General features: G+C 40.9%; 1 protein-coding gene and 1 non-coding gene across 5 annotated transcripts; both read left to right on the forward strand.

The window, feature by feature from the left end:
* The first annotated feature begins 13,551 nt into the window (after positions 1–13,551).
* NDUFAF6 (NADH:ubiquinone oxidoreductase complex assembly factor 6) lies at positions 13,552–54,118 on the forward strand. Of its 4 annotated transcripts, none has more exons than XM_055431871.2 (9): positions 13,552–13,787; positions 18,936–19,035; positions 32,281–32,403; positions 36,468–36,524; positions 40,807–40,909; positions 43,674–43,807; positions 44,396–44,497; positions 48,353–48,409; positions 52,852–54,118. In XM_055431871.2, the coding sequence occupies exons 3-9, from the start codon at positions 32,317–32,319 to the stop codon at positions 52,978–52,980; spliced, it is 669 nt and encodes a 222-aa protein (XP_055287846.1). In that variant the 5' UTR covers positions 13,552–13,787; positions 18,936–19,035; positions 32,281–32,316; the 3' UTR covers positions 52,981–54,118. The 4 variants fall into 4 exon arrangements, with proteins under 4 accessions (XP_055287846.1, XP_055287845.1, XP_088700799.1 ...); XM_055431870.2 differs by having other exon boundaries at positions 13,552–13,762; XM_088844673.1 differs by having other exon boundaries at positions 13,623–13,762; positions 18,936–19,039.
* On the forward strand, positions 45,102–45,236 carry LOC129560580 (small nucleolar RNA SNORA14). Its single transcript, XR_008686809.1, has one exon. It is a non-coding gene; the product is annotated as a small nucleolar RNA SNORA14 (small nucleolar RNA).
* Positions 54,119–72,089: the final 17,971 nt, after the last annotated feature.

A 72,089-nucleotide genomic window follows, 5' to 3' on the forward strand; every position in this document is an offset into this window, starting at 1 on the left:
CAAACTGGGAAGAAGCTGTGATCCACCATCTTGACCATTCTAAGCATACAGGTCTATAGCATTAAGTACGTGCACACTGCTGTGAGACCTTCGCCACCATCCATCCCCAGATTTCCTTTCATTTTGCAAAACAAACTCTGTTCTAATTAAACAGTAAGGCCCCATCCCTCCCTCTGCAGTCTACTTTCTCTCTCTGTCAACCTGATGACTCCAGGTACCTGATGTAAGAGGAATCACGTCGTAAGTGTCCTTTCGTGAACTGGCTTATTTCACTGAACACCATGTCTTCATGGTTCATCCATGTGGCCGCATGTGTCAGAAGGTACCCCCTTCCTTTTTAAGGCTGAATAACATCACCTTGTCTGTATAACTCACATTTTTAATCCATTCATCAGTCGATGAACATGTGAGTTGCTTGGCAATTTTGAAAAACACTGCCCTGAACTTGGGTGTACAAATACTTCAAGTCCTCACTTGTGTATTTTTGTACTTCAAATTTTTTTGCACCTTGGAAACTGCATTAGTAATCAACTGCTGTGTAACAAACCATCCCCAAACTGGATGATTTAACAATGATTTATCCCTTCTCCTGGTTCTGTGGGTTGGCTGGGTTGTTCTTCCACTTGTTTACGTGGCCTCAGTCACACGGTGGAATTCAGATGGGAGATCTGGTGGGCACAAAGGTCCAAACTGATTTCTTTCACATGTCTTGCAGTTGGTCTTGGCTTCTCTTGTCTGGTTTTCTTCTACGTAAACTCGTATCCTCTAGTAGGTTAAATCACTTTCCTTAATGGCAGACTCAGAGAACTGTTCAAGAGGGGAAAGAAGAAACTGCAAGGTTTCTGAAGTGCAGGCTCTGGAACTTGCACAACGTCACTTCTGCTACCTTCTGCTGGTCAAAGCAAATATCAAAGACAGCTCAGATTCAAGGGGTGGGAGACAGACTCTATCTTTTGATGAGAATAGCTGCAAAGAATCTGTGGTCATATTTAATCTACCACAGGACTAGATTACCTATTTAAACATATTAAATAAAAATGTTTCTAAATAAATCATAATGATAAGGGAAAATTCATCTTATAATATTTTAAAATGCAGAGGGAAAACTTGTATGTGAATTAATGATTTATATTAGTAACACCACTGTCTCCTGGCTTCCCTGCTGCCTCCTTGAATACTCTATTTTCATTCTTTTCTGTTTGTTTCTACTAGAGACCGTGGCTCAATTCAAAATGGCTTAAATAGTAAGGAATACGGATTATTTCACATAATGAATACTTCTGAAGAAGGGCGGCTCCAGTGGTTGAAAATGCATCTACTTCCTAATGTCAGCAGGGACCCATGTCAGCATTTCAGCTTGATCCTCAGACAAGTCTCCCTCATGGCTGCTTCAATAACAGGTATCCCATCCACCCATCCAAAGGAAGACGAGGTATTATATTGAAAACCCGTAAACATATTGAAAAGTTGAGAGTGGTGCAACCTAGATTTAACTACTGATAACACTTTGCCACAGGCTTTCCAGGTGGCTCAGTGGTAAAGAATCTGTCTGCCAATTCAGGAGATGTGGGTTGGATCCCTGAGTCGGGAAGATTCCTTGGAGAAACAAATGGCAACCCACTCCAGTATTCTTGTCTGGGAAATCCCATGGACGGAGGAGCCTGGTGGGCTACAGTTCATGGGGTCGCAAAAGAGTTGGACATGACTTAGTGACTAAACAACAGCGACAAAACATTTTGCCACATGCCATAATTGCTTAGCCTCTCTCTTTTGCTCTGTGACTGATACAAGTCTGCGTGTTTATGTTTTGTTTCCTGTGTCATTTGAAAATCAGGTGCAAATATCACAGCTCCACTCCTACAGAATTCAGCCTGTATTTCCTAAGAATAAAGACGTCTTCTGTAGAACTACAGTTTCCCACTGAAGAAAAATTAACAGTAATCCTTTAACATCACTTAATGTTCAGTCCCAAGTTCAAATTTCTTCAGTTATCCCTAAAATGTGTTTTGTAGCTTGTGTAATTCAAGCCAGAAACCAATCAAGTTGCATATATGGCACTTGGTTTTATGTTTCTTTGGTCCTTTTAAATTTAGGACATTCTCCCAATTTGTTTTTCTTTTTTTTAATGACAGAAACTAAATGTTACAATGTATTCCATTTTCATGATTACAGGCGTTACAGGGCAGGGTGAGTAAACAAGGCAAGTGAAGTGACCTCTTTTCTCCCCCACCCCCCATTTAATCATATGCAGCATTTTGGCATTTTATGATAAACAGGTGGACTTAATTCATTGACTTAAGTTGAAAGCTGGCAGCAGTAAATCTTTCTAATTTAGGATCTTCCTCCAGAGCCACTCCAAGGATTTTAATTCCTGAAGTACACCATGCATTCTGAAATGGTGTTCACTGCAGCATTCATGAAGCTTTCATGTCTTAATAGGAAATCTGACACCACTTGTTGAGGTAGGGAACTGGTGAAAGCCGTCTTCCTCTTGGCTCACCCAGTCCACCAGCAATCACAGTAAAATGACTCTATAAAAATAAAACCGTGCTCCCAAGCATTGATTGGAACTGTTGTGCTGGGGACCCTTTCTGGAGTATTAGCTCCCTCAGAGAAAAGAGATTTTAACCAGTTGCTTCCATGAACAAATAACCCCAGTAGAGTGTACGTAATGTCCTTCAAAGAATGACTCAAGGTCAGGCAACCTTAGTCATCCTGACAAGCTTATGCGTGTTTTCATACAAAATATATTTAAAACTGATCCCAGACCAAGTATTACAAATAATCCCAAATAATCCCATTATTTAGAACACGGAGATCCTGCTGAGATGCCAAAGCCAGAAATCTCAAAGCAAAGTGATGGTTCATCATCTTTTACAAATGAGAGAAAAATAGCAAGGAGGAAAGGAAGCTCCTCCCTCCTAAATTCATCAAATCAATGCTATCTTCAGTTTTAATTGACATGATCCAGCGATCTCAATTTCCTGATTTGAGGAGTCCACTCTCAAGGTGACTGTCAAGGTCAAGAAGAGCTTTCAGGCTTTTCTTTGCCATGGCCCATGAACTCCAGTCCTTCAAGAGGAGTCTCCTCCTTTTTCGCTTTCTGAACACACCGCTGGCAGTGCTTGAAGAGGTTGGGCAAACCCAGTGATTGAAGCACTGGACTCGAGCTTCGTGTCAGGGCAAGCCTCCCCTACGCTGTTCGTGGTGTAGGCGTCCTCCCAATTTGTTTTTTCACTGAGTTTTTCTTTTGAATTATTCTGATATGCTTCCTAATGATGTTGTTTATATTGCTCCTCTTATCTCTGCATTTCTTATAAACTTCAAAATTGGATTTAGAAGTTTAAAGATATTCATGTTAAATCTCTTTGCAAGAATGTTTCATAAATAGTATATTGTACTTTATGTCTCCTTTCATCATTGTTGTCTGGTCGCTAAGTCATGTCCGACTCTCTATGACCTTATGGACTGCAGCTCACCAGGCCTCCCTATCCTTTAGTATCTCCCAGAGTATGATCAAACTCATGTCCATCGAGTCCATGATGCCATCCAACCATCTCATCCTCTGTCATCCTCTTCTCCTCCTGCCCTCAATCTTTCCCAGCATCAGGGTCTTTTCCAATGAATCAGTTCTTCACATCAGGTGGCCACAGTATTGGAGTTTCAGCTTCAACATCAGTTGCTGCAATGAATATTCAGGACTGATCTCCTTTAGGATGGACTGGTTGGATCTCCTTGCAGTCCAAGGGACTCTCAAGAGTCTTCTCCAAAACCACAGTTCAAAAGCATCAATTCTTTGGTGCTCAACCTTCTTTATGGTCCAATTCTCACATCCATACATGACTACTGGAAAAACCGTAGCCTTGAATAGACGGACCTTTGTTGGCAAAGTAGTATCTCTGCTTTTTATACACTGTCTAGATTTGTCATAGCTTTTCTTCAAAGGAGCATCTGTCTTTTAATTCCGTGGCTGCAGTCACTGACTACAGTGATTTTGGACGCCAAGAAAATAAAATCTGTCATTGTTTCCACTTTTTCCCCATCTATTTGCCATGAAGTGATGGGACCATATGCCATGACCTTAGTTATTTGAATGTTGAGTTTCAAGACAGCTTTTCCACTCTCCTTTCACCTTCATCAAGAGGCTGTTTAGTTCCTCTTCACTTTATGCCATTAGAGGGATATAATCTGCATATCTGAGGTTGTTGATATTTCTCCTGGCAATCTTGATTTCAGCTTGTGCTTCATCCAGCCCTGAGTTTTGCATGATGTACTCTGCATATAAGTTAAATAAGCAGGGTGACAATATACAGCCTTGACTCACCCCTTTCCCAATTTGGAACCATTCCATTATTCCATGTCCAGTTCTAACAGTTGCTTCTTGACCTGCATACAGGTTTCTCAGGAGGCTGGTAAGGAGGTCTGGTTTTCCCATCTCTTTAAGAATTTTCCACAATTTATTGTGATCTATACAGTCAAAGGCTTTAGAATAGTCATTGAAGCAGAAGTAGACGTTTTTCTGGAACTTTCTTGCTTTTTCTATGATCCAACGGATGTTGACAATTTGATCTCTGGTTCCTCTGCCTTTTCTAAATCCAGCTTGAACATCTGGAAGTTCTCGGTTCATGCACTGTTGAAGCCTAGCTTGAAGGATTTTGAGCATTACCTTGCTAGCATGTGAAATGAGCATAATTGTATGGTAGTTTGAACATTCTTTGAAATTGTCTTTCTTTGGGTTTAGAATGAAAGTTGACCTTTTCCAGTTCTGTGGCCATTGCCGAGTTTTCCAAATTTGCTGGCATATTGAGTGTAGCACTCTAACAGCATCATCTTTTAGGATTTGAAATAGTTCAGCTGGAATTCCATCACCTCCACTAGCCTTGTTCATAGTAATGCTTCCTAAGGCCCACTTGACTTCACACTCCAGGATGTCTGGCTCTAGGGGAGTGACCACACCATCATGGTTATCTGGGTCATTAAGACCTTTTTTGAATAGTTCTTTTGTGTATTCCTGCCGCCTCTTCTTAATCTCTTCTGCTTCTGTTTTGTCCATACTGTTTCTGTCCTTTATTGTGCCCATCTTTGCATGAAATATTCCTTTGACAGCTCCAATTTTATTGGCGAGATCTCTGGTCTATCCCATTCTGTTGCTTTCCTCTTTCTTTGCATTCTTCAGTTAAGGCTTTCTTATCTCTCCTTGCTATTCTCTGAAACTCTGCATTCAGTTAGGTATATCTTCTGCTTTTGCTTATCTTTTCTCAGCTATTTGTGCAGCCTCCTCAAGACAACTGTTTTGCCTTCCTGCAATTCTTTTTCTTTGGGATGATTTTGATCACCACCTCCTCTCCAGTGTTTCAAACCCCCATGCCTAGTTCTTCAGGCACTCTGGCAACCAGATTTAATCCCGTGAATCTATTTGTTACCTCCGTCGTATAATCATAAGGAATTTAATTTAGGTCATACCTGAATGGTCTAGTGGTTTTCCCTACTTTCTTCAATTTATGCCTGAATTTGGCAACAAGGAGCTAATGATCTGAGCCACAGTCAGCTCCTGGTCTTGTTTTTGCTGACTTTATAGAACTTTGCCATCTTCAGTTGCAAAGAATATAATCAATCTGATTTCAGTATTGACCATCTGGTGATGTCCATGTGTAGAGACATCTCTTGTGTTGTTGGAAGAGGGTATTTGCCATGACCAGTGTGTTCTCTTGGCAAAACTCTGTTAGCCTTTGCCCTGCTTCATTTTGTACTCCAAGGCCAAACTTGTCTGTTACTCCAGGTATCTCTTAACTTCCTGCTTTTGGATTCCAGTCCCCTAATGAAAGGAATATCTTTTTTTGGTGTTAGTTCTAGAAGATCTTATAGGTCTCCATAGAACCCGTCAACTTCAGCTTCTTTGGCATTAGTGGTTGGGGCATACTCTTGGGTAACTGTGATGATGAATGGTTTGCCTTGGAAACAAACTGAGATCATTCTGTCATTTTTGAGACTGTATCCAAGTACTACATTTCAGATTCTTCTGTTGACCATGATGGCTACTCCATTTCTTCTAAGGGATTCGTGCCCACAGTAGTAGCTACAACAGTCATCTGAATTAAATTCGCCCATTCCTGTCCATTTTAGTTCGCTGATTTCTAAAATGTTGATGTTCACTCTTGCCATCTCCTGTCTGACCACTTCCAGTTTGCCTTGATTCATGGACCTGACACTCCAGGCTCCTGTGCAGAGTTGCTCTTCACAGCATCGGACATTACTTTCACCGCCAGACACACCCACAGCAGCCTCGTTTCTGCTTTGACCAGAGTCCTTTTATTAGGGAGGCTTTTTTTTTTTAATTCTCAGAAACTCCATAGTGGACTTTTCTGTAAGTGTCCTTGTCCAGAGGAGGTAACATGCATAGTCTTGGGCCAGTCACTGGCGATGTACCTGTGCAGACTGAGGACGGTGCCTGGCTCCTTTGACGCCTGTACAGAGGCTTTCGTCTGGTGCAGGAAGCAGACAGTTCCTTCTCCCACGCCCTTCGTGTGCCACCGGTGCCATCTTCACCTCATCTGACGTCCACTGTTTCTCTCCATTTCCACTGCTACGCCTGGCCAGGTCGCCAACAGCTCTGGTCCAGGTTGCAGCCGTGAACTCCTAACCCATCCCACTGTTTCCAATCTATTCGCCAAACAGTCATCAGAGGTGTCTTTTAAAATCTAAGTCCCGTTATGTCGACTCCCTGTCATTCCTTAAATGGCTCCATTGTGTCATTCTTTAAATGGCCTCCCAGTGCACTTAAGATAAAATCCTCCACTCTCAACCAAGCCTACAGACATCACATCATTTGGCTCCTGCTCACCTCTCCAGTCTCAAAGGGTCCACCCACCTGCATACTCAGTAAGTGCCAGCTACACAGGCATTCACTCTGTTCCTCGAGTGTGCTTTACTGATTCAGGACTTCTGTATATGAACTTACACCTTACGGAATGCTACCCCATCCCTCCTTCCTTTGCCTGGCAGTAGAATATAGCAGTTGTTACAGCTCAGTTATGCCCTCCTGCCCTCACACTCATACGTTGAAGTCCAAACCTCCAGTACTTCAGAATCCGACTTTTAGAGAGAGGGTCTTGAACAAGGTGATTCCAGGTAAAATGGGATCATCAGGGTGAACTCTAATCTAATATAACTGGTGCACTCATAAAAGGTGAGATTAGGACACAGACACACCCAGAGGGAAGACCATGTGAAGATACAGGCAGGAGGCGGCCATCCAGAGCCAAGGAAAGGCCTCAGAAGACATCAGCTCTGCTAGTACCTTGGTTAGGATATCTAGCCTCCATAAAGGTGAGAAAATAAATTTCTGTTGTTTAAGCCCACCCTGTCTGTGGTATACTGTTAGGCAGCCCTAGCAAACCAACACATTAGTTAAGCAGTTGAGTTCTAGAGTAACCTTCCCAAGTGTAAATCCTGCCTCTGCCAATTTCTAGCAAATGGCTCAAACTTTTCTTGCTTTAGTTTCCTTTTCTGTAAAATGGGGATGATAACAAGAGTACCAAAAGAGTGATAACCATCTAGTATGCCCCAGACCAAGGGGTTTCCTGGGATGCAGGATTCTCAGTGCTAAAACCTGAATCAAGTGTGTGCAAGCTCAGTTGTGTCTAACTCTTTGTGACCCCATGGACTGTAGCCCACAAGTTCCTCTGTCCATGGAATTCTCCAGACAAGGATACTGGAGTGGGCTGCCATTCCTTAAAACCTGAATGGTCACCCTAAACTGAATATGGTTGTTGTGAGATTGAATGAATATCTAGAAGAATGTCTAGTATATGTTAAGCACTCAATAACTAACAGGTATTGTTACTATCATTATTAATTATATTTCAGATCTCAGTTTAACTGTCACTTTCTCAGAGATACTTTTTTTGACCACATAATCTAGATTAGGCTCCTAGTTAAATTCTACCTTAGTATATGGTTCTTTTTAATTAGGGGTTCCAAATATCCATTTTCTTCATTTTCAATGATAATAGGACCCGTGATTTCTAATGGGGCACATGTCTGCAGGAATAAAGTCTATTTCCAGCTTTTGTTGTAGAAAATTACATTCTAACCAATGGGATACGAGTAGATGGGATATGTACAAATGCTAGGTTGTGCCCTTAAAGCAGAGGGTCCTTAACCCAAGGAAGCTGTGGATAGAATTCACAGGGGTCTATAACCTTGAATAGGACAAAACCCAAAAAATCTACATCTGTATTTTGTCTGGTCAAGGCTATGGTTTTTCCCGTGGTCATGTATGGATGTGAGAGTTGGACTGTGAAGAAAGCTGATCGCCAAAGAATTGATGCTTTTGAACTGTGGTGTTGGAGAAGACTCTTGAGAGTCCCTTATACTGCAAGGAGATCCAACCAGTCCATTCTAGAGGAGATCAATCCTGGGTGTTCATTGGAAGGACTGATGCTAAAGCTGAAACTGCAATACTTTGGCCACCTCATGCGACGAGTTGACTCACTGGAAAAGACTCTGATGCTGGGAAAGGTTGGGGGTGGGAGGAGAAGGGGACGACAGAGAATGAGATGGCTGGATGGCATCACCGACTCTGTGGACATGAGCTTGAGTGAACTCCGGGAGTTGGTGATGGACAGGGAGGCCTGGTGTGCTGTGATTCATGGGGTCGCGGAGAGTCGGACACGACTGAGCAACTGAAATGAACTGAACTGAACTGAACTGAACTAAAATTTATCATTGGCTTCAATTACAAATATAGTCAACAAAGCACAAAAGTATTGGCAGTAACCATGATCTTGTCACCAAATGAAGTTGCAAATAGTTTTTTATATTGTTTATGTTCATCAAGACTATGACACTTGAAATCAGACTCACTGCTAAATATTATTTAACGCTGAGGAAGCACATCTTTTGTTACATGCCATGGCACAAAAAGGACTAAGGAACTCCTGTCTGAAAGAGAAGGGCGTTGTGCCCCTTCCCGTTTGACTCTTACTGCTGACTGGCATGTAGACTAGCAAGAGGCCATCTTGGACATGGAGGTAAGAACTATACCCTTCAGATGATGGAACAATGAGACTGAAAAAGCCAAGGTGTCTGGGATCCTGGAATCTCCATGCAACCCTAGTTTGCTTATACCCGAACTGGTACTTGAAAGAAGAATAAATGTCTACTTTGTTTACAGCAGTGTTATTTTGTATCTTCATCTGAGCAGCGGAATCTATATTCTTATTAGTACAACATTTACCACATTTTCTAATTGCAATATTTAGTTGTGATGATTTTTGTTTAAATGTTTTTACCACTAAGTTCTTGGAGGACATGGAGCACGTTTATTCATTCTAGTACAGTGTAGGCACAGAGTAGATAATAAATGTTTCAAAATGAATGAAACAATAGCCTAAGAAAGTGCGCATCAGCATGTTAGACTGGTCAAATAACAGTGCACAGGCAGTATGTAAAAACAAGTGAAAGCCTATGCATAAAGAAAGAGGTCGGAAGAAAATACAAAATGTGGAGAGTAACTGTTTGAATCATATGTTTTAGCATGACTTTTTCCCCTACATTTGTCTATGTTTTCCAAATCTCCTTTAATGAGATTTTTTTTTAAAGAAAAAATACATATAATTAAAACCATGTAACAGAACAAAGTGGACTGAGGAGAAGTTAGTTGATCCCTGAGAGCCATGGAGAAGTTGGAGGAGATGGGTGCCGTATTGTCGTCTGGGGAGATTTAACCAAGTGTGGCCCTGGTGGCTCAGAGGTTAAAGCGTCTGCCTCCAATGCGGGAGACCCGGGTTCGATCCCTGGGTCGGGAAGATCCCCTGGAGAAGGAAATGGTAACCCACTCCAGTATTCTTGCCTGGAGAATCCTATGGACGGAGAAGCCTGGTAGGCTACAGTCCACGGGGTCGCAAAGAGTCGGATACAACTGAGCGACTGAACGGGAACGGAATGGTCTGGGGCCGACCGTTGACTATACACTCAAGGTGTCATATAAAAGCCAATAAGTGGGCTTCTGTGGTGGTACAGCGGATAGGACTCTGTCTGCCAATGCACCCCTGCACCACAGGTTCGATCCCTGGTCCGGGAAGATCTCACACGCTGTGGAGCAGCTAAGCCCATGCACCTGAACTACTGGAGCCCGTGCTCTAGAGCTCATGCTTTGCAACAAGAGAAGCCACTGCAATGAGGATCCCCGCTCGTAGCAACTAGAGGAAGCCCTAGGGCAGCAACGGAGACCCTAGTGCAACCATAAATAAGTAAAAGAAAGACTTAATTAAAAAATAAAAGCCAATAGGTCAGCCTGACTCTTACTATAAAAAGTGAAACTCACTTCTTAACAGAGGTCATGTAAAAAATAAGAAGTGATGTAATATTCCGGAACAATGAGGCACAGCTCTTTACAATGTAGCAATAACCACAGGACAATCTTTATTGAGTGGAAGCTTGGAAATAAATGCTACTATATTTCATTCACAGCTACACAGATGGATCAGTTATAACCACCAGGGAAAGAGTCATAAACTCAAAGATGACAAAGTAAGCAACTGTCACTGCTAAAGGCCAAGTTAACAAATTGTGCTTCTGTGGTCATTTATTTTTTAATGTTAATTTTTGGGTTAAGCACTGAGCTTCTGCCTTAATATAACCCTAAATGAAGAACAATGCATGCATATTTCAAATATATTGATTTTAATATCAAGAAATTACACTATGGAAATATTTTCATGTACTCATAATTCTAAAAATATTAACTTCATTGTTAGTAATAGATGTTCAATAAATGTTAGTGACAATGTGTTATCCACAGAATAATTTTAAAACTTCTTAATTTTCCTCTATCCTGTTAATTGAAATTGTGCTTTCAGGTTTAAATATCTACAGGCTCAAAAAAAAAAAGTCTACAGGCTCATAATATTTGTGAGAAATGGTTATATTTTTTGATGTAGATTGATCTGCCTGGAGAAGGAGACATGAAAAGAAATGGGTCCATCAGAAAGATGTGAAACTGGGTACTGGAAACAAAACAAAAGAGAAGTTAATGATAACAAATGACAACTGTTAAAAAAATAATTTTTAACAAAATTGTATAGTCTTGATTCTTATACAGATATAAAATCAACACATGTTAAAAATTTCAGGACTTCTCTGGTTGTCCAGTGGTTAAGAATCTGCCTGCCAATGCAGGGGACACTGGTTTGAATCCTGGTTGGGGAAGATTCCCCATGCCTCGGGGCAGCTAAGCCCACATGCCGCAACTACTGACGCCCAGCACACCATAGGGCCCACACTCTGCGACAAGATAAGCTACCACAATGAGAAGCCCAGGCGTATCAACTAGACAACATCCCAACTCCCTGCAACTAGAGAAAGCCTGCATGCAACAATGGTGACCCAGCATAGCCAAAAATTAGAAAAAAAATTAAAAATTAAAAAATTAACTTCATTAATTTGTGGGGGAACCAGTAAGATCTTACAACCAATTCAAAGAGGTATTCAAACTACTAGACATACATAGGCAGTCAGGAAGCTTAAGTAAATCTGTTTAATAGATAAGAAACGGGTAAAATCAGACAATAACCACAGAACCTAATCGACTGAGTCTCCTGCGGATATAATCTGCATAAGTCACAGACAAGAATTATTTGCATTATCAATATTCTGCCACTTACTGAATTATGAAACAATTCAAAGTCAGTGAAAGGCACAAACAACCCATAAAATCAGACAACCTGGACAGTGTCTAACTTTCCATTAAGACACCCAGAAATCTTTTTGGTCCTTTAAAAGTCTTTCTTAATGTTTTCCCTACATAGATGACCTGAGTGCTATTTAGGGGCCAGGCATTGCCCTGGGTGCCTTAAAGGTATTGACTTATTTAATTCTCACAAGAACTTTGGCTTCTATTACTATTACCATTTCACAGTGGAGGAATCTGAAGCACAAGAAAACGTCCCTCAGTCACAGAGATAATAGGAAGTAGAGCCAGGACCTGATTCCAGGTAGTTTTGGTGTCATAGATGTGAATATATGAAGAAAAAAGAATTGATAGGACCTGACCAGTTAGATTACTTTAGTTATACAAGAAAGAATAGGTAACGATGATTCCAAAGTGTTTCCCCTGGTTGTGAGAAGGTACACGCTGTCCAGACAAAAAGACTACTAGTTGAGACTGAAAGTCCAGCTAGGAGGAGACCAGAATTTCAGATGGAGATAAGTGATTTTTTTTTTTTAATTGAGCAGATTTAAACCTAGTGCTAAAGGACAGACGCCCAAAGAGAAAAGAGAACATTATGCGGGAGGGACTGAGATCCTGTATAGGCTGAAGAGAGGCTGTGTCAGGGAGGAAAACCAAAGCAGAGTGAACTGGCTGGTGTTCTTGGATCCACAAAACCAGAACTCTCCCTTGGGTTTAAGGAGAAACATTAAGCTGGAGTCACAAATTCTTGGGTTGAGGCTGAAAGGTAAACAGAGGCTATTGTCATGGAGGAGCTTTATCCAACACTCAGCAAAGTTTGTCAGGGAAGGATCATGATCAGAAGCACATTTTAGAAAGAACTAGTGTGGCTCCTTGGAAGAAAAGCTATGACCAACCTGGACAGCATGTTAAAAAGCAGACATTACTTTGCTGATAAAGGTCTGTCTAATCAAAGCTATGGTTTTTCCAGTAGTCATGTATGAATGTGAGAGTTGGACCCTAAAGAAAGCTAATCGCTCAAGAGTTGATGCTTTTGAACTGTGGTGTAGAAGAAGACTCCCGAGAGTCCCTTGGACTGCAAGGAGATCCAACCAGTCCATCCTAAAGGAAATCAGTCCTGAATATTCACTGGAAGGACTGATGCTGAAACTGAAACTCCAGTACTTTGGCCACCTGATGTGAAGAGAGGACTCACTGTAAAAGACCCTGATGCTGGGGAAGAATTAGGGCAGGAGGAGAAGGGGACGACAGAGGATGAGATGGTTGTATGGCATCACAGTCTGGATGGACTTGAGTCTGAACAAGCTCCGGGGACATGGTGATGGACTGGCGTGCTGCAGTCCATGGGGTCACAAAGAGTCGGACACTACTGAGCGACTGAACTGAACTGAAGAGTGTGGCGGCAGCAGGAAACGTCCGGTCAAACCTGGACGCAGGAGCTGTTATTTGGATCCAGATGTAAGCAGCTTGGACCAGGTCTCGGGTCCTGGCAACTAAACCCAACCGAAACATTTGACCGACTTGAGGTTAAGAGGGCCTAAGGAGGCTCACATTCCATGTGAATAATTGTTTAAAAGTTATAAATCAAGCTAGTAAACTGTCAAATTACTCTCCATTCTCCTATCTCGATAAACACATCTTCAGGAGGGCCTGGAAGGGAAGAGGAGAGCCTGGGCGGAATCCCCGGGACTCAGGCGGGGCTTTCCCTGAGGAGCACGGCGGCGGACCACAGCGACACCTGGCTCCTCTCCGAGCCGCGTCCGGAGGTCGTCTTCCCGCCGCCGCGCCGTGCGAGGCTTGACCTGCCGGGGGCGCGGCCGAGCGTAGCAGCGCGCCGGGAGCGTGGGGTCGAAGGGCACGCGGCGTCGGTGTCATGGCGGCCTCCACGTTGGGCTCGGCATGGGGACCGCTGCGGCTCGGCGTCCCCGGCCTATGTCGCCGCCGACCACCCCGCGGCCTGTGGGCGCGCGCACGGCGGCTCTCGGAGCCCGTGGCGTCCGGGAGGAGCGTGGCCGCGGGTAGTGGACTTGGCGCCTCGGGTACTGACCTCTACTGCTTGGAGCTGCTGCGGTGAGAGAGCTCGGCCTGCCTGGAGGTCGGGGAGCAAGCCCGGAAGGGACCCTGGTGGGCGCGGCGGGCCTGGGGGCCGACCTGCCCATTGGCGTTCCATCGCGTGTGCCCCGGGGTCAGCCCCGGGTGTGGGGGCTTCCCAAGTGAAGCCACAGGAGCTTTCACATTGCTCTCAAAATTGTGGCAAAATTCCTTCGTCTGTCATGTTGCTTGAGTCTTAACGTTAAGCTTTTTACATGAGTAGTTTTTTTTTTTAATGTGAAAGATGATTAGTAATTTAAAGTAAGCAGTGGCTAACTTTAAGTTCTTCCTGTATGTCAGTCAAGCCTTATGCAAAGTATTAGTTTACAAGTAATTTATTTAATCTTCTCCACAAAGTATGACGGACAGTTGTACACTCCAAGTTTTATGAATTAAAGCATTTAGAACAATGTCTGGCACAAAGCAGGGGCACAGTGAGTACAGTATAAACTGTATTATCTAGCCGATATGGAAACAAAGATTTAGAGAGAATCCAGGGAATTTACCCGAGTTCAGTGGAATCTAACCCTCATAAAGTCAGAGGCTTAATGACGATTTTGTTCAGGTAACACGTGAGAGGCCTAGCACAGAGGAGTGAATTGGATGTATCAGGTTACCTGATACATCTCGGCAGGGGCCTGTCTTGGATTCGGGGTGTGACTTAAGGGATGAATGGTTTAAAATACACCGCTCCCGTCCCCGACTGTTGCTGCCTTTGATTAATAAGAGCGGCAGAAAGTCTCAAAACATCTGGTCTCAAGGGCTTCTGAGAAGTGCTCGAGTAGTTAACCACCCTGTTTTTGATTGGGCTGTTGCCGCTGCTGCTGCTAAGTCAGGTCAGTCGTGTCCGACTCTGTGCGACCTAATAGACGGCAGCCCAACAGGCTCTGCCCTCCCTGGGGTTCTCCAGGCAAGAATACTGGAGTGGGTTGCCATTTTCTTCTCCAATGCATGAAAGTGAAAAGTGAAAGTGAAGTCTCTCAGTCGTGTCCGACCTTTAGCCACCCATGGACTGTAGCCTACCAGGCTCCTCCGACCATGGGATTCTCCAGGCAAGAGTGGGAGTGGGTTGCCATTGCCTTCTCCTGATTGGGCTAGTAAATCCAGTTTTTTTGAATTCCATTGTAGCAAAATGTCGTGTAATGACAGAATTCCCATTCATTTCAGTGTTTTGTTTTTAATCGCTTTTAAAAATAGTGTACCAACCCCCCCTTGTTTACTTGTTGATTACTTTTGGAGAAACTAGCATTAGTGGAAATCAGGGCACTAAAAATTGTAAAAACCAAAAAAGTTATATTCATCTTTATATAGTTTAAAATTACCACTTTTTGATAGTAAACAGTTTAGGTTATAAAATGTATACCATCTGTATTCATTTGTTCAGTGCAGTTTTTCTTTGACATCAGTAGTGTCCTCTAACTTTCCTATCCAGGGTTGAATCACTCTTACAGATTTCTTATATGTTCTTCCAGTAATAGTCTGTGGATATCACATAACAGCTTTTCTCAAATATGTATTTACAAGTGGGGAGACACTTAATCTGTCCATATTGATAATTAAGTGGAATGGAGGCTGTTGACTAGTGATTTATTGAAAAGCAGGCAAACCTTATCTGAGTTTATTAATGCTAGTTGTGTCACTTGGGAAAGTTAACTGCTTTAAGATTCACCTATTTTCTCACTTGTAGATTTATACTTCCACTTTATAAGGTGGTTGTGAGGATTAAATTACATGATGTGTGTAAAAACTCAGGCACATAATGACACTTGAACAGAGGACTAGAAGTTTAAAACAAAATTAAACTTGAACAGAAGATGAGAACTTTTAGCTTCTAATTGTCCATTAATCTTTGCAAGATTTGGACTCTGAAATTGCGTGTGCAGGATTGTTTTGGACATGTGTCTTATGCAGAGCTTCCAAATATCAGAAAAGATACCGTATAACTTCAGGTTAGCTCTCAGGGGTTCTTCTAGGAATCCAGGTTCTTGGGAAAATCTCAAACCTAATTTATTATGTGTAGGCTTCTTGGGGTCTGGTTTTGAGAAACAGTTCCTTGGGCCTTGTGTGTGTGGTAAGTCAATTCAGTCGTGTCTGACTCTTCTGTGACCCTTTGGACTGTAGCCCGCCAGGCTTCTCTGATGGTGGGATTCTCCAGGGAAGAATACTCCTGTGGGTTGCCACACCCTCCTCCAGGGGATCTTCCCGACCCAGGGATGGAACCTGCCATCTTTTGTCTTCTGCATTAGCAGGTGCGTTCTTTACCACTAGCGCCACCTGGGAAGCCCCTAGACCTGGGAATTAATGCTCTAATAAGGAGATGAGGTTGCTGCTAGTGATATCTGGAAGTGTTCCAGCCTCACTGAGGAACCACTTCCTTTGTGCTTTGGCGGCACAGGTTGTTGGAATTGGCATAGCAGTCTTAGCACTGCTGCTGCTGCTGCTGCTGCTAAGTCACTTCAGTCGTGTCCGACTCTGTGCGACCCCATAGACGGAAGCCCACCAGGCTCCCCCGTCCCTGGGATTCTCCAGGCAAGAACACTGGAGTGGGTTGCCATTTCCTTCTCCAATGTGTGAAAGTGAAAAGAGAAAGTGAAGTCGCTCAGTCGTGTCTGACCCCTAGCGACCCCACGGACTGCAGCCTACCAGGCTCCTCCATCCATGGGATTTTCCAGGCAAGAGTACTGGAGTGGCTTGCCATTGCCTTCTCCGAGTCTTAGCACTAGATATGCTTATTTCTCACATGTCTGTCTCTCCCTGCTAGATTGAAGGCTGTACCGGCTTCAGTGTCTGTCACAGTGCTTGGCACGTTGTAGGCACTGAATAAATGTTTGAATGAATAAATGAAAAGTTATTGAGCCTGTTGCTGTATAAAGCTGTCATAGTATAGAATTTCTCACTGTCTCTTACGGTTCTGGGGTAACTGGGCCTTGGTTTGCCGCTTACAGGATATCCTTGTATACTAGTAATCTATGTTTATAAACATAGATCTATGTTATAAACTATGTTTATAAACACTGTTATAACAATGATCCTGATGGGTGAAGAAATGGGTCAGTAGTCAGTATATTCTATTTAATGTGAAGAAGTGGGTAATATTATTTAGAAAAATTTCCAACCAAAATATTTTAAAAAAGTTATTAACAGGGCAAATCCTTAGCTGTGTAGAATATCTTTATTTCCCGAAGACTGTTAGAGTTCTGTTACATCATCCTTTTATGTTTCATTTTCCTGTAAGAAGCTTAGAAATACTTCACATATTGGTTATTTTTTAGGAGATATGAAACAGGTAGGTTATCAAGCTTCATTTTATAAGTTAGGAAATAGACATGACTGATATAATTTCTATTGGTAACTAGTTGAATGATGGAGATTAAGATTGTGGTTTTGATTCCTATTCAGTATTTTCTCACTGTTCCATATTAACTTTCAGGTGTTTTAAACACTTTTGACATTTACAGACTTTTTATAATAAAATTTCAAAATACTGACATCTGTATATATTTAAAAGTGTAAGCTATAAAGCTGTTTTGCCTGAACCCTCCATATTATGGCTGAAACTGCGACTGGTGAGCTGTTTTAGTAGAGCTGTCCTGTGATAGCTAGGTTGCTACAATTCACGGCCTCTCCCTTTTAGTCTATGTGGAAGTTGGGCGGGGATTGTGAAGTTTAAGTTCTCTGTTAGCCACACAGCAAAATGTGAACCAGTTGAAAAGTGGGAGTAGTCGGAGTTTCAGAACCTAAGCTAGGTGGAGTGAGGTCGGACCCGTTTAATACTGAGTATCGTTTTTATAGGAAATACTGTTAGGTAAGGCTCCAGTGTGTTCCAGTGAAAGTAGCTTTGCCAGTCGGCAGTCTGTTTTGACTTTCATGCATCCAGGATTATGTGCTACATTTAGTTGTCAAAAGTCTTCCGTCTTCTCTAATCTGGAACAGTTTCTCATCTTTCATAAACTTGATTTTTTTCTTTAGGAGAATCGGCCAGGTTCTCTCAATTTGGGTTTGTACAGTTTTTGCAAGAATATTGCAGAACTCACTCTGTGGTTTTCTCAGTATCTTATCAGGAAGCACAGCATGTTGATTTATCCTGTTACTGTGGGGTGAACTTTCTGCTACTTGGTTGAGAGGGTGTCTTTCAAGATTTCTGTTTTTTAAATTTAATTAATAAAGTTAGTAAATAATACTTATTTGGTGAGGAGATACTTTAATACTATGTGAATATCCTTTTCCTGTCAAGCTTTGTTTAACATTTTCAGACACTGGTATTTGCCTGAATCAGTGGTTACCTTGGTAATGAAGAGCTATCAAACGGTGATGTTATGGAATTCAGTCCTGTCTTCTAGGCTTATCAGTTGACGTGTGCTGGTTGTCAGGTTTTTCCTTCTCTTTGCGTTTACTCATTTATGTATGTTGGTCTGGGCTCATGGGGTCCTGTTGCAATCTTTACTCTCACTGTTTTTTTGCTGCTCAAATTGTGCCCCACTTGGCCAATGAGAACTTCATCAAGCCAGTTTCTTTGGCCTCTGACAGGCCCCTCCGTTCTTTGAGTGTTTGTTTACTTCCTACGCAAGAAGGTGTTTCAGGCTTATCTTGTATTTCCTGTGCACCAGTCCTGGAGTCAGTCATTGCTTCAAGGAGCCTGAGTTTCTTTCAGTGGAGAGATCAAGGTCTAGGTGTCAGTTATGGGGTGGAGGGGCGAATGTCTTTGTTTCTAGGCTTTCTCAGCAGACGCTAGGGAACCACGAGTGGGTGTGTGTGCATCCACAGGGGCAGTCTCCCACGGCGCCCTGTGGTGTTCTCTGTGTCTTCCCTGGATATAAATATATGTGTGTTCATACCAGGACTTACTGGAACTTTTTCTAGATTTCTATATCTGTAGTTCATTTGAATTCTTATTACTAAAACCAAAGTGATTCTGAAATAGTTCAAATTATATATATTATATGTCAAAATAATAGAGATTGATTTTTAACTGCTCTGGAATTGGAGGCAGATACATTTTTTTTTTTGTAATTGTAGAGAAACAGATATAAAATATAGGAAACTTAAGGCCCATTTTGAATTGAAGCCTTGTTTCCAGTTCATTTTGGTCAGTATTTTTTGTGTGCAACTTGGAAAGTGAAAAGTCATTACCTTTTTCTGCTTTTTGTTACAGGAAACGAGATTATGAAGGCTATTTATGTTCCCTGTTACTCCCTGCTGAATCCAGAAGCTCTGCTTTTGCACTGAGAGCCTTCAATGTGGAACTGGCTCAGGCTGGTATTAAAATACCTTATAAATTATTTGCAAAAATTTGTGATATAATGTGTTTAATGCTGAATAATGAAGAACAGTAGTTGTAACTTATATATTGGACATGCTTAACATCTCTGCTGGGGACTTCTTTCTCCTGCTTAACAATTCAATTCCAAAAATAAAGGTAGCTAATGAACTTAATGTTTCTTGACAGACCATTGTGGAACTTCTTTTTCTAAGGATATTTTAAACTATGCAAGTAACATTGCACTTTTGTGTATTAATTGAATAGATTAATCAGAGTATTACTGCTTATTCTCTACAATATTTGCATAATTTGCATGTATGTAGCAGTTCTTCAGAGCACTTTTTGAAATGAGTTTTTAGCTTTAAAGGGAAATGGAAAGAAAGCTGTGGTACATATACACAATGGAGTATTACTCAGCCATTAAAAAGAATACATTTGAATCAGTTCTAATGAGGTGGATGAAAGTGGAGCCTATTATACAGAGTGAAGTAAGCCAGAAAGAAAAACACCAATACAGTATACTAATGCATATATATGGAATTTAGAAAGATGGTAATGATAATCCAGTGTCCGTTCCATCGCTCAGTCATGTCCGACTCTTTGCGACCCCGTGGACTGTGTAGCCTACCAGGCTTCTCCATCCATGGGATTCTCCAGGCAAGAATACTGGAGTGGGTTACTGTTTCCTTCTCCAGGGGATCTTCCCGACCCAGGGATCGAACCCGGGTCTCCCGCATTGGAGGCAGACGCTTTAACCTCTGAGCCACCAGGGAAGCCCTAGGAGACAGCAAAAGAGACACAGATGTATAGAACAGTCTTTTGAACTCTGTGGGAGAGGGCGAGGGTGGGATGATTTGGGAGAATGACATTGAAGCATGTATATTATCATATGTGAAATGAATCTCCAGTCCAGTTTCGATGCATGATACAGGATGCTTGGGACTGGTGCACTGGGATGACCCAGAGGGATGACATGGGAATGGAGGTGGGAAGGGGGTTCAAGATGGGGAACACATGTACACCCATGGCTGATTGATGTCAATGTATGGCAAAACCGATACAATAATGTAAAGTAATTAGCCTCCAATTAAAATTAATAAATTTAAAAAAAATAAAGGGAAATGGAAATTGAAGTAGTTATAGCAAGCCCAAATCTTCTGTCACGCTAGCTCTTGTCTGAAGAATAACGAAGGAAGGAGAGAGTCTTCCTTTATTAGAGTGGGAAGACTGTGTGCTGAGGCGCCAGATGCGTTGACATGGAGAGGGTCGTTGAGGGGGCTGAGATAGAACGGCCTGAATTCTCCCAGTAAACTAAATGCAGACGTCAGCTGTTGAGTGTGAGGGCGTGGGAGGCTTGGGGGTCTTCAAGAGTGTGGCAGCTTTTGACGCAGCCTCTCTGGTGAGTGATAGGAGGTGAGCTAGGAACGAATGAAAGGATGTGGTTGTAGCACCGAGGCATGACGAATCTTAGACTTGATGAATCTGCAGAGTCATTGAGTCGGCTGTTTGTCCTTGGTGTATTTCTAGAAGTCATGGTTCTGTATTTTTTCACTTTGTCCTTTTTCAGGTATAAACTATACTTCAACATCTTAAGTCAGTCACAGTTTAAAAATAAATGATCTCCATTGTGATCTTCCATTATAACTTTAAAATAATAAATATTCCATTTTTAATAGATAAATCCTCCATATTTTCCCTAATTCTCTCTCATCTTATAAGAGTGTCTTACTGCTTTTTTTTTTTTAATTAATGAATTCAATTCAGTTCAGTTCAGTCGCTCAGTCGTGTCTGACTCTTCGCGACCCCATGAATCACAGCACGCCAGGCCTCCCTGTCCATCACCAACTCCCAGAGTTCACTCAAACTCATGTCCACAGAGTCAGTGATGCCATCTAGCCATCTCATTCTCGGTCGTCCCCTTCTCCTCGCGCCCCCAACCTTTCCCAGCATCAGAGTCTTTTCCAGTGAGTCAGCTCGTCGCATGAGGTGGCCAAAGTATTGCAGTTTCAGCTTTAGCATCAGTCCCTCCAATGAACATCCAGGATTGATCTCCTCTAGAATGGACTGGTTGGATCTCCTTGCAGTACAAGGGACTCTCAAGAGTCTTCTCCAATACCACAGTTCAAAAGCATCAATTCTTCGGGGATCAGCTTTCTTCACAGTCCAACTCTCACATCCATACATGACCACGGGAAAAACCATAGCCTTGACTAGATGGACCTTGGTTGGCAAAGTAATGTCTCTGCTTTTTAATATGCTATGTAGTTTGGTCATAACTTTCCTTCCAAGGAGTAAGTGTCTTTTAATTTCATGGCTGCAATCAGCATCTGCAGTGATTTTGGAGCCCCCAGAAATAAAGTCTGACACTGTTTGCACTGTTTTTCCATCTATTTCCCATGAAGTGATGGGACCAGATGCCATGATCTTTGTTTTCTGAATGTTGAGGTTCAAGCCAATCTTTTCACTCTCCTCTTTCACTTTCATCAAGAGGCTTTTGAGTTCCTCTTCACTTTCTGCCATAAGGGTGGTGTCATCTGCATATCTGAGGTTATTGATATTTCTCCCGGCAATCTTGATTCCAGCTTGTGCTTCTTCCAGCCCAGCGTTCCTCATGATGTACTCTGCATATAAGTTAAATAAGCAAGGTGACAATATACAGCCTTGACGTACTCCTTTTCCTATTTGGAACCAGTCTGTTGTTCCATGTACAGTTCTGACTGTTGCTTCCTGACCTGCATACAGGTTTCTCAAGAGGCAGGTCAGGTGGTCTGGTATTCCCATCTCTTTCAGAATGTTCCACAGTTTATTGTGATCCACACAGTCAAAGACTTTGGCATAATCAATGAAGCAGAAAAAGATATTTTTCTGAAACTCTCTTGCTTTCTCCATGATTCAGCGGATGTTGGCAATTTGATCTCTGGTGCTTCTGCCTTTTCTATAACCTGCTTGAACATCTGGGAGTTCACGGTTCACATATTGCTGAAGCCTGGCTTGGAGAATTTTGAGCATGACTTTACTAGCGTGTGAGATGAGTGCAATTGTGTGGTAGTTTGAGCATTCTTTGGCATTCCCTTTCTTTGGGATTGGAATGAAGACTGACCTTTTCCAGTCCTGTGGCCACTGCTGAGTTTTCCAAATTTGCTGGCATATTGAGTTCAGCACTTTCACAGCAGCATCTTTCAGGATTTGAAATAGCTCAACTGGCATTCCATCACCTCCACTAGCTTTGTTCGTAGTGATGCTTTTTAAGGCCCACTTGACTTCACATTCCAAGATGTCTGGCTCTAGGTCAGTGATCACATTATCGTGACTATCCTGGTCATGAAGCTCTTTTTTGTACAGTTCTTCTGTGTATTCTTGCCACCTCTTCTTAATATCTTCTGCTTCTGTTAGGTCCACACCATTTCTGTCCTTTATCGAGCCCATCTTTGCATGAAATGGTCCCTTGGAATCTCTAATTTTCTTGAAGAGATCTCTTGTTTTTCCTATTCTGTTGTTTTCCTCTCTTTCTTTGCATTGATCACTGAGGAAGGCTTTCTTATCTCTCCTTGCTATTCTTTGGAACTCTGCATTCAGATGCTTATATCTTTCCTTTTCTCCTTTGCTTTTCGCTTCTCTTCTTTTCACAGCTATTTGTAAGGCCTCCTCCGACAGCCATTTTGCTTTTTTGCATTTCTTTTCCATGGGGATGGTCTTGGTCCCTGTCTCGTGTACAATGTCACGAACCTCCGTCCAGAGTTCATCAGGCACTCTATCTATCAGATCTAGTCCCTTAAATCTATTTCTCACTTCCACTGTATAATCATAAGGGATTTGATTGAGGTCATATCTGAATGGTCTAGTGGTTTTCCCTACTTTCTTCAATTTAAGTCTGAATTTGGCAATAAGGAGTTCATGATCTGAGCCACAGTTAGCTCCTGATCTTGTTTTTACTAACTGTATACAGCTTCTCCATCTTTGGCTGCAAAGAATATAATCAATCTGATTTCGGTGTTGACCATCTGGTGATGTCCATGTGTAGAGTCTTCTCTTGTGTTGTTGGAAGAGGGTGTTTGCTATGACCAGTTCGTTCTTTTGACAAAACTCTATTAGCCTTTGCCCTGCTTCATTCCGTACTCCAAGGCCAAATTTGCCTGTTACTCCAGGTGTTTCTTGACTTCCTACTTTTGCATTCCAGTCCCCTATAATGAAAAGGACATCTTTTTTGGGTTTTAGTTCTAAAAGGTCTTGTAGGTCTTCATAAAACCGTTCAACTTCGGCTTCTTCAGCGTTACTGGTTGGGGCATAGGCCTGGATTACTGTAATATTGAATGGTTTGCCTTGGAAACGAACAGAAATCATTCTGTCATTTTTAAGATTGCATCCAAGTACTGCATTTTGGACTCTTTTGTTGACCATGATGGCTACTCCATTTCTTCTAAGGGATTCCTGCCCACAGTAGTAGATATAATGGTCATCTAAGTTAAATTCACCCATTCCAGTTATGCAGGCATTTTTGCTCCTACACTCCAGGCAGTGTGCCCCTGGGTGCCCCTTGGTCCTGTGGCCCCTTCACAAGACTTCCGTCTCCCAGCAGCTGTCTGTCTTACTGTTTATTTTTGCACACACAGACTTGTTCATTCATTCATTCAGCAGGTATTGCCCAAAATATGCTAGGCATTATTTTAGGTACTGAGTAAAACATGCAAAGTCCTTGCACTCGAGGAGCAAATAAATTCTGTATACAAAAGTTAAGGAGGTTAGGGAAGGTTTGGTGTAGCAGGGGTTTCCATAAGGGAAAAACCTCACTAAGGTAGCATTTGAGCAAAGATTTGAAGGAGGAAAGGAGTGTGAAATAGGTGGCTGAATAGTATTCCAGACAAAAGGAGCAGCAAATACAGAGGTCCTGAGGAATGTGTGCCTGACACACTCAAAGAAAAGAAGGCCCATATGACACAGCAGAGAGGGAGGGATGGTGTGGGAGATGTGGTTAGAGGCATCTGGGCCAGAAAGGTAAGGTTTTAGAGACCACTGCAGTCACTTTGGCATTTACTCTGAGACGGAAAACCATTGGAGGATTCAGAGCACAGAAAGAGACCATTTCTTGGTCATGTTTTAAAAGGATTACCCTTTTTTTTTTTTGATGAAATACTAAAAAAAATTTTTTTTAAATAAAATACAGTTGGTTTATAATATTACATTAGTTTCAAGTGTTCAACATAGTGATTTGATATTTTTATAGGCCGTACTCCATTTAACATTATTGTAAAGTATTGATTATATTCCCTGTGTTGTATAGTATATCCTTGTATCTTACTTATTTTATTCATTGTAGTTTGTCGTTCTTACTCCCCTATCCCTATATTGCCCCTGGCCTCATCCCTCTCCCCTCTAGTAGCCACTACTTTATTCTCTATATATGTGAGTCTGTTTCTCTTCTTTCCTTGCTGTTATGGTTATTCATTTGTGTTAACTTTTAGATTCTACATGTAAGTGATAAGATACAGTATTTGCCTTCCTCTAATTTATGTCACTGAGCATCATATCCTACAGGCCTTTCTTGTTGCAAATGGCAAAATTTTATTCTTTTTTATGGCTGAGTAATATTTCATTGTGTGTGTGTGTGTGTGTGTGTGTATGTAAACCATATCTTCTCTGTCCATTTATCTGTTGATGGTCACTTAGGTTGCTTCCATATCTTGACTGTTGTAAATAATGCTGCTATGAACACTGGAGTGCATATATTTTTTCAAATTAGTGGTTTTCATTTATTTGGATTTATTATATTGGTGCAAAAGTAATTGCAGTTTTGTGTTGCTGAGCTTTGTTCTTTGATACTGGAATATATTCTTAAGTGTGGTTATTTTATACATCACTTTAATGCACATTTATCGCTTTATTTATTTATTTTTTTTTTGCTAATTATTACTTACTATTTATTTCGTATTTATTTCAGACTAGGGAAATGGTGTTAGACAAAAAGCAAATTTGAGCAATTTTCTTATTCAAGTTCAGAATGGGTTGTAAAGCAGCAGAGACAATTTACAACATCAACAATGCATTTGCCCCAAACTGATGATATACAGTGTAGTGGGGGTTCAAGAAGTTTTGCAAAGGAGACAGTAACCTTGAAGATGAGGAGCACAGTGGCCAGCCAGCAGAAGCTGCCAACTGCCAACCGAGAGGATCATTGAAGCTGATCTTTTTACACCTGTACGAGAAATTGCTGAAGAGCTCAACATCAACCGTTGTGTTGTTGTCGGCTGCTGCTGCTAAGTCGCTTCAGTTGTGTCCAACTCTGTGCGACCCCATAGACAGCAGCCCACCAGGCTCCCCTGTCCCTGGGATTCTCCAGGCAGGAATCCTGGAGTGGGTTGCCATTTTCTTCTCCAATGCAGGAAAGTGAAAGTGAAGTCGCTCATTCGCGTCTGGCTCTTAATGGTCCCATGGAATGGCTGTTGGCATTTGAAGCAAATTGGAAAGGTGAAAAAGTTCAATAAGTGTGTGCCACATGAGCTGACTTCAAATCCAAAAATTGTCTTTTTGAAGTGCCCTTATTCTGTACAAGAAACCATTTCTCAATTGGATTGTGACATGCAATGAAAAGTGGATTTTATACGACAGCTGGCGACCACCAGCTCAGTGGTTGTACCAACAGCGCACTGGGGCTGTCTCTTCTCCACATTCATGCCAACATTTCTTAATTTGTGGTCTTTTTGATGATAACCATTCTGACAGATGTGAGGTGATATCTCCCTGGTGCTTAGTGATGTTTCAGCACCTTTTTATGGACCTCTTGGCCATCTGTATATCTTCTTTGGTAAAGGGTCTATTTAGGTCTTTTGTTTGTTCTTTCGATATTGAGTTGTATGAACTGCTTTTGAATTTTGGATATTAACCCCTCAAAGGATTGTCATTTGCAAATATCTTCTCCCATTCAGTAGGTAGGGCAAACGTAATGATTGATAGGTGTGTACTTACTGGACTTACTGGCTTTATTACTTCTTTTCCAGTTGTTTTTGTAGTTTTTCTCTGTTCATTTCTTCTTCATTTTGTTTCTTCCAGTGTGGTCATATCATTTTCTTTTGTACTATGCTTGGGTTGCTTTCTTATGGGTGTTTGTGTATCGTAGGTTTTTATTTTGTGATTACCATGGGGTTTGTATATGTTTTATATGGTAATTATATCTACGTGACTTAAACTGTCTTTTAAGTTCAAACACATTCTAAAAGATCTACAGTTTTTACTTCCACCCCTCATATTTTTATGTTTTTGTTATTATACTTTTCATCTTCATGGCTGTCTCTTTACCATTTGTTGTAGTCATGGTTGCTTTTAAAATATATGTATATTTTTAATCTTCATACTAGCTTATTTAAACTGGTTGATCCACAGCATTTACTGTAAGATTTGTCTTTACTAGTGGGATTTTTTTTTTTTTCCTCTATGAATTCTTGTGTCTTATAATCTTTTGCTTTCCACTTGAAAAGACCCTTTGATACTTCTTGTAAGGTTGCTTTAGTACTGGCAAACTCAATTTTTGCTCGTCTGAGAAGTTCTTTATCTCCTTCAGTTTTGAAAGATAACATTTCTGGATAGGGTATCCTAGGTTGTAGGTTTTTTCCTTTCAGCTGTTTAAATATATCATGCCACTCCCTTCTGGCTTTCATAGTTTCTGCAGAAAATATCAGCTGATATAGCCTTACAGGGATTCCCTTGTGTTTGACTCTCTGTTTTTCTCTTGCTGCCTTTAAATTCTCTTTAACTTTTGCCATTTTAATTATGATGTATTTTGGTGTGGGTCTCCTTGGGACTCTTTGTGCTTGGGACTATTTGGGACTTTTTGTGCTTCCTGTAGAAATCTGTTTCCTTATTCAACTTCAAAAAGTTTTCAGCCATAATTTTATCAAATACATTTTCTACTCTTTCTCACCCCCTTCTCCTGGGATCTGTATAAAGTGAGTGCTAGTACACTTGATGTTGTCTTAGAGGTCCCTTAAACTATCCTCATTTTTTAAAATTTGTTTTTCTTTTTGCTATTCTGATGGGTGATTTCCATTCCCGCCCCCTGGTCACTTTTGTGTTCTTGATCAGCTAGTCTGCTGTGCATTCCTTCTTGTGCACTTTTCATTTCTTTAATTGTATTCTTCAGCTCTGACTGGTTCTTTTTAATATTTTCTCATTCTTTGTTTAAATTCTTAATGTGTTCATGGATTCTTTTTGCAAATTTAGTTAGCATTCTTTTTACTGTTACTTTGAAACTGTATAGGGTAAATTATTTATCTCTGTATCACCAGGGGTTTTTCTGTTTTTTCCCCTTATTCTTTCACTTGAAACGTATTCCTTTTTCTTTTCATTTTGTATAACTTTGTCTGTATGAAATCAGGTGAAATGGTCACCTGTCCCAATCTTGAAGGGGTGTCCTTTTGTGGGGCTGTCCCTATGCAGTCTGTGTGTGCCCAGTTATTTTGGTGGGAGAGCTGGATCTGAAGTGAGCGTGGGTCACGTCTTCTCTTGGGATGTGCTGGCAGCTGCCGCTGTGGTGGGAGGTAGGGCTACAGATGAAGGGGCGTAGCCAAGCCAGGTGTGAGCTGGGGCTTTTCCTGGGCTCCTCCAGTGGCAGTCGTCCCCTTGTCTGGGTCCTAGACACAAGCTTTAAGGATGGGTCTGAGCTGGCTCCCCTCCTTCTAAGTGTGTGCACTCCTCTGGCAGTGGCACCTCAGCCCCTGTGGAGAGCCGGAGGGGCCGGAGCAGACAGCTGGGTGGGCTGGGGTGCATGCTGGAACAGTCCTGGAAGCCACACAGAGCCCCGGGCAGTTCTTAGCCTGCAGCGTGGCGTGCATGCTGGCTCGGGTCCAGGCTGGCCTCCTTTTCTCTCAATGTGTGCTCACTCCTTGGCAGGGATAGCCTTTGCCTTAGTGGAGGGCAGCTCTGGACAAGAGGGGCTGGAGCAGGCAGCGGGTCAGAGCTGCAGGCACTTTCCCGTCGGCAGCCTTGATGCAAATCCTGGGAATAAGTAAGCTTGTGCAGAGTCTCTGTTTATGACAGCCCTCCAGTAAGTCCCACTGGTTCTCACACCAGCTAAGGGTGAGATCCCTGAGTGGATCCCAGGGTGGATCCCTGAGCCTGTGTGTGATATTCCTCTTCTCTTCTGTGTCCCCTGCTAAGGGCCCAGGTTCCAACCTCATATGTTTTCCTTCCTTCCTGCCCAACCCCATGTGCTTTTTTCTTTATAGCTTTGGTTGCAGAAGAGCCTCTCTTTTTTTTTTTGCCAGTTTCCAGGTTGTTTTCAGCGATGTAGATGTATTTTTGATGGTTCATTGGGGGAGAAGTGAGCTCAGTGTCCTCCTGAAATGATTAGTCTTTTAAAAAAGTTTTTTTAACTTTTTTCTCCATTATGTTTTTTATAGGGTATTGAATACAGTTCCTTGTGCTATACGATAGGACCTTGTTGTCTATCCATCCCATATATGATAGTTTGCATCTGCTAGTCCCAGATTCCCAATCCATCCTCCCGCCTTGACAACCACAGGTCTGTTCTCTATGTGTGCCTGTTTCAGTTTTGTAGATAAGTTTATTTGTGTCGTATTTTAGATTCCACAAATAAGTGGTATCACGTGGTATTTTCTTTGTTTTTCTGACTCACTGCACTTAATCTGATGATCTCTAGGTTCATCCGTGTTGCTGCATATGACATTATTTAATTCTTTTTCATGTCTGAGTAACATTCCATTGTGTATATGTACCCACATCTTTAAAGGATTTCTCTTGATGCTGTATTTAGAATAGACCATATGCCATGGGATCTGAACACTAAACATTGAGAGAGACCCACCCAGCACCAAGACCATTAAAAATTTTTTTGTTGTTTGGAAGTGCTTTCCTGCTCACAGGCGTGAGAATAGCGCAGAGAAAGCTGATGCGCCCTCTGTTAACATTGGCTCCATTCGCTCGTCAAGTTGTCCCCTCTCTCCCTTGCTTTGTCTCTCCCTCCCTCTCTTTCTGCACACACATCTGTACGCACACACATTCATGCACTGTGTTCCTGTTTATGAATCGTTTTCCTGTAGCTTGACTACACCATGGCCCTCTACTCATAAACTTGAGCTGTATTTCATTAGCACGAGAATATTCTCTTTCATAACAGTTACCAGTTTGAGTAAGTTTGAGACAGATACACTAGTTTTATTTAATCTACCTTTTGGTTTCCAGTTTTGTCAAATGGTTGAATGATGTTTTTTATGGCATCTTTAAACCCTTCTGTACAGGATCCAAACTAAGATTACATATTACATTTCGCTTTCGTGTCTTTATCCTCCTTTTGTCTGGAGCATTTCGACGGCTTTTCTTTGTCTTCTATTAAACACTGACATTTAAAAAACCATACTGTTCTTCTTAAAATCTTGAATATTTCTCATTTGGAGTTTATTTTTTGTCACAACTATATTATACATTTCTAGTCTAATACTTAACTGTCTTAATGGTGTATGTCCTCCTCAGGGAATCACAATAAGGCATGATGTGTCTGTATGCCTCTTATCGGTGATACCGATTTTGATCACTGGTCAAGATGTTAATATTTTTTTCCTTTTGAATGTGAGGAGACATTTTAAGACCATGGTCCTCATCAAAATTTACCTCATATACAACAAATAGGTACATGAAAACGTGCTCAGCATCACTTTGAGAGAAGTGCAAATCAGAAGCACAGTGAGGTATCACCTCAAACCTATTAGAATAGCTGTCATCAAAAAGACAAGAAGTAACAAATGTTGAGGGTGTGGACTAAAGGGAACCCTCCTGGACTGTTGGTGGGAGTGTAAATTGGTGCAGCCGCTGTGGAAACAGTATGAGATTCCACCACAGAATCTAGTAATTCCATTTCTGGGTATTTAGCCAAAGGAAGTGAAAACACTAACTTGAAAAAAATAGATGCACCTCCTTGTTCATCACAGCGTTATTTAACCAAAGCCAAGGCATGGAACCACCTAAGTGTCCATTGGTGGATGACTGGATAAAGGTGTGGTTTATCGGGACTTCCCTGGTGGTACAGTGGATAAGAATCTGCCTGCCAGTGCAGGGGACACAGGTTCAATCCCTGGTCCAGGCAGATCCGTGGGCAACTGAAGCCTATGTGCCACAGCTGTTCAGCTCACGAGCTGCAACGCCTGAAGCCTGAGTGCCCTAGAGCCTGTCCACGGCAACCCCTGAGGCCACTTGCTGCATCTCCTGAAACCCGTGCACCTTGGAGCCTGTGCTCCCGGACGGAAGCCACTGCAGTGAGAAGCCTGTGCACTGCACCAGAGAGTCGCTCCAGCTCACTGCAACTCGGGAACGCCCGTGTGCAGCAGTGAAGACCCAGTGCAGCCAAAAATATAAATAAGTAAATATATGTTTTTTAAAAAGATGAGGTATGTCTACACAATGAGTTATTCCTTACCATAAAGAGAATGAAATCTTGCCATTTGTGACAACACAGATGGACCTGAGGGCTTCGTGCTACGTGAACTGAGTCTGACAAAGACAAACACCACACGATCTCACTTACACATGGACTCCAAAGCAGAAGCAAAACAAACAAAACATTCCCAAGCTCACAGATACAGAGAACAGGTTGGTGGTCGCCAGAGGCAGGGTTAGGAGCTGGGTGAGATGAGTGATTGTGGTTAAAAAGTAGAAGCTTTTCATTGTAAGTAAATAAGACATGGGCATGTAATGCACAGCTAATACTGTTACTATGCATTTGAAAGTTGCTAATGAGCAGATCTTAAAAGCTCTTGACATACACAGATTTCTAATTTTGTGTGGTGATAATAGATATTAATGACACCTATGGTGATCTTTCACAATATATAGGTAGGTAGGTTTAGTTGCTCAGTCGTGTCCAACTCTTTGCGACTGCATGGACTGTAGCCCACCATGCTCATATCAAATCATATTGTATACTTAAAACTGTGAAACTGTTATGTGTCAATTATAGCTCAGTTAGAAATAAAAAATTTTCCTGCTAGATTTAGCATGCATTGATGATTATTGCCAGAACTTAACAAAGCCATTCTTAATCAGTAGTAAGTTAGAGTCTAACAATCTTCTTTTAAAAAGTTACTTAGTGAATAAACAAGTGAGTTTATTTAAATGTACTGCAGTAAAATTCACTTTTTGTGGTATATAGACCTGTAGGTTTTGGAAACTGCTTAAAGTCTTATATGTACCATCAGAGTCGTGATACAGAAAAATTCCATCAACCTGAAAGATTCCCGTATGTGTCCCTTTGTAGTCAGCCCCTACCCTTGCCACAGTCTTCTCTATGTTCATGAGATAAGCTTCTACCTTTTTGAGCCATAATTTCTGTACTTGTAGAATGAATGTGTTGATAAGGACCCTGTGAGTTTGTTCTGATGATTGTGATCAGGTAACATCTGGTACAGTGCCTGCACAGGGCCTGGAACTTGTAGACATTTGATAATAGTTCCTTCTCTACTTCCTCTGAAAAGCCTCTGGTTCTATTTCCTAGGTTTATCATCAGATTTAAAAAATATTTTTTCTATCACTAACCAAGTGAGGATTGTTTTTCTTCGCTTTCACTTATTTTTTTAAAACTTCATTGGAAAATTTCAATCATATGTAGAATGAAGTATATCCATATACAGAGAGAGCAATGTAATGAACCCTCATGTACCCATCACCCACGTCCAGCTGTTACCTGCTCATGGCCAATTTTGTTTTTCATCTTCACTCCTCAGCCACATCATCCCCACCTCCAGGTTATTTTGAAGTTAAATTTCAGATGAGTTTCCATCTGTAGATGTTTCAATTTGCATCTCTAAAAGAATTCACTTAAAATAAAACGCTACTATTATTATACATTAAAAATTTAAAAATAATTCCTTAATATCATTACACATCTGGTGTTCAGATTTTCCTACTTGTCTCTCTCTTTAAATCCAGATTCAAATAGGTCTGTATGTGACTGGTTGATCTTAAATTTCTTTTAAACAAAATGTTCCCCCTCCTTTGTTTTTCCTTATAACTTTTTTTAGAAGAATTGCTCGTATTTTTGAATGCAGACCTTGAGAATATTTTTGAATAAGCACCTTTTATTTAGGTAACTCATAATGGTTATAATTTACCCGATATATAACTTCAAGGAAAAATTAAATGCAGAGAAGACTGAATTATATGATTTTGCGATTATAAATAGTGATTTCTGAGACTCTTGAGTAGTGCAGTTGTTAATGTTTTTAAACCCTATTTATAGATTAAGGACTCTGTCTCTGAGAAAACAATTGGACTGATGCGAATGCAGTTTTGGAAGAAAACTGTGGATGATATATACGGTGACAATCCACCACAGCAGCCTGTGGCCATTGAACTGTGGAAGGTAAAACAAAAACAGCTACTTTTCATTTGTAAGAATGTTATTTAAGCATAGTTTTTGTTACATATAAGTTGGATAGTGGCAATGGGGAATCTATCCTGAAAATATTCTTGGGCTCATGTAAGGTTCAGATATATGTTAGTTTTGACAGAATTTAAAATCATTAACAAGTAATTTGCACACATCTTTAGTGTGTTTATTAAAAGAAGAAAGAGGAATTTGGTCTGTTTATGTTATAAATTATTTTCTACATGTTTGGTTGCAGAATTTAAACACTACAAATTTTGAAACAATGACAGGTAAATTTTCTATTCTGTCTGCCAAGTAGCTCCTTATTCCAGTGCTTTAGTTCATACTCTGGACTGTAGAAAATGATGCATTGATCTTTCATGCTCTTATCATTCCTAAAGCTGCCTTGTCCAGTCTCATAGAATTACCTCTTTGTTGATGAAGTTTAGGTATCTGAGAATGGAAGCCTGTGGGCGAGGTTGTTATTTGTACACTAAGATGTAGTTAGTAGTTAGTTTTACATTAAAGCTCTATGGATTCCTCATTCACAGCTAGCCTTACCCAGTTTAGAAATATGTTGAACTAGCAGCAGAGGACAGGGTTTAGGCTCCTTTTGTCATTGATCTGCATCCCCATTATCATATCATGCTTGCCAGAAGACAGCGTCTGTCCCAGGAGCCTCTGACAGACCTGACAGGTACACCCCTTCTCAGGTCTGTGCCCCAGCAGAGGCAGGCCCCGTTTTGGGGCCCCAGATTGACTTCACAGAGCCTCAGTAATTGGAGAGCCAGGCCCCTCCACCAGGGACGGGAAGGAAAAGTGGATGGGAAGCTCATGAGTATCAGATTAGTTGTTTCCCTTTATTCGTCCCACTTCAAGAACCTCGTCCTGGCTGACTCAGTTTAGAGGAAAGTTTCTCCAAAATCCAGAAACTACTTATTTTATATGCAAACCTGACTGCGTTAGAAATTTATGCTAAGACTTGTATAGAAGATTCTGGCCTTTGTCAGGAAATAACTTGAAAGATCAGAGATTTATTTAACATAAATTTATCTTGTCTTAGCTTCACTTAAATGCCAGGAGACATCTGAATTACAGAATGTTTACATGTATGCCAGTTTGTCCAGTGTTAAAAGCTGCTTACATTTTGATGATTAATGTTGGCCAGCTCTCTGATATGACGGGTATTGCAGATTAAAGTGAACATTTGAAAGAAGCAGGTAGCGTTCAGAGCGGTTGTCCTGATTGCGTGTTTTTTACTTCTCCCCATTCTTCTGGAGCACATGTTTATTGCGCCACTGTCCAGTCAGACTTTCCATTGATTGCTTAAGGGGCTTCAGGTTCTTTAGAAGATTAAATAGGGGAACAGAGAGTACATTCCTACTGCATGTTTTCATTGGTGCCTTTAGAGCGCAGAATAGATGAATTCCTATAATTTCTAATAATTATAGCCACAAGTTTTATTCCATTTGGCTTCTATTTCCAAAGTTTTGATACCTTTATTCAACAGGTTTTCAGCTTCTTATGTGTTTTTTTATCTTGATCTTTGATGTCCTTCAGAATCAGACAGAACTCTGTTTTGTGGTCAAGGAACTGCAGCTGTTACAGTGTCAGTCTTGAGTAAATAGGAGTCTGACTTTTCAGTGGTTTAGTATCTACTGAGTACTTTTATGTGCCAGGAATGGTGCTTGATGGTGTGGTTACAAAGATCAAACAAGCCGTGCCCTACTCAGACATGTACAAAACAAAATGAGAGCAAGACTGAAGTGACTGAGGCGTCCCAGGCTGATTCTTGGAACTGGGGAGAGAGGCCTGTGGGAGTGCTGCTATGTAATTGTAGCAATGCTGAGAGCACTTCCAAACCAGCTCTTTGCAGCCCTCATAGCTTCTGCTGCGTTCCTGTCGGGCAAAGTGGGCTCCATTCTGCACACTTCCATCCTTTGCCATGTGGATGTGTCTTGATGAGCCTGCCAGCCTTTACATTAATATCAGTGACATCTTAGAGTCTCAGTTGAAGTGTGGGATATCCTGGAGACTTTATGTTTCACTACTATATTTCTTGTGAAAATATATTATACTTTGTGTTGACTTGGCAAAAAAGCAGTGTTTAGAAACTTATTTGGAAATAGCTTCAAAATTTCAGGAAGGTTACAAAATTAAAAATCTTGTAAGAAAACTTCTATGTCATTCACCCAGATTTACATGTTGTTAACATTTTATCCTATTTGTTAATCATTTGTGTGTGCTCACTCCTGTGTGTGTGTTGGCATGATCTCTGTATGTTTTCACACTCAGAATTTTTTAAAATCATTTGAGTATAAGTTGCATACATCATGTCCCTTTATCCCTCAATACTTTAGTATTTCCTAAGAATACAGACATTCTCTACTTAACCAGAATAGTAATTGACTTTAGTAAATTTAACTTTGAAATAACTTTCATCTGATTTTCCATTCATATTCCAATTTTATCGGTTGACCTAATAATATACATTAATGTATTTTTCCCCTCCAGTGTAGGATCCAGTCAGGTATTTTTTGGTCATATCTGTTTAGCCTACTTTAATCTGGAACATTTCCATAGCTTTTCTTTGTCTTCTATGACATTGACATTTTTGAAATGTTATAACATCTTTTTTTTTGTAGTAGAACATTCCTCCTTTTGGATTTGTCTAATGTTTTCTCCTGCTTAGATGGTTCAGGTTATGCACTCTTGGCCAGAATATTGCATTGGTGATGTATTCTCGGAGTGTCACATCTGGAGACACATTCTGTCCGTCTGTCCTTTATTGCATTGTTCTTTTTCATTAACATTCAGGATGTTGCCCGGTTTTCCTAATGTGTAGTCTGCTGTATAATTAAAATTTCCCTTGCAACTAATCACCTTTAAGACAGTACAAATGTCCTGCTCCTCATCGGTTTCCTGTGAAACATAACATTCGCTGATGGTTCTTATCCAGTCTTTGCTGTTGTGATTACAGAATGATAACGTCCCAATTCTAATGCTCTGTTCACATTTACCACTTGGCACGCTGCTGTAAGCAACTGCTCTCACTCTGCTATATTATTTATTTGTTTATTAATTATTGGTATAAACTCCTGAATTTCTTTTTTTTCAGTACTTTATAAATCATTGCTTGCATGAATGCTCATTCTCTTAGTTGTGTCCAACTCTTTGAGACCCTATGGACTGTGGCCCGCCAAGTTCCTCTGTCTATAGAATTTCTCTGGCAAGAATACTGGAGTGGGTTGCCATTTCCTCCTCCAGGGGATCTTCCCAACCCAGGGAATGAACCCACGTCTCTTATGGCTCCTACATTGGTAGGCAGATTATACCTCATTACTGTACTTAAGTATTTGGTATTCAAATATTTGGACAACAGGAGTCCTTTCAAACTGGCTCCTGTGTCCTAACATGCCTCCTATCTTTTTTTTTTTTTTTTTGTACTTTCTGTTTTCTGGCACAATGAAATGGTTTAGGATCCTCTTGAATCTCCCTTGTTCCAGCTCTGGAATCCCCTTTTTTAGAGTCTGTTTCCTTTCATGGAAATGGTATTAGAGACCAAGATCTAAGCACTAAGTGTGCTCTTTCTTAATGGAGTGTCTTTACTTGTAAGATAACTCTGTACCCTGCAGATTGTTTTCTTTGGAGCTTTATTAGCCTTTTCTTTTTTATAAAGTGGTTATTTTCATTAAATAGGGTCTTCATTTTATGGAAAAAATTTGTAATAAGCATAGAAGTTGAGGCATACCGTGTAGAGAAGCTTGCTCTGCTTAATTCTTGTTTTTTTGTTTGTTTTGAAAGTGGATTCACTAATAATAGTATAAGGAAAAGATTAGTGAAAAAGTTTTGGATATATTATCTTTACTTGGAAATGTTTTAAAATGTTTTCTAGGGACATTTTCTTTTTCCCTAGGTTTTTAACATAGCTGTCTGGTGATGAGTTATTACAAATATTCCCTGGCCTAGTTTTGTATTTGGTTTGTTTATGTTATTCAGGTCTAGAGAAGTCATTTGTAGTACTTTCTAAAAACTTAAAACTTTCGGGTTTTTTTTAGGCTGTCAGAAGACACAATCTGACTAAAAGATGGCTTACGAAAATCATTGATGAAAGAGTAAGTTGCAATTGCTTGTCTTGTTTTTTCTCCTCTTTTAATCCTTATGCTAATTCTTCATGGAAGAAATGTTTTAATATGTATATTAATATTTTAGAGGAAGGAGACTTTTAGAGAACTATGCCATTTTATCTGTTCTCCATCACTGCATGCCACCTACCTCAGCTCCTACCCCTGTACCTGGAGACAGACAGACAAACGGGCATCCAGGCAGAGGCATGCATGTGCATATCATACTCTAATATTTTGGTGTTTTTTAAAAAATAGAAAATGTTCAGACTTATATAAAAGTAGAGAAAATAGTGTAATATACTTTTATGTATCTGTCACCCAGCCTTAATAGTTATAAACCCATGTCCAGTATTAAATTTTCTATCAACTTCCCTCACTAAACCCTATTAGATTATTTTAAAGTAAACCCCAGACATGTTATCATTTAATCTGTAAATAAAACATGTATAAAGCAGGTAATCAACAAGGACCTATTGTATAGCACAGGAAACTCGTTTCTGTAGTAACCTAAATGGGAAAAGAATCTGAAGAATAGATGTAAGTGTATGTATAACTGAATCACTGCTGTGTACCTGAAACTAACACAACATTGTAAATCAACTCCAATATAAAATAAAAATTGAAAAGAAGAGGTTTGTATAAATATAACTATAATATGATAATCAGACCTTTAAAAGTATGGATAATTCCTTAATTTCATCAAAACTGGAATCATTGTACACATATCATCATATTCATCCAGTGCTTGGAGCTGTGTCCAAATAGAGTGAATAAAGAAAGTCTGATGGTTCTAGCAAGTAGAATCTTACACTTAGAACTAAGTTCTAGTTCCAACCAGGCTTGCAGATTGCTTGATGACTGGGACTGATCTGTGTGATCTTTCCGACACATTGTTGGCTGAGTGTCCTTGATCTAATATTTGTCATACACTGTTGTCATGAAAATGTAAGTTTACTTAGTTTATTTGGATACAATCTGTTAATAACCATAGGCTACAGTAGTAATAATATAAGCCAAAATGAGATAATGACTTTTACATTTAAAAATTCTCAGTTGGCTTATAGAATTAATTAGTATGAAGAAAGTCTGTTTTTCAGATGTTTCCTGTTTTTATGATGTAAGAAAATGTGAGAACTCAAGACAGATAATGGAAAATCTCTTTTTTTATGAAAAAACAAAACAGTTTTTCCACTGTTTAATGGAAAATGACATTTGGCATTTGCATAGAAGGATATATAAAAGTAAAAGATTGGATCAGTATTCATGCATTGACTTATAGATTCAATGCAGTCCCTGTAAAAATTCCAGCTGCTATTTTTTTTTTGTAGAAATTGACAGGTTGATCCTAAAATTCATATGGAAATGCATGGGCCCCAAAGTCATCAAAACAATCTTAGAAAAGAATAAAGTTGAAGGACTCATTTCCCAATTTTGAGACTTGACCACAAAGTTGCAGTCATCATACTGTGTAGTATTGGCCTTCCATAGACATATTGATTAATATGTATTGATCATATAGATCACATATATTGTCATGGAATAGAATTGAGAGTTCAGAAGTAAACCTATATATTGATAGGCAACTGATTTTTGACAAGGGTGTGAAGATAATTCAATGGGGGAAAGAACAGCATTTTTAGCAAACAGTGCTGGGACAACTAGATATCCACATGCAAGAGAATGATTTTGGTTTCCTACCTCATTCCATATACAGAAACTAACTCAAAATGGATATAAATGTAAGTTAAAACTGTAAAATTGTTAGGAGAAAACATAGGCATAAATCTTTTTAAGTTTATGTTGGGCAGTGATTTCTTAGATATGATACCAAAAGCACAAGCAATAAAATTAAAAGTAGATAATTGGACTTCATCAAAATTAAAAAGGTTCAGGAGAACAAAAAGACAATCCACAGAATGGAAGAGAATACTTACCAGTTATATATGATAAGGGACTAGTGTCTAGAATATATAAAGAACATATAACTCAACAATTTAAAAAAGGAATCCAATTTAAACATGAGCAGAAGATTTGGAGAAACATTTCTTTTAAAAAGATACATAAATAAGTAATAAACACCTGAAAAGATGCTCAACATCTTTTCACCAGGGAGATGGGAATCAAAGCAACGGTGAAGGGGCTTCCCTGATGGCTCAGGGGTGAAGAATCTGCCTGCCATTGCAGGAGACACAGGTTGGATCACTGGTCTGGGAAGAGCCTGCCTGCTGTGGAGCAGCTCAGCCTGTGTACCACGACTGTTGAGCCTGTGCTTGAGCCCACGAGCTGCAGCTACCAAACTCACGTGTTGTCCCTGCTAAAGCCCATGTGCCTTAGAGCTGGTGGTCCCCAACAAGAGAAGCCACCGCCAGAAGCCCGCACACTGCAACTGGAGAGCAGTGCCCACTCCCCACAACCAGAGAAAAGCCCAACACAACCACAAATAAATAAATAGAAATTTTAAAAAAAAGCAAACCACAATGAGATACTACTTCATACCCATCGGGATGGCTCTAATAAAGAATGAACAATAGTTAAGTGTTGGTGAGGATATGGAGATACTGGGACTCTTCATACAATGCTGATGGAAATGTGAAATGGTGCAGCTGTTTGGAAAAACCGTTTGGCAGATTCTTCAGAAAGTTAAACATAGAGTTATCGTAGACCCGGCAATTTCACTCCTAGGTTGATAGGAGAAATGAAAACGTGTCTTCACAAAACTTGTACACAAATGTTCATAGCAGCGTTATTCATCATAGTCCAAAAGTGGGAATGCCTCAGAGTCTGTGAATGAGGGAATAAGCATACAATGGAATATTATGTATATTTCCTTCACTTAAAAGGGATGAGATATGAGTAGATGTGTCAACATGGGCGAACCTTGAAAATACGCTAATTGAAAGGAGCCAGATACAAAATGCCACGTATCATATCACTGTACTTTTATAAAATGTTTGCAACGGACAGATCCATGGAGACAGAAAGTGGATAGTGGTTTGTGGTGATCAGGAGAGGGGAAAATGGGAAGTGACAGCTTCATGGACACAGGATTCTTTCTGAGGTGATGAGAACATCCTGGAATTAGATAGTGGTAATATTGTACAACTTTGGAATTTACTACAGCCGTGAAATTCTATACTTCAGAAGATTTTATGGTGTGTGAATTGTTTCAGGTTTGTTTTTTTTAATGTGAAAGATCTGGAGGATTTTTTTTCCCTCTGGGATTCATTGCTGGTGCCAGTTTCTCCTAGTTTTAAAACAGGAGGAAGGGGTGGAGGAATAATATTACTTTGGCCATGGAGACTTTTTAAATGTATTATAAAAGTTGCTAGATGTGCTTGTTCTAAGATTTACGTTTTTCTGTTTCTTGAATATAGTGTATTCTGGTAATCAACCATTACTTTATGGAATATGGTTTCTTTTGTGGGGAGATGGGGGTGCAATAATGTCTGAAATGCTTAATTAAATAGGAGCTCAGTTAAGTAATTTTCTCCATGATATCTTAGACTTTGTTGTTGTTTGGTGGCTAAGTCACATCCGACTCTCCTGCGACTCCATGGTAGACCACGAGGCTCCTTTGTCCATGGGATTTCCCAGGCAAGAATACTAGAGTGAGTTGCCGTTTCCTTCTTCAGGGAATCTTCCCAATGCAGGGATCAAACCTGCGACTTTTGCATTGGCAGGCAGGTTCTTTACCAGTGAGCCATCAGGGACGCCCCCACCTTAGACTTTGTTGTTGTTCAGTCACCCAGTCGTGTCCGACTTTTGGCGACCCCATGGACTGCAGCGTCTGTGTCCCTCATCATCTCCCAAAGTTTGCCCAAGTTCATGTCCGTTGCATCAGTGATGCCATCCAACCATCTCATGCCCTGATGCCCTCTTCTGTCCTCAGTCTTTCCCAGCATCAGGGACTTTTCCAGTGAGTCAGCTGGAGGAGGGAATGGCAAACCGCCACAGTATACTTGCTGTGAGATCTTCATGAACTGTATAAGAAGACCTTAGCGTTTAGAAGCAAGTAAAAACTAAGCCAACCCCATGTCCACGGTGATTTGTACATTGAGATTATTCCTGAGGTATTATTTTGAGGGGTGATTTGTAAGCAGTGAACATGTAGGACTTTAATATTTTAATTTAATTTTTATTTTATTGTATAATAAACAGTTCATACTAATAGTTTTAATTATTTAATAGTCATTTCTTTTGGGGAAAAATTGTGCATTTTAAAAATAAATTATTAACCATTCATTAAACAAATAAAGCATTTTGTTTGTAGGAAAAAAATTTGGATGACAAAGCATATCGTAATATCCAGGAACTAGAAAATTATGCTGAAAATACACAGAGTTCTCTTCTTTATCTAACACTAGAAATATTGGGTAAGTTTTGTGTTTTTTTTTCTATTTTATACTTCTCTTTCTTAAAGAAAATACTTTTTTTTAATTGAAGTATAGTTGATCTATATCATTATGTTAATTTCAGGTATACAGGAAAGTGATTCAGTTATATATATACATTTTTTTTTCAGATTCTTTTTCATTGTAGTTATTACACGATACTCAATATAGTTCCCTGTGCTAAATCCTTGTTGTTTATTCTGTATATAAGGATGAGCATCTGTTAATCCCATGCTCCTAATTTATCCGTCCCACTTCTTTCCCCTTTGGTAACTATAAGTTTGTTTTCTAAGTCTGTAAGTCTTTCTTACAGACTTTCTTGTAAATAAGTTCATTTGTATTATTTTTTAGTTTCCACATATAAGTGAAATTATATAATATTGGTCTTTGTCTGATTTACTTTACTCAGTATGATAATCTCTAATCCATCCATGTTGCTGCAAATGGCAATATTTCATTCTTCTTTTATGGCTGAGTCATATTCCATTGTAGGTATATACCACATCTTTATCTGTTAATCTGCTGATGGACATTGAGGTTGTTTCTATGTTTTGGCTATTGTAAATAGTGTTGCTGTGAAAATTTGGGTGCATATATCTTTTCAAATGAGAGTTTTCATTTTTTCCGGATATATGCCTGGGCGTAAACTTGCTGGATCATATGGTAACTCTGTTATTAGTTTTTAAGGAACCTCCATACTGTTAACATAACACCTTTTATACTTCACTCTTTCTTAATTGACAGTCTAACCAGTTTAACGTTAAAATTTTTCTTTGCACCAACTATAAAGGACTAGCTTTTCTTTTTCTTTTGAGGTAGAAAGGGAATATAATATATACCTTTCTTTGGAATGGAATGCAGACTAATAAAAATACCCAGATTCTCGTAAAAGTACTTTTGCTGCCTCATGCTATAATTAATAATCTGGTAATTGCAGATGATTTTACTTTTTTATGCAACCCTTACTGTTTGGAAGACCTGTGACCTGACTCCTTTCTTCTCTGTCAATAATACTTTCCCATGTTTAAGACAGGAGAAGGAAATGGCAACCCACTCCAGTACTCTAGCCTGGAAAATCCCAGGGATGGGGGAGCCTGGTAGGCTGCAGTCCATGGGATCACTAGGAGTCGGACACGACTGAGCGACTTCACTTTCACTTTCATGCATTGGAGAAGGATATGGCAACCAACTCCAGTATTCTTGCCTGGAAAATCCCAGGGACAGGGGAACCTGGTGGGCTGCCGTCTATGGGGTCGCACAGAGTCGGACACAACTGAAGCGACTTAGCAGCAGTAGCAGCAGCGTGTTTAAGACAAAGGTTGAGGAAATAAAACTCTAACTTTTTATGAGATTTTTCTTAAAAAAAATAAAAACCAAAACCTAAAACTATGGAGTTTAGATATTTTTGCTGCTTTGACTCTATTCTAAATTGGTGAGGGCTTATTGTCATGAGGATTGTAATGGAATTATTTGAGGCAAGGACAATACCATCCATTTGAAGAAAGCAATATGTCTTTCAGTGCAGTCGCTCAGTTGTGTCCGACTCTTTGCGACCCTGTGAATCACAGCACGCCAGGCCTCCCTGTCCGTCACCAACTCCCGGAGTTCACTTAAACTCATGTCCATCGAGTCGGTGATGCCATCCAGCCATCTCATTCTCTGTCGTCCCCGTCTCCTCCCTCCCCCAATCCTTCCCAGCGTCAGAGTCATTTCCAGTGAGTCAACTCGTCGCATGAGGTGGCCAAAGTATTGCAGTTTCAGCTTTAGCATCAGTCCTTCCAATGAACACCCAGGATTGATCTCCTCTAGAATGGACTGTTTGGATCTCCTTGCAGTATAAGGGACTCTCAAGAGTCTTCTCCAACACCACAGTTCAAAAGCATCAATCCTTCGGCGATCAGCTTTCTTCACAGTCCAACTCTCACATCCATACATGACCACGGGAAAAACCATAGCCTTGACTAGATGGACTTGGTTGGCAAAGTAATGTCTCTGCTTTTTAATATGCTGTCTAGGTTGGTCATAACCTTCCTTCCAAGGAGTAAGTGTCTTTTAATTTCATGGCTGCACTCAGCATCTGCAGTGATTTTGGAGCCCAAAAAATAAAGTCTGACACTGTTTCCACTGTTTCCCCATCTATTTCCCATGAAGTGATGGGACCAGATGCATGATCTTTGTTTTCTGAATGTTGAGCTTCAAGCCAACCTTTTCACTCTCCTCTTTCACTTTCATCAAGAGGCTTTTTAGTTCCTCCTCACTTTCTGTCATGAATATGTCTTTGTGTCAGCCTAAAAGAATAATCCAAGTCCTTACTCAATTTCCCAGGCCTGTTCTGCCTGCCCATTCAGTGACATGTTTGCCAACGCAGTGAAAGGAGGGAGCAAAGAGCAGAAAGTTTGTTAAGCATATACTTAAAATGAGGTCATATGGAAATTGCACTGAAGAGAAGAAATGCACGACTTGCAGTGTTTTCCACAAGAGCTGATTAAAATTCCAAATGTGCTCTTGGTATGCTGTTGTCTGAGGAAACTTCTATTTAAAAGTTGACGTTCAGAAACCTGTTACTGGTAAATGATCAGCCTGTCTTTATGCCCAGTTTTGCTCACATAAATCCTGTTTTTCAGATATGAAACCCAGGATAAACACCTTTTACATGTTAAGTTGATTTCCCTATGCTGCTTGTATGGACTTGTTATGCATTTAAAGAGAAAAGAGCAACCTAATTGTTAGATTTCTGAAATCATAGGCATAAAGGATCTTCATGCAGACCATGCTGCCAGTCACATTGGAAAAGCACAAGGCATTGTCACTTGCTTGAGAGCCACACCCTATCACGGTAGCAGAAGAAGGGTGTTCCTTCCCATGGATATTTGTATGCTGGTAAGGCAGTTACTTGTACTCCTAATTATTTACCTTAAAAACATGGGGAGGGACATTCTCTTCTTGGTTCTTTAGTCTGTTCTGGTAACTTCTTTGAAATGCATGCTTATTGCATTTTTGCTCCAGAGTTATCAAATCAGAGTTGTATCAGTCAGGCGTTTTAGGTCGTGGTGGTAAGAAGGTCCAGAGAAGCTCCCTTGGTGTAGCCTCACTCCCTTCCAGGCACTTACATAATTATTCCTAATGTTCACCTTAGCCTGTTCTTTTATTTTAAAGGAGGAAGTAATCCTTAAGAAAGAATACTGTTTATGAGAACCTTTGTTTTCTGGATGAGGTTCATTACTGTCTGTTCTTTTAAACTTCTTGTCTGTTTGTTTATTTTGTTCCAGGTACAACTGTCGTTCCTTAGCGTCTTGTTGTATGTTCTTCTAGGAGAGACAGTGTTTGTGTGTGACACGTACATACAGCTGTAGTTTAAAAACCAGAAGAGGCATTTTACTGTACATATTGTTCTGCCTGTTGTCTTGAGCTGAGTTAGTTTAAAGTGCGCTTTTTGATTCCTGATGCAATGTGCATTTTCCTCCGTAGCATGGTGTTTCACAGGAGGATTTTCTACGGAGGAGTCAAGATAGAAATGTGAGAGACGTGGTATATGACGTTGCCAGCCAGGCACACTTGCACCTAAAGCACGTAAGTAGCTTCCTTTGGCCAAATCATTGAAGAAACCATCATTTCTAGCTGTGGCTACTCCTAACGTGTGGTTGTAGCGTTTTCTGTTTAACAGTGTGTATCCATTGCTCACTGAAATCCCAGCAGATGTATCTCAGGGACTATTGTAGACTTTTTCCACTTTTTAAAAATCCCCCTTTCTCCTTCCCAGCTTCCTCTGTGAGGCTCCTCTGGGACCCGTCCACCCACTGTTTGTCTCTCAGGGGAGAGTGTGTCTTCCTGCCTGGTCAAGGCTGATGCCTCTCCTCATCTGCCCTTCCAGGACTTTCTGTCCTCAGCAGTTCCCAGCTGGTGTTTTCAGCTGGCCTCTCTGACAGCTTTCCCCATTTATCTTCGAGTTTGTTGCTACTGCTCTCATCGGGCAGCCCGGGGGGCCCTTCTGTTTCTTTCTTTTCCCTCCCAGTTATCCTTTTTTGAATACATGTTCTACGTTTATTTTTACCTTGAGGCCCTCACCACTGTGACCCTGTTCACTGGGCTATAATTTGGCTTCCGTCCTGCATACTCTAATAATCATCTCTAGTAATCATTTCCTATTGCCACATTTGAAAGAGTGTCTGATTTATTGCATTCTTAAACCCTCTTGGTAGCTTCACCCTGACTGCTTCCAGGATATGAGTGAATGCTATAGGAACTGCAGGGGAGTCCAAAGGGCTGCGTCTTTCCTGTGGCTCAGTCTTATTTCATACCTGCGACATCTCCTAACAGAGATTTGTAAGAGGGAAATCATGTCACCAAAACCATGGTGGTCTTTGAATCTTGCAGGTATACTCATTCGCAGTATACAATGTAAGAGCAAATTTGTTGCAAATTTTTGTAACTTATCTAGTTTGCTCCGTCAAAATAGTTTCTGAAATTAAAATTTCCACTTAAGTTATTAAAGCCCAGAAAGTGCAAAGAAGTGATTCTTGTATTTAATACTTTGTGGTTGTTCATTCGCTCAGTCGTGTCCGACTCTGCAACCCCGTGGACTGCAGCACGCCAGGCCTCCCTGTCCTTCATTATCTCCCTGAGTTTGCTCAAACTCAGGTCCATTGAGTCGGTGATGCCATCCAACCATCTCATCCTCTGTCATCCCCTTCTCCTCCTGCCTCAATCTTTGCCAGCATCAGTCTTTTCAGATGAGTCAGTTCATCACATCAGGTGGCCAAAGTGTTGGAACTTTGGCTTCAGCATCAGTCCTTCCAATGAATATTCAGGGTTGATTTCCTTTAGGATTGACTCGTTTGATTTCCTTGTAGTCCAAGGGACTCTCAAGAGTCTTCTCCAACACCACAGTTCAAAAGCATCAGTTCTCTGGCTTGGTCTAGTTCTCACATCCGTACATGACTACTGGAAAAACCACAACTTTGATTATATGGATCTTTGGTGGCAAAGTAATGTCTCTGCTTTTTAATATGCTGTCTAGGTTTAATACTTACCAATTAATTTAATACTTACCAACTAATTCAGCCATAATAAGTCATTAAAAAATAAAGAGTATCTGATTTAGGGAGGGTAGATTTTTATATGTATATATGTGAATGTATATACATACACATATATACATATAATGAGCTTCCCCAGTGGCTTAGCAGTAAAGAATTCATCTGTGATGCAGGAGATGCGGATTCGATCCCTGGCTCAGGAAATCCCCTAGAGGAGGGCATGGCAACCCGCTCCAGTATTCTTGCCTGAAAAATCCTATGGACAGAGGAGCCTGGTGGGCTACAGTCCATGGAGTCGCAAAGAGTTGGACACGACTGCAGTGACTGAGCACAGCACATAGCACACACATAACAGGGGAAGAAGCAACTAGACTTGATAACTGATTGGATTGTAGCAGGGTCAGGGAGCAGGAAAATCGAAGGTTTCATGAAGTTCAAATATAGATTATGCTGGTGCCAGTCAGAGACTGCAGTAGAAAAGCAGTGGTGTGCTGACTACTGATCAGTAGTCTTCTGGGCATCACTGAATTTAAGGAGATTCGAGGGCATTTAAGGAAGTGGGGCAAAATGCAGATTGCAGGATGATGACTTTAAGAGGAGGTCAGAACTGGAGATCGGAGAAGGCACTGGCGACCCACTCCAGTACTCCTGCCTGGAAGCTCCCATGGATGGAGGAGCCTGGTAGGCTGCAGTCCATGGGATCCCTAAGAGTCGGACACTATTGAGTGACTTCACTTTCAGTTTTCACTTTTATGCGTTGGAGAAGGAAATGGCAACCCACTCCAGTGTTCTTGCCTGGAGAATCCCGGGAATGGAGGAGCCTGGTGGGCTGCTGTCTATGGGGTTACACAGAGTCGGACACGACTGATGTGACTTAGCAGCAGAACTGGAGATACAGCCTGGGGAGTCATCCAGATGGAAGGCTTAGGGTTAAAGCTCCAGGTGTGGATATGCTGTTGTCCAAAGAGTGTATATTTGGACAAGAAGGCCAAAGGCCAAACCTTGAAACCACCTCCAGTTCTCAGGTAGGAAGAGAAAGGGGCATTTATTAGGAAGAAGGAGAATTCGGAGTCAGTGTCTTGGAAACCTAAGGGAGGAGCAGCTTCCAAGAACGGGAAATACTAAAGTCCTGCATTCCTCAGAGAGATTGAAGAGAAAAGACGGGTATGCTGATCAGTAAATTGTGAATGATCTAGAAGAGAACGATTTTAGTAGATGGAGTAAAGCGGAGTACAGTGGGTTGAGAAGGGGGTCAGGGAGTAGAAGCAGTTTCTGACGATGTAAACAAAGGCCTGTAGACAGAAGTGGGCTTGGGGAGGGCGGAGGGTGGGCATTACTCCAGGTGGCTCGAGGCTCTGTAGTCCAGGGCAGTAGGGAGCTGGGTTGGATAGGTGAGATTAGATTCAAGATGCGGAGGCCTTTGAATTCTAAGATGAGTAGTTGAGACATGATCTATCAGGGAGTTAAGTTAAACAATGACTTTCTGACATTAATTTGACTATTTGTGTGACATGAATTAAAGGTTCAGTTCAGTTCAGTTGCTCAGTCGTGTCCAACTCTTTGAGACCCCGTGAATCACAAAAAGCCAGGCCTCCCTGTCCATCACCAACTCCCGGAGTTCACTCAAACTCACCTCCGTTGTGTTGGTGATGCCATCCAGCCATCTCATTCTCTGTCGTCCCCTTCTCCTCCTGCCCCCAATCCCTCCCAGCATCAGAGTCTAGGGGAACACAGAAGCAGGAAGCGTGGCTGGGAGGGTCTTCTATTCATCTAGATGAGAGAGGCTGACGTCCAGGCTGGGGAGGGGCTGGGACTGGTATGCAAATACAGTCGACCCTTGCACAACCACAGGGCTTAGGGTGCATTTGAAAATCCACATATAATTTACAGGTGGCCTTCTGTATCCAGGGTTCCTCTGTGTGTTGGGAGGTGTGGCACTGATGGTCAAAGTTGTGGCAGCTGGAAATGCCAAAACCAAATGTCAGAAAGAATAGAATTCTTGGGACTTCCCTGGTGGTCCAGTGACTAAAACTCCATGTTCCCAATGCAGGGGGCCTGGGTTCGGTTCCCTGGTCAGGGACCTAGATCCCACGTGCCGCAGCTGAAGATGCTGCATGCCACAAAACCTGGCAGAGTCAAATAAAATAAAATTTTTTTTTTTTTAAGGAAGAATAGAATTCTTGATATAGTGCCTTTTCCTGATTTCTTTGGGTTTGGCAAGTTAGTCTCAACCAGCAGGAGATAACTGTTTTCTTGTTTTCCGGAAAGGCCCCCTGGCTGTGCTGTTCGAGACTGCTGGTGTTGCTTTGTGTTCGCTTTCAGAGGGAGAGGGTTAATTTCCAGAAATATTTGTCTTTCAAGCCAGTTTTCTTTTGTCTTCCTTTTTTAGGCTAGGTCCTTCCACAGAAGTGTTCCTGTGAAAGCATTTCCTGCTTTTCTTCAGACTGTAAGTAGATTAACAGAGCAAGTTGTTTAATTAATAAAGCAGATGTGCATAGTCTTCTTTTTTTTTTTTTTTAATAGGGTTTCCAGTGCAGTTCTTTAGTCTGTAGTATTTGTTTTTGTTTTCATCCCTTAGGGCGGGTTTTGTTAGTTAACATTTTGCTCTTGGTCAGGGTCATACCTGTGTTCCCCAGAGGCAGGTGAGTGGAATTGTCATTGGCGCTGACTACAGCTGGAGCGCATTGGTTTGAATCTGCTTGGTCACTTACTGTGGAACAAGTTCCTTAATCATTATGTTCCTCAGTTTACTCATAGGTAAAATGGGAATCACAGGAGAACCACCTGATAGGAGTGTTAGGCTGCTTCTAGCCATATAAGTATGACTTAATGGTGTACTTATTAATTTTTTCTCAGTAGTGACCGTATCCTAGCACTGGTCCCTGAGAGTGCAGTGCTGAGCTGGCTGCGTCAGAATCATCTCGGAAAGCCTCTTCAAAAGTACTGATTCCTGGGGTCGTCTTACTGAGACTCACACTCTTGGGGTTGTGGGGCTGCATTCCTAAGAGGATTTGTGATGCTTTTTATTTCTTTAATTACCTGGGTGATTCTGATGTGTAGCCAGGTTCAGGAACCATTGTTGTAAAATACATTAAAAAAATGAGAATAACTTCTGGTTAGTAGCACCTATTATGGGAAACAGGTTCTGAGCTAGATCATCTCTTACATTATTCTTCAGTGTAGTTTACTTCATTTTGTACACCAAGGTTCAAAGATTTGTGATGTTTGAAAATGGGAAACTCAAGCATTTTCTTCTGTACCGAACATACCTTCTACCTTTCTCCCTAAAATATGTTCAAAGATTCACTTCTGTCCCTTGACATCTTTTGTCCTAGGTCTCAGATCTGAGTGTCTGAAATCATTTCGTTTCTTTACTGAGTTTACTTATTATGAAAGTAATACATTAATATTTTAAATGTTCACATAACAAGAGGCAAAAGAAGAAATTGGAATCTTTTCTTAATTCCATCCTTTCCAGAGATAGTGTCTGTTCATCTTTTTGGACTTTTTACATTGATATAATTATACACGTGTTTTTGGTATAAATGAGATGTCAAGCCTCTGTATGTCAACATGTTCTAAATCACCATTTTTAATTGTTATTTATTTGATCATTTGGTGATGTACCATCACCTGTTTTGACTTATAAGCCCCAAGAAGGTTAAAGACTGTTTTGTTCACTTTTGTGGAAAAAAAGATTGTTCTTAACTCTGGTTGTCCGTCGGAATCACGTAGGGGAACTTTTAAAACAATGTTGGACTTATCTCTAAACCAACTAAATCACAGTATCTAAGAGGTGGGGTCTAGGCATTGATACCACTTACAAGTTCCCCCAGAAATCATGAAGTGCAGTTAGGCCAAGAACCAGTCTCTTGGGCTGGTGGCGTGGTCCCTGGGCTGGCAGTATCTGCCTGGGGTCCTGTTGGAAATGCAGATTTGGGGGTCCACCGCAGACCTAATGGATCAGAGACTCCTGGGGCTGGAGCCCCGTTCTCAGTTTCCAAACTGCGAGGAGAAAGTGGCGGGACTGCATGACAGTCCCAGGGAGCTGCTGCTGTCCTACTCCTCATTCCAGCCGGGGCGCGTCTCACCCCATGTGCTTTGTGTGTGGAGCATCTGTTAATTACTTCTTCAGCGAAAAGGTTCTGCTGTTTAAAAATGACTTGAAAGTGACTCATCCTGGGTAGCATATATTGTTCTCTACAGATGAGGTTTTCAGAAAAGTGAAGTGCTAGTGAAAGTCGCTCAGTCGTGTCCGACTCTTTGTGACCTCATGGACTATACAGTCCATGGAATTCTCCAGACTAGAATCCTGGAGTGGGTAGCCTTTCCCTTCTCCAAGGGATCTTCCCAACCCAGGGATCAAACCCAGGTCTCCGGCTTTGCAGGAGGATTCTTTACCAGCTGAGCCACAAGGGAAGCCCAAGAACGCTGGAGTGGGTAAGCCTATCCCTTCTCCAGCAGATCTTTCCAACCCAGGAATCGAACAAGGGTCTCCTGCATTGCAGGCGAATTCTTTATCAGCTGAGCTACCAGAGAAGCCCAGGGTTCAGAAGCTACATTCAGAAATTATAAGATCTTTGAAAATTTCACAATGAATTTGTTACCTTGAACAATTTATTTGCCATTAGCCAGACTTTGCTTGGAGAAGGAAATGGCAGCCCACTCCAGTATTCTTGCCTGGAGAATCCCATGGGCAGAGGTGCCTGGTGGGCTGCAGTCCATGGGCTTGCAAAGAGTCAGACACGACTGAGCGCCTCAGTCACTTACTCAGACTTTGAACCAAATCCTGATTTGTGAATGCTTAGCTGAGCTCTAATTTTGAGGTCTGTTTCATTTGTATTTCAGTGAAATCTCCTGATTATAAAAGCAATATATTCTCATAATAGAGATTTGGACAATATAAAAAGAATATTAGAAGAAAAATAATTACCGTAAATAAATAGCACAGTTCCTGGACCCAGAGATAAAAGCTATTTACTCTGTTCTTTTTTTTTTTTTTTAATGAATTTCTGTGTGTATTTAAAATCACACTTTATATGGTAGTGTCCTATTTATCAAGCATTTAACCACAACATTAAAAATATTTATTAATATTTAATGGCTGTATAATTCTTTATTATGTGCTTGCACCTAAATTTCAGTAACTATTCCTATAATTGGATATTATAAAACTATTAAAATGTACATAATAAAATTCTTAGAGATGAAAAGTTAATCACAATATATTGAGTGATTCAAAAAAGCAGGTTACAGTAGAGTCCAGTGGTTGAGAGTCCTGCTTCCAATTCAGGGGACACGCAGGTTTGATCCCTGGTCTAGGAAGATTCAACATGCTGCAGGGCAGCTCAGCCTGTCACCACAGCTAGAGAAGCCTGCATGCCACCGTGACGCTCTCACACAGCGAGAAAATGAGTTACAGAACACTATGAGTAATAGGAGCTTTTCCCCCCAAACCAAAGAGAACATGTGAGAGTCCACTGAAATACCTTCAAAGGTTTTTCCTTCATTCTCTTTTAAAGTGTTTTTTATTTGATATCTACAAATGAATGTATCTATATATGTATGCATGTACTGTGAAGCATAACATAATGAATACCCATGAACTCACTGCTCCATCCGGAAACTGGAATGTTGCTGTTTCATTGCGCTCATGTGTTTTCCCCTTCTCATCCCCTTACTTCTGCCTTCCTCCTCCAACTAGCTGTCCTGGACTTGGTATTTATTGTTCTAAAAATGCTTTTCCCATTTTATGTATTCCTAACCAGTATGTTGCTTAGTTTTGTTTTTGAGCTTTATAAAAGTGGATCATTTTCTGTTTATTTCTTCTAGGTTACATACACACACACACACACATAATGTTGCTAAGATTTATCCATATTATTCCATCTAAATACATTTTAATATTTCATCATGCAAACACTTTATTTATCTGTTTCTATCAAAGAACTTCTGCACTGTTTCCAGGTCTTTCTGTAGCTGTGTGCATTGATGCACATACCTGATGTGTGTATATAAGTTGAGAGATTCAGAAGTAGAGACTGAATTGATATGAAAACTTATTCGTTGATAGTGCCTGGGAGAAAACACGGTCCTGTAGAGGAGCCCCAGCCAGCTGTGTGGGACCCCCAGGTTGTGCTGCAGAACTCCAGGGGGCGCTGTGCACGTGGCTGAGCGAGTGGTGGGACCGCTTTGGATGGTGCAGTGCCAAACCAGGTGCTTCTGTGTGTAATGAGAAGTTATTGCAATATGATAAAAATTTACAGATTAGTAACATTGAAAACCGTGAAGAGCACTGCCCATCGACAGTGTTTCCAACCTGCCCCCCCGAATCCCAGAGAAAACTTTGCCAAGTTTTGTGTGATGGGGGAGCATGGCATGACCTCTGAGGGACCTGGGATTGTTCTCCCTGGTTGCGGGTTTTCTTCTAACAAGAATATGGAGACTCTGAAGTTTTTCACAAAATACTGTTTTAAACAACTTGGGCTCCCGCTCATGGCACAGTGCATTTCTGTGGAGGTTTGGGGTGTGTGTATGTGTTCCTTTTCCTTAATAGAAACAACCCTTTTGTATTCTGCAGAATCTAGTAATAAGATCTGGCAAATCATTTCTTTTTTACATTTTGACCAGAACACTATAAATTACTATCAGAATTGGCTTGATATTTCTAGTCCTTGCTCTGTGATACAGTTTTACTAGCTGCATAACTTCCAAATTTCTTAAAAGATGTCTTTATTTTCTCTCTTTTAAAAATTCTCGTGTACAGTCTTAGTATGCAGAAGACCATCTCAGGAAGACTAAAGTAGCCTTAATACCTGCTGTTTTTATTTTTGTTTCTTTAAAAGACTTAATCTATATGATCTGGTGACCATTATTCTCTTTTTCCAGGTTGCTCTGGAGGACTATTTAAAGAAAATTCAACAAGTGGATTTTGATCTATTCCACCCATCTTTACAGCGGAAGAATACTTTGCTCCCATTAGCTTTATATGTTCAGTCATGGAGAAAAAGATACTAAAATAATTTCATGGCACTGATATTTATTAGTTTTATGAAAGTGTCCTTAGTTTAGGGTTCTTGTTTACACACAACAGGAACTACTTAAGGAGAAAATGAATTTATTGGGTGAGTGTGTTGGTCACAGAACAGATGAGAAGTTGCTGTGGGGGCAGGGAGCCAGGATTCTGCCCCCGGCCTGGCCCTTGTCACCAGCAGTGCAGACCTTCCCAGGGAGCGAAGCCCCGGGGAGAGCCCCATCCCAGCTGCACTGAGGCTGCAGGCTGTGCTTCTGCCACCAGAGGGCAGGGGGATGGCACCTCCCCTCCCTCTCTCACCATTGCAAAGGAACCAGGACGGGTCTGAAGTAGGGCTGGGTTTGTGTGCTGAGCAGCCACACCCCAGGCATCCAGTGCAGGTGGGAAATGCGTTTATTTAGGGATCACGAAGAGTGAAGTTAGCATCAGTATTCGAGGCCTTTATTTCTCTTAAATTTATTCTTTCCCACCCTGTGAAAATTTGTCCATGATGATAAAATAATTTCTTTCGGGTGGCAGGCTATCAAGGGCTCCAATCCTAATGTGATTTTAGGTCTGGCTGACTTGAAGGCTTTTACTTTTTTGTTTACCTTTCTGCTTCACTCTCTTGTCATCAAGCATCATCATCACGAACAAAATTCTTCTTAACAAAATGTGTGTTAATGTAAATTAAATTAACAAAATTGTGTCAAAAATCCATTAAGGGGATACTCCATTTTTAAAAACTAGTGGACTAGTTGAGCTTCCCAGTTAAAAAGCTCTGTGCCATGTACTTTGACCAGTGTACTCATCTGATCTTCAAAACTATGAAACAAGGAATGTTTTGGGTAATTAAAAAGTTTTAGTTATAAAATACATACTAATTGCAAAAAGCAGAATTATTTGCATCGCTCATAGTTGGCAGATCTGGATTCTGAATGAATCTCTAGCTCCCAGCACCAGAATTACACCCTAGTTTCCTTTTCCTGTGTTTTTAGTGGTCTCGTCTCCTGCCCACTCCGCCTCTGTTGTACCGTTTCTCTGTCCCATCTCAAGTCTATGAATAAGTGCCTACTTCAGCTGTGAGTTAATGATGGCTTAAAATATTACATTTTTGCAAATAAAACTCAGCATTGAGAGCTGCTTAAGAGCAGGAACATTGTTTTATTCTTCCTGGGATCCCTCAGTTCTTAGTACAGCTTCTGATTTGGAGCAAGTGGAGGTTAATAAATGTGTAAAAGAATGACGGTGCAGTGCGGTTGTTTATGTTAGTGTACTTTTGGAGTATACTGACGGTGAAAGAAGATCTTCTTTCTTAATCCCGAGGCTTTAGGGAGCTAAAAGAGGAAAACCCACGGAAATGGGACACATTTCCTCTTGGAATTCTGAATGGTCCAGAGTTGAAAAGTTCATTAGAGACGGTCTTTATTAGTAAGCATTGTCTTTGCGTCTCAGGTTAAACTTGGCAGCAGTTGGCCTCTAAGCATCTTAATTCCTGCCTAAGAAGGGTTAAAAAGAAGGGTTTAAACACTCAACTGGATTACTGGATTTTTTACTGGCTCAGAAGCCAATTTACTGTTAAAAATACTTTCTAAGTCCTTTTAAATTTGATGCTTAGAGATTTGGATGAAGTTTCCAGTCTCCTAGAGATTGAGATAGCTTATTATTCATTGATGTTTACTGTACTATTAATTTCCTGGCATTAAAGATACTCCGTTAGATGGTGCCAGCATTGCTTTTTATTTTTCAGATCTGTTTTTTATTAGAGCATTTAAAGGAGTCATACATTTTTAAACCATTTAAGACACATTTTGATATTGAATAGGTGGAGAGCAACAGATAACAAATGTTAAGCATTAATCTCAATGTAGGTAATGTTGCTTTTCATAAAATATGTTGAATAGTTCCCCAATCAGCTAGCATTAGTTTTTCTGTCCTTTTGGTTGAATCTCTCCTTTTGATGAAAGTTAAATGTCTCCTGAGAAATGAAGCAGCAGTTAACGCTTAGCACAAACTTGCACAGTTGATGTGCTCTGTGCCCCTTTGCTTTAATCTTGACAGTGAAGATGGTCTTTATTTTCCGAAGGATAAAACTGCCTCAGTTCAAGGTTGCACAGCCTTTAGAACTAGAGTCGGATGCTAAACCCACATTAGTTCAATGCCAAAGCTCACAACCCATATATTTTTTACCATTCTTGAGATTGTAAAATAAACAGCCAAGTTTAAAGCTCAAGGGCACATTTTTTTTTTCCAGAAATAAGTATTACTGAATAAATTTAGGTACAAATTGGGCTAAAAAGTATATCTACGTGTATTCTTAACTACAGATTAGAGAAGTAAATAGGCAACTGAAATAGATATTACGTGCTGGTCACTGGGTACACACAGGAGGGACACATAACCACTTTGGAGGTCAAAGGTTTCCCAGAGGAGGGGACACGTGAGGAGTTTCAGGAAGTTGGGGTAGGAGGTAGGCTTTGGGAAGGGGGTGCAGGTGTTGTGGGAGGTCCCAGCTGAGGAAGCAGTAGGGACAAAGGCCAGGAGGCAGAACTGATACAGCCTCTAGCAAGAATCTTAATTGTTTGGCTTCAGTTTACTTAACTGAAAAGAATACAATGTTCAGAGTTCTTAGGAAAGTTCATGACTAAAAAGTGACTACATCTCCTGATCTAGTGAAATGTTTTAAATTAAGATCACCCACTCGGGAGTTTATATCTTGCCTGTTGCACCAGATGCCTCCGTGTCCTTGGATTTGTTTTAGCTGGTATTAATGGGACTTTTCTGAAGACACTGGCCTGATGGATTGCCTTGTCCATAAAGATCCACAGAGGTGTAAACATCATGCTGACAGTTATGAAAACCAAACGTTATCCTGCTGTTTGGAGGACTAATAACAAACCACATGCATCGAGATTTCGGAAGGGTATTGGAGATGGACTGGAAGGAGGGTGGAGGAGGTAGGGAGTGGTTGTGAGACTACCATGAATGCCTTAAGCACTTCACTCTCTCCACTGTCTCCTGCAGTGAACATGTATTTTTTGGGTTATAGCTACAAAGTTCTCTCTAAAGAATTAGAACCTTCAAATGAGAAAAATGATTGTAAGCAAGAAATGTGATGAAATTTATGAAACAGTGAACATATGGACAGATTTTTTTTTGCATCAAGTCTATATACCGATTAAGAGGGTTTGTTCAACAACAAAAAGGATTGATATTTGGCAAATTATTAAATAAGTAACTCATTGTGTAGTATAAGCTGAATAAAGGAATTTTGACAGTTTAGATACATCAGTGTAATGCTGTGAAGTACTGCTCCAAAGGAGCCTGACTGCGTTCAAGCTCCAGTTTCACCACCCCAGCAGCCATGTAACCTCAGCAAGTTATGAGAACCCTCCGGTGCGTCCGTTGTTCCACTTGTAAAATGGGCAGAATCATAGTATCAGCTTCAACATGTAAAAGGCGTCGAAGAGGGACCTACATGGAGTAAGCACTAAATGATGTTGTTAACCTTAGTATGTAGAAGACAGGCACATTTTGATTTCCTGGCACGGCATTTAAAAAAGAAGAAATTTAATACCTTTAGATCGGACAGTTATCAGCATGACCTATTATCTCACTCCCAGCCTGATAAAATTTATGTTACCTGCTTGCTCTGTAAGACTTGAGTTTGCAAACAGTGGTTTAGGAGAATTTGTGAATGATGGATTAATAACAAGTGATTACAAATAATGAGGCTGGGTCCACTAAGTGTAGCCATGAGTTCTCCCTGCAAGCGGACTGCATTTTAACTATTGATTACCTGTCTGTCCCTCGCTCATGCAAAGTTCTTGAGTGCAAGACCATGTTCCATTCATCTCTGTATCCCCAGAACCTATCATAGATCCTGTTGCTGCTCCATAAATCTTTATGGTCTGGATGAATGTGCCACAGTGTAAGGTGGGGTGGTGGGCTCCAAGGAAATGTTAATAGATTGGGGCTTATATGTAAGGGGTGAACTGGAAGTTCATGTCAGAAGGTGGTTAGTGGACAGTGTATTTGGCATTCAAGTGTCTGAACTGTGGGGTAAAATTGAAAAATAGGATGTATGTAAAGAAAGAAGAGTAAGGCTGGAAAGATAAATTATAGACACATTAAGGTGTTTGGGTTTGAAAATGGCATGAAACTTGGAAATACTAGGCCATTCACAAATGGTCCATAATACATGTATTTTGTATATATGTTTATGAATATTATTTGCATTATTTCTGGTGTAATCATATATTTAATAAGTGTACCTTTGGAATCAGATTTTAAATAGAATATCTTTATTCTTACTTGGTAAGTCTATGGGTTGACTCTTTATTACCCAGTATAGATACTGTTTTTCCTTTGAGTTACCCTTCTCTCGTTAAACAGTCCTGCCTTGGTGTTCTGTGTCTTTTCCCTTTTATTTTTAATCACAATTAATCGTCACAGCTGCTTAGTTATATAATAATATCCTGTGTGTTTAAACACAGGCCTACAGATTGAATTTCTCAGAGAGCAAGTTCAAGATGTTTTTAAAACCACAAGATCTCTTTTATGGGTGCTACAAAGATTCTTTGGAGCTCAACATTAATGATTTGAGGAGCTGTTTCATCTCTTTTACGTTTGTTGCTTGTTGCAGTGGTTTTCATCCTGTGTTAATCTTGTAAGTGGACTAATAAGCTGAGAAAGTTCTCATTTGACACAGACACTGGCTCTACTTCGTTCTGGTAAGCTCTTCAGTGTAGTTGTTAGAATTAGATCTGCTTGAATCTCGGTTTGGAGGAGTGTATAATACTGTCTTTACTGAGTGATCATTTTCTAAATTAATGTATTTTATTTTCTTTTTACGCAAGTAACCTACATATGTTCATTACAGAAACCTTGGGGGGTAGAAATAATGCAAAAGCGTAAAGGAAACACATTTTTAAAATCAACTCTAGGGCTCCCCTGGTGTCTCAGTGGTAAAGAGTCCACCTGCCGATGCAGGAGACAAGGGTTCGATCCCTGATCTGGGCAGATCCCACGTGTTGCCGAGGAACTAAACTGGTATATCACAAGTATTGAGCCTGTGCTCTGGACACCAGGAGCTGCGACTGCTGAGCCCGTGTGCCACAACTGTTGAAGCCTGTGCACCCTAGAGTCGGTGCTTTGCAACGAGAAAAGCTACTGCAGTGAGAAGCCCACACGCTGCAACTAGAGAAAGCCCAAGCAGCAATGAAGATCCAGCACAGCCAAAAACAAACAAAATCATAAAAGTAAATAAAATCAATTCTGATTATACTAGGTAAGAGATAGCTACCATTAACATAGTGTTTATGTCTTTGCAATTTTTCCTTGGCGTATATATGGTATACAAAATTGGTGTATTGTGTATAGTATATTTTAGTCTGCGTTTTAGCTGAGTAACACAATTTGAAATAGCAATATTCTTTTTATTCATTAGAACACCATTTTAATTCAGTGGTAAAATGTTCTGTCTCTTATTTTACAATTGTACTCTGAAGTCAAACTTCCCTTTAATAATCAAAGTTTAAGCCACCATCCCATGTAATGTTCTGTGAAAAGCCAGCATAATAACCTTTTCCAATATTTATAAGGTTTTCCTGGGTAGAACAGAACACAAGATTTATGTCCTTACTTCTTGGAACAGCTTCATTTGCCTTTATTTCATTATGGATGAGTTAGAACATCTTTGCATATATGTGAAAGCCATTTGATTATCCTTTGATATAATTCTTTATAGTTTTTGTCTACTTGATTATAAAATATTTTTCTCCCATGATTTTTTTAGTATTTTTTTGTGTTTTGATTTCTTACAGTTAGGTCCAAATGTGTGCTCAGTTGGTCAGTCATGTCTGACTCTTTGTGACCCCATGGACTGTAGCCTGCAAGGTTCCTCTGTCCATGGAATATCCCAGACAAGGATACTGGAGTGGGTTGCCATTTCCTACTCCAGGGGGGTCTTCCTGACCCAGGGTTCAAGCCCACGTCTCTTAGGTCTCCTGCATCTTCTGCATTGGTAGGAGGGGTCTTTACACTGAGCCACCTGGGGAGCCTCACATTTAGGTCCACGTGGGACGAATTTGAAGCAGGATGTGAGGAATAGATCCAAGTGAACTGATAGCATCAGCCGTCTGGAGCATATACTGAATTTCTATCTGTATTTGAATCTGAAGTGTATTTTAAAATGTTAGAGGAGGTCACTTTTTGAAGACATGTTCTCATAACTCCTTTTTATTAAAAATAAAAGACTCTTGAGAAGTGAGTGGTCACACTTGGCTTGGTCATTTTTCACTCTTTTTTTTTTTAATTACTGTTTGTCCAAAATGGCATCTTTTGGAGTATCAGTCAAATTTTAGTTCACCCCATCAGCTTTCCCTTTCAACCATCTTGGTTTCCTTTTTCTCCCTTTGCTTTTCCCCTCCTCAAATAGTGGAAAGGCAAGAGAAGAGAATAAACTAGAAGCCGGTAAACCACAGTGCACGTTAGCACGTCTCTGAGCAAAAACTCGAAACACAGTTCTAAGTCATCTTGACTCTAAAAGATTTCCATTTTGTTTTCTGATTAGTTAGCTCAGATATGCACCATAATGAACAAGAGAAATGGGCACTGTACTCAACCAAGGAATATGAGGTAGACTAGTAATTTAGCCAATCCAAGCTATTATTCATTTAAATAAGTTTTCAAGATTGATTTAGTGTGGATGGAGCTGGTGCTGGTAAGGACTATTTTCTCCACTTCTGTGGATGTGGGACCAGTTCATATCTACTGGTTATGTGAAGAGTTGTCTGTGGGACGTGAGTTAATGAAACGTATTTTTGAGTTCATTCTGGTGATGTTTCATGTCCTGTGTGCACTGATGCCGCGCACAGCTGCTCAGCTCGCCTTGTAAACTTGCTCTGGGGAGTCCGTTGTTATTCTCCCTGACTTTCATGTCTGTGCTGGCAAGTGAGAGACGACGGATGAGCAATAGATGTCATTGTGTTGTGTCACCTGAATGTCAGAGGAAAAATTAAACCAGTGTGTGCCTCAGGGTGTATGGGCTCTGATGGACCAATCCAGCTGGGTCTTGGTGAGAAACTGGAGGTCAGAGATACATATTTTGCTCTCACCAGAGAAGATTTACTACTGCAACCAATCCCCAGTGCAGATGTCCTGGTCCTGGTTTAGAGAACGGTTCCTAGAAAAGACATTGGGCAGGATGGAGAAATAGGAGGGAAGGAAATTGGCAGGCGTGCTCTGAGGGATGACTGCTTGGCTGACAGGCCACTCTCCTGTCTTCTCCACGGAGTGCTGCATAGGCCGCTCGGAGGCCTGAGCTTGGGTCTGCAGCTGCCCAGACCACGTCCGTGTTGAGACCTGTCATCTGAAACAGAGGGCATCTTGTCATTGGTATGTTTTCTCCCACTATTAAAAAATCCCTTAGCTCTTCCTTCATCTTTTCCCCTCTTTGTTCAAGACAGAAAGGGGAAGGGCCCTTTTTGCTTTGTGTGTGTTTTTGTGTGTCTTGGTTTTTACGTTTTAGGAGTTTAATATAAACTCCCCAGATGGGAATTGCCTTTCAGTGGCATTACGGGGATATAACTCCTCAGTTATTCAGTAGTGATTTACATCACTATGTAGGTTGACATGGCACTTCCTGTTTGGAGTCTCCCCTGTCCCAAACCAAGGAAGCCACCCTAGGGAATTGAGAATACGATTGAATGGTGAGTGTGACCCTATCCTGGGGCAGGCCTTTTCATTCTTCCTGGTAAACGTCAGCAATTTCTTCTGCTATTGTGGTAACTTCTTCGTGCACATTAGTGAGCAGTGATGGTTACTACAACTGCTCAATGTCTACTCCTGAAATGAGTTGCCCAATGAGTTTTGTTTTAAAATCTTCAGCAACCTGACTACCCTGCTAGGAGCTGGGGAAGCAAAGATGTCTATGAAACTAAGATCTAGTAGAAAGAGGGCTGATTCCCAGATGGCGCTAGTGGTAAAGAACTTGCTGGCCAGTGCAGGAGATGTAGGAGACACGAGTTTGATCCCTGGGTGGGGAAGACCTTCTGGAGAAGAGCTTGGCAACCCACTCCAGTGTTCTTGCCTGAAGGATCCCATGGACAGAGGAGCAGGCTACAGTCCATGGGGTCACAAAAGTCGGACATGACCGAAGCGACATGCAGAAAGAGAGATGTAAACAAGCAAAATAAAGCATCATCAGGTCCATGATACAGGTATATAGAGGGTATGTGGGGATCCACAGGACAGTGTTAAAGTCTATTGTGAGAACATAGGAGAAAAAAATTCTTGGAGGAAATGGTGCTTACGTGGAACCTGCAATGTAAAGTAGGCGTTCATCAGGAGGATGAGGATTCGAAGAGGTGTTTGTGGTGGATGGAGCCTTGTGACTAGCAGATCTACCACCTGCTGTTTTATGAGCCAGCATCACTCATTCCTGAAATTATTTGAGCTGGAGCTGGGGACACACGGATGACAAGAGAGTCATGAGTCTCAAGAACCTCTGGTGGCCATGTTTTCAGTCTCACGGAAATCTGAGAAATGAAATTCCTGTTGAGAAGCAGAAATAAAAGACAGTGGAAGACATCTAATTCATGGTTCCATTGTCTTTGATTTCCACTAACCCCTTGTCCAAAATCTGAGAAATGAAATTCCTGTTGAGAAGCAGAAATAGAGTGGAAGACATCTAATTCATGGTTCCATTGTCTTTGATTTCCACTAACCCCTTGTCCAGCCAACAGTTTGGTTTTATGAGTCTTCCAGGAAATTCTTCCCTTTTGCTTAAGTGAATTTGTTGTATGTCATGTCTCTCTCAATCTCTGGTAAATTTCTTTGCTCTAAAGAAATAATAAGTAATATCCATTTCTTTGTGCATGCTCAGTTGCTTCAGCTGTGTCTGACTCTTTGCCATCCCATGGACTGTAGCCAACCAGGCTCCTCTGTCCATGGGATTCTCCAGGCAAGAATACTGGAGTGGGATGCCATTTTCTTTACAATTACTTTCTGATTAATGAATGTTTGGATGATATGTCTTTTTCCATTCTTTTATTTGCAACCTACCTATAAAGTCATATTTAAGTGAGTTTCTTATAGGGAGCATTCAGTTGGGTCATATTTCCTAACCTATTTTGCCAGTCTCTTTCAGTTGGGGTATGTATTTATTTATTTTCTCAGTTGGTGTATTTAGGTCAGTTATGTTTGATGTAATTATTGATGTTAGAACTTAAACCTGCCATTTTATTGTTTTCTGCTCTATTTCTTATGATTCTGTTTTATTTTTCTTGCCTTTTTATGGATAATTTGAGAATTTTTTGAATTCTCTTTTTATCTATACAGTTTTTATTATTCTGTAGATTCTTCTATGGCTATAGTGTTTCTGAGTGTATCTCTTTGTAGCTTTTTTAGTAATTGCTCCAGGTATTACTTTACATATGTACTATTTATGTCTGATGGTGTCAGTATTTTATCAGTTCAACTGTAGAAATTACCTCCCTTTACAGCTCTTTGCCTTCCCTGGTTTATAATGGTCTTAAATATTTCCTCTACTCATATTTATAACTATATCATGCAGTTATAATTTATGTTTCAATCATCAAATAATTTAGAAACTTAGAAGGAAGTGTGTTTACTCATAGTTTTTACTCTTTGTGTGTTTTCTTCCTTTTTCATATGCCTAGACTCCTTCCTTTTCGGTTTCCTTTCTGTTTGGAGAACTTCCTTTAGCCATTTTCTTAAGATAATTCTGATGATGATGAACTGAACTTTCTTAGTTTTTCTTTAGCTGATGTCTTGATTTTCTTTAATTCTTGAAGGATAGTTTCACTGGATATAGAATTACAGGTTGACAGTTATTTCATTTCAGCACTTCACAAATGTTATGCCACCCCCTTCTCGCTTCTGTGATTTGTAATGAGAAATCTGCTATTATTCAAGCTGTTTTTCTTCTTTATATAAGGTGTTGCTTCTCTCAGCTTTCAAGATCCTTTGTTTTTAGGGTTTGTTTGTTCAGATATTTTTACTATATTCAGCAGCATAAAATTACACCTAAGGAAATATAGGAAGAATACTGTGTTTAGTTTTGTAAAGTTTAACTTGGGATGGGGTTTCTTTAGGCTTATCCTGTTTGTGATTTACTTACTTGTCATGATTTATTTAATCTATAGGCTTATTTTTTTTTGCCAGATTTGGAAAGTTTTCAGCCATTATTTATTCAATTAATTTTTCAACCTTGCTCTCTTTCTCTCCTCCTATTGGGATTCAGACAGCATAGAATTAGATTTTTGCTGAGAGTCCATAAATCACTGAGGCTCTGTTCATTCCCCCACCCAATCCCATTCTGTTTTCTCTGTATTGTGTAAATTGGGCAATTACTATTGCTCTGTATTCCAGTTCACAGGTTTTTTTCCCCTCTGACCCCTCCATTCCACTGTTGAGCCCATCCACTTAATCTTCAGCTTTACATTTTCAGTTCTTAAATTTCCACTTTTTTCTTTTTTATATCTTCTCTTTCTGTGCTGACAGTTTCCATTTATTTGCTCAGACTGTCTATTTTTTCATGTTTTAAGCACGTTCATAATTGCTTTTTGAAGCATTGAGATGGCTGCTTTAGAATCTTTCTCAGTTAATTGTAATATCTCTGTCATTTTAGAGTTGGCATCTATTGATGTTCTTTTCTCTTTCAAGTTTAGATTTTCCTGATTCTTGGTGTGATGTGTAATTTTCAGTTGAAACCTGGAAAATTTGGGTATTACATTATGAGACTCTGGATCTTACTTAAACTTTCTGTTATAACTGGTTCTTCTAATTCCTGGCAGAGGAAAGGAAGTGCACTGCCTTATTGCTTCCAGGTTGGGGTAGAAGTCCAGTTCACCACTTGACCTCTGCTGACACTGGAGAGGAAAGGGGCTCCTATGAACTGTTTGGCAGGGGTAGGAGGTTTGGATCCCACGAGGCAGCCACAAAATCCTTAGGGATTGGTACCAATTCCACCAATAGGAATTCCTTGTTACTGCTCCCCACGGGGCCACTACTGACCTTAAGAAGGTAATGATCAGCCTCATTATCTCTGGGCTGTGGTGAAAATCCTGACTCTTCACTCTGCCTCCTTTGACACCACCCCAGCTGGGATGGAGAGGGGTGCCTTGTTACTGTTTTGGATGGAGTTCAGATGGCCCAAGTGGTCTACTGACACCATAGGGGCAGGGCCCACTACTGTCCCAGGGGATGAAAGTCTGGCTCCCTGCAGACTTCTCTGATACCATCTCATTGTGTGTGGGGGTGGGGGTACAGTTGGGGTCCTTTGATATACCCCACTAGCAGGAAGTCTAGGCTTCCACTCCCCCTTTGATGGTGTGGGTGGGAATGGAGTCACCATTTTTATCTGTGGTTTTTGGCTGGAGTAAGTTGGTTAAAAGTTCTTACTCTTGTTAGACTTCCCCTTCCCTGTTATTTTAACTTGTGTTGGGGACTTTTGTTTGTTTGCTCCTTTTGACATTTCTAGGATGCCAGCTTCTTCAGCTCCAGGTCTGGGAACCATGAAGCTAAAAGAAAACACAGGCAACTCATCACCAGATTGTGCCTCAGATCCCAAACTCCCTGGCCTGTCTGCATTTTTCTCTCCACCTTGTAGATTTCTTCTCATGTCTTATATATAAAGAAGTCTAGGTTTTTGTTGTAGTTCATTCGCTCAGTCCTGTCTGACTCTTCGTGACCCCTTGGACTGCAGCACACCAGGCCTCCCTGTCCTCCCGTACCTTCCAGAGTTTGCTCAAGTTCATGTCCATTGAGTCAGTGATGCCATCCAGCCATCTCATTCTCTGTTGCCCCTCCTTCTCATCATGCCCTCAATCTTTCCCAGCATCAGAGTCTTTTCTAATGAGTTGGCTCTTTGCATCAGGTGGCCAAAGTACTGGAGCTTCAGCTTCATGATGCTGAATATTAAGGACTGATTTCCTTTAGGTTTGATCTTACTGTCCAAGGGACCCTCAAGAGTCTTCTCCAGCACCACAATTTGAATGCATCAGTTCTTCATCACTTAGCCTTCTTTATGGTCCAGCTCTCACATCCATTCATGACTACTGGAAAAACCATAGCTTTGAGTAGACGGACCTTTGTTGGTAAAGTGATGTCTTTGCTTTTATTTATTTATTTTTGAAAACAAAAGAAAAAAAAGCTAAAAGAAAAAAAAGGGATAGAACAACAACAAATAAAGTCTGTCACTGTTTCCTTTGTTTCCCCATCTATTTGCCATGAAGTGATGGGACTGGATGCCATGATCTTAGTTTTTTGAATGTTTTAAGCCAGCTTTTTCACTCTCCTCTTTCACCTTCATCAAGAGGCTGTCTAGTTCCTCTTCACTTTCTGCCGTTAAGGTAGTGTCATCTGCATATCTGAGTTTATTGACATTTCTCCTGGCAGTCTTGATTCCAGCTTGTGCTTCATCGAGCCCAGCATTTTGCATGATGTACTCTGTATATAAGTTAAATAATCAGGGTGACAATATACAGCCTTGACGTACTCCTTTCCCAACTTTGAACCAGTTTGTTGTTCCATATCCGGTTCTAACTGTTTCTTCACCTGCATACAGGTTTCTCAGGAGGCAGGTCAGGTGGTCTGGTATTCCCATCTCTTTAAGAATTTTCCACAGTTTGTTGTGATCCACAGAGTCAAAGGCTTTGGTATAGTCAGTAAAGCAGAAGTAGATGTTTTTCTGGAATTCTCTTGCTTTTTGAACCTTGATCTCTGGTTTTCTTACCTTTTCTGAATCCAGCTTGTACATCAGGAAGTTCTCAGTGCATATACTGTTGAAGCCTAGTTTGAAGGATTTTAAGCATTACCTTGCTAGCATGTGAAATGAGTGTAGTTGTGCAGAAGTTTGAACATTCTTTGGCATTGCCCTTCCTTGGGATTGGAATGAAAGCTGACCTTTTCCAGTCTCATGGCCATTGCTGAGTTTTCCAAATTTGCTGGCATATTGAGTGCAGCACTTTCACAGCATCATCTTTTAGGATTTGAAATAGCTCAACTGGAATTCCATCATCTCCACTAGCTTTGTTCGTAGTGATGCTTCCTAAGGTCCACTTGACTTCATACTCCAGGATGTCTGGCTCAAGGTGAGTGACCACACTGTTGTGGTTATTCAGGTTAGCAAGACCTTTTTTGTACAGTTGTGTGTATTTTTGCCACCTCTTCTTAATCTCTTCTGCTTCCATTAGGTCTATACCATTTCTGTCCTTTATTGAGCCCATCTTTGCTTGAAATGTTCCCTTGACATCTCTAATTTTCTTGAGATCTGTAGTCTTTCCCATTCTATTGTTTTCTTCTATTTCTTTGCACTGTTCACTTAAGAAGACTTTCTTATCTCTTCTTGTAATTCTTTGGAACTCAGGATTCAGATGGATATATCTTTCCTTTTTTCCCTTGCCTTTTCTGCTCTTCTTTTCTCAGCTATTTGTAAGGCCTCCTCAGAGAACCATTTTACCTTCTTGCATTTCTGTTTTCTTGGGGATGGTTTTGGTCATCACCTCCTGTACAGTGTTTCAAAGCTCTATCCATAGTTCGTTAGGCACTCTGTCTATTAGATCTAATCACTTGAATCTATTTGTCACTTCCACTATACAATCATAAAGGATTTGATTTAGGTCATATCTGAATGACCTAGTGGTTTTTCCTACTTTCTTCAATTTAAGCCTGAATTTTGCAATGAAGAGCTCATGATCTGAGCCACAGTCAGCTCCCGGTCTTGTTTTCGCTGACTATTGTATAGAGCTTCTCCATCTTTGACTGCAAAGAATATAATTAATCTGATTCCGGTATTGATCATCTGGTGATGTCCATGTGTAGAGTTGTCTGTTGTGTTGTTAGAAGAGAGTGTTTGGTACGACCAGTGTGTTCTGTTGCAAAACTGTTGGCCTTTGCCCTACTTCATTTTGTACTCCAAGACCAAACTTGCCTGTTGCTATAGGTATCTCTTAACTTCCTACTTTTGCATTCCAGTTCCCTATGATGAAAAGGACATCTTTTTTTTTGGTGTTAGTTCTAGAAGGTCTTGTAGGTCTTCATAAAACCAGTTAATTTCCATCTTCTTCGGCATTAATCGTCGGGGTATAGACTTGGATTATTGTGATGCTGAATGGTTTGCCTTGGAAATGAACTGAGATCATACTGTCATTTTTGAGATTGTATCCAAGTACTGCATTTTGTTGACTGTGAGGGCTACTCCATTTCTTCTAAGGGATTCTCGCCCACAGTAGTAAATATAATGGTCATTTGAATTAAATTGCCTATTCTGGTCCATTTTAGTTTGCTGATTTAAATGTCGGTGTTCACTCTTGCCATCTCCTGTTTGACCACTTCTAGGGTTTTAAGTTGTCTTTAATGGGGGCAACATTAAAGTTTAAGTTAAACATTAAGTTTAACTTAATGTTAAACTTAAAGAAAGCTGAGCACTGAAGAATTGTTGCTTTTGAACTGTGGTGTTGGAGAAGACTCTTGAGAGTCGCTTGGACTGCAAGGAGATCCAACCAGTCAGTCCTAAAAGAAATTAGTCCTGAGTATTCATTGGAAGGACTGATGCTGAAGCTGAAACTCCAATACTTGGGCCACCTGATGCGAAGAGCTGACTCATTAGCCAAGACCCTGACGCTGGGAAAAACTGAACGTGGGAGGAGAAGGGGACAGCAGAGAATGAGATGGTTGGATGGCATCACCGACTCAATGGACACGAGTTTGTGTAAGCTCCAGGAGTTGGTGAAGGACAGGGAAGCCTTGCGTGCTATAGTCCATGGGGTCGCAGAGAGTCGGACACGACTGAGCGACGGAACTGAACTGAATGGGAGCAACAGGGAAAAGTATATCTACTCCATCTTCCTGGTAACAGGAGTCAAGATATAAAATATCATGAAATGAAATATTTTATAAAATAGTTGGCTTCATGTTTTTGGAATAGTACAGAGATTTATTTATTGCTGGTATGTTGACTCCCTCACTAGAACTGTTTCTGGCACATGGTAGGAACTTAAAAATATTCAGTGACTGAATCTCTACTTCAGTGAGAAAACTTAAGGACTTAAGTAATTTCGTCTTCACCTGGTAACTTCTCAGGTAATTTCTTCTTCAAACACCCAACACAGTTGGGTTGAGTAAAGAGTGCGGTTAAAGAATCAGTGTCATTAAAAATAATGCTGGTGAGAAATTTAATAAATTTATTATACTCAGAAGTTAGACAGTGGAACTTCTTTCTGCACGAGCTGAATTTGGACTGTCTGATTCCAAAGCCTGAGCTCTCAGACGCATCACTGGGGCACTCATGAAATTCAAGGCCCCTTTTGTTCCTTTAGGACAAAGGATGGGTGAGAGGGAGCCCCCACTTGAGACAATGATGAAGTGACAGCACAACACTTTTCTACTGAATTAACACTGTCCTTGCGTTCTGCTAGCAATTGCCCAGTGCTGTCAACTCTTTCCTTCTGTTCAATGCCGGGCTTCCCGCCTAGTGTCCTAATTGCTCCTTGATTCCTGTGCAGATGGGGCTCCCCTCCAGTTTCTCTCTTGCAGCTGCATTTTTTTCAGCCCCCGCCAAACCAAACGCAATGGTGCTTTCCCATCTATCTGCAGTGTTTCCTGATGCTCCTCCCCACTCCCCAGATTGCCCCCTACTCTTGACTTTCAGGACCCTTCACGTTCGTGATCTGCTTCCGTCCCACCGATTGCTGTCTGACTTCTCGGTTTACTCCCCGCCTCTGGCTGGTGCACTTCCTCAGGATTCTTCCCTTTGTGTCATTGTCCGCAGCCTCATGCTCAGCTTAGTGAAGCTCACAGCTTCATTCATTCAGTGTTCATTTATCGAGCACCTGCTGTGTGCCAGGCATTGTTCTGTGGCAGGAAACAGGATAAACAGTGCCATTATTCCAGGGGAAGACACAGCAAACAACAACAGCAACAAAATCAGTGGGTTTTGGAGCCATAGAATAAATTTCAGCAGTATCAATCAAACTTCTGACTTTTCATGTACATAATCTCAATTACCTATTAATTCCAAAATTATTGAAAGTAAGAATTTTGTTTTTCCATAAAGCTAATCCTTCCACCTTATTTTTATGCATGAGGTCCACTTTAAAGTTGTGCTTTCATATAGTTGGTGATTTTTAAGCCTTTTTATTCATTAATTTAGCTGTGTTGGGTCTTAGTTGCCTCATGCTGGATCTTCAGTTGCAGCATGTGAACTCTTAGTTGTAGCATGTGGGATCTAGTCCCCTGACCAGGGTTCCAACCCTGGCCCCCTGTGTTGGGAACATGGAGTCTTAGCCACTGGACCACCAAGGAAATTGCCATAGTTGGTGACCTTAAAAGTCTGTTGCTTTAAAAATATTGCTGATTATTAATTTTTTCTAAGGAGATTTTATTTGCAAATATCTCTAGGCAATTAAATGTATTCTTGATGTTACACAATGACTCTGAAACCTGTTCAGCCACATACCAGCCACACAGTCTGGAACAAGTTACTCAGCCTCTCTGCACCTTCATTATTCTTGCCTCCAGGAGCCCCTCAACTTATGAACTTCATGTCCTGACCAGGACTCAACTCACGAGTTCAAAGCAGTTTCCCTAAAGGACTGCTGTGTCCTAAGGGGAAGATCTTTTTTAGTTTTGAAAGTCATAGCAATGGGACAAGACTGTGGCTCTGGAACCAGGCAACTTGGTTTTATGTTCTGGTTCCTCTGCTTCCTAGGGTTTATCCCTTAGCAAGTTATCTAACCTCTTTGGATCTCAATTTTTTCATCCATAAAATGGGATAAAGATAGTGCCTAGTCTGTAGAATTTTTATACTGATGAAATAAGTTAATAACTATGAAAGTACTTGGAACAGTGCCTGGTATTTAATAAGGGCTACATTAATGAGTATTTGCTATTTTAATCTATTTATACACATAGTTCTGTCTCTTTAAGAGAAAACCAGGTCACTGGATTTTATCTGTTGGAATCTTAGACTGCCATTAAGGTATGAAACTTGGACTTCTACATTTTGAATGCTTTATTGAATTCATATTATCGAACAACCTTAAAAGAAGAAAATACATTTAAAAAAAACATCTCTTTCAACTTTAGAGAATGAACTTCTAAAAATGAATACTTGGTTTCTTTCCACTTTGAAGTATCAACAAAACCCCCAAAATTTTGTTATATAAACAAAACAGAAAGCACATAAAATCCCTTAATTCAGAGCTATATTTAGAGAGGGCAGACGGCTGATAATTAATATACACTACAACTGTTAATGTCACACACAAGAATTAAAATGTATCAACAACCAGATGCTGGGTAGAGAATTTATGGCATCATGATTCACTTCTGCAGCACTGTGCTGTGCAATTTAACTGCAATTACAAACAGAAGAACCCTCACATCTCCTTTTCCTCAGATTTGTGGTTTTAAAGCATATCTCCCATGATTCCTTCCCATATTCTTCCCCCTCTAATCACCTTCCCTGTATTATTTGTCCAAGTCAGAGGAAGAAAATAATTTTTAGAAAAGTGACAAGCTGTAAAAACCAATGTCTGTAACAGGAAAATAATACTGGTGGAAATCCAAATCATCCAGAAGTTACACCTACCCTCCTTGCCCAGTCAAACCAAGGAGCTTGCATCTGTTAGTACCATATGGTGGGTTAGCTGAGAGCCGAACAGAACTTCCACAGCACAGAGGCCCATTAGCCAGTCTGCCTTGCAGGTATGCATATGACCCAAGGCTGTCCTGGGGGCTCCAAGCCTGCAGGGGGATTTAAGACATTGGCTGCTTACCAGGCCTGACCCCGCAGCCTTTGCAGCTTCTCAGTGAGGGCTTCAGGGAACTTGCATCCTGTTCAGTGGGCATGGGGAGAAGGGTTCACGTCCTGGAAATACCTCACTTGGTGGCTCCAGTGGTCAGTAAGTAGTTCCAGGCAGAATTCCTCCAGAGATGCCTTTGGATGGGGAGACATGTCCCTCCTTTAAGAGGAGGGGGCTGAGGGGCCTTTGGGAGTCTTGAGAGCCTAGGGCTGAAGTCATTCCTGACCCAGGGCTCAGCTCCAGCAACACCTGGGCACCTCTGGACCAGCCGCGTCCACAGGGCCCACCTGCCGCCCTGGGCTGTGTTTGCGTCTGAGATCCTCTTAGGGGCTTTTTGTGAGGACATAAGCTGTGTTGGCAGGGGTTCAGTGCAAGGCAGAGGAGGGTTTCCTGTGGCTGGCATCCACTCTCTTTCAAGACTTCTTTCACTTTACACAGAGTGGCTGTACCTTATGGGGAGAGGAATAACAGACATTGCCCGTCACCACCTCAGTAGTTTCTAACACTCCCCTGCCCACAAGTTAGTCTTTGCATGTATATCAGCACCAGCATAACTCCTCTCCATGTTCAATAAAATGATAAGTTTCCTTCCCTTCCACCTCTCCTGCCTCCCCAGTCCTGGCCATTTACTAAGAGCCAGGGGCTTCCGTGGTAGCTCGGTCGATAAAGAATCTGCCTCCAGTGCAGGAGACCTGGGCTCAATCCCTGGGTCAGGAAGATCCCCTGGAGAAGGGAATGGCAACCCACTCCAGTATTTTTGCCTGGAGAATCCCATGGACAGAGGAGCCTGGTAGGCTGCAGTCCATGGGGTCGCAAGGAGTCAGACACGATTGAGTGCCTTTACTTTCACTTTTCACTTTAATGCATTGGAGAAGGAAGTGGCAACCCACACCAGTGTTCTTGCCTGGAGAATCCCAGGGATGGCGAAGCCTGGTGGACTGCCTTTTATGGGATTGCACAAAGTTGGACACGACTGAAGCGACTTAGGAGCAGCAGCAGGGCCTTCCCTGGTAGCTTGGTCGATAAAGAATCTGCCTTCAGTGCAGGAGACCTGGGCTCAATCCTTGGGTCGGGAAAATCCCCTGGAGAAGGGAACCCACTCCAGTATTCTTGCCTGGAGAATTACATGGACAGAGGAGCCTGGCGGGCTACAGTCCATGAATTCGCAAAGAGTTGGACGTGACTGAGCGATTGAACAACAACACAACAAAGGCCCCTGAGCAGTGAGGGAAAGTAGGCATCCCTGGGATCTCTCCACTACCTGAAGGAGTAGCCTGGCACCA

The sequence above is a fragment of the Moschus berezovskii genome, chromosome 16 (assembly GCF_049115385.1).
Source record: "Moschus berezovskii isolate FMDL1 chromosome 16, NW_MosBer_1.0, whole genome shotgun sequence".
NCBI lineage: Eukaryota > Metazoa > Chordata > Mammalia > Artiodactyla > Moschidae > Moschus > Moschus berezovskii.

What these genes read in the sequence shown, in the direction of transcription:
- NDUFAF6 (XM_055431870.2), top strand. Translation starts at nt 13,566, where the DNA reads ATGGCGGCCTCCACGTTGGGCTCGGCATGGGGACCGCTGCGGCTCGGC. An exon ending in TGGCCATTGAACTGTGGAAG is followed by an intron (nt 32,404 to 36,467) that starts GTAAAACAAAAA and finishes GGTTTTTTTTAG; the next exon opens with GCTGTCAGAAGACACAATCT. An exon ending in TCTAACACTAGAAATATTGG is followed by an intron (nt 40,910 to 43,673) that starts GTAAGTTTTGTG and finishes CTGAAATCATAG; the next exon opens with GCATAAAGGATCTTCATGCA.